At 43.7% G+C, this 60948-nt stretch overlaps 1 protein-coding gene across 2 annotated transcripts; it reads left to right on the forward strand.

Moving 5' to 3' along the window:
- The first annotated feature begins 16306 nt into the window (after positions 1-16306).
- COMTD1 (catechol-O-methyltransferase domain containing 1) lies at positions 16307-60427 on the forward strand. 2 transcript variants are annotated; one of them, XM_077454027.1, is made up of 8 exons: positions 16351-16474; positions 29845-29945; positions 31046-31173; positions 35578-35677; positions 39872-39990; positions 49978-50032; positions 52550-52686; positions 60202-60427. In XM_077454027.1, exons 3-8 carry the CDS (start codon positions 31060-31062, stop codon positions 60352-60354), a joined length of 678 nt encoding a protein of 225 aa, XP_077310153.1. In that variant the 5' UTR covers positions 16351-16474; positions 29845-29945; positions 31046-31059; the 3' UTR covers positions 60355-60427. The 2 variants fall into 2 exon arrangements, with proteins under 2 accessions (XP_077310152.1, XP_077310153.1); XM_077454026.1 differs by lacking the exon at positions 29845-29945 and having other exon boundaries at positions 16307-16474.
- The last annotated feature ends 521 nt before the right edge of the window (positions 60428-60948 follow it).

Here is a 60948-nt window from a genome sequence, read left to right on the forward strand (position 1 = left end):
CGAGGAGGACATTAGCCAGAATCTGTGAACATAAATATAGCCCAGCAATCTTGCACCCCTTGAATTCTTCTTCCCTTTTTCTTATGCATTTGTCATATTTTGCTGCATGCTTTGTATGGCTATGTTCTTGTGGCTTGGCATGGATTATTTTTTGTAGTATATATATAAAAAATGGAAGTAAATTATTATTTTAATAAAACAATTATAATAAAGTATATACACTAAAAAAAGGGACACATCATTTGCAAAGGTGGGTGCAACTAAACCAGCAACTGTATTTTTAGAATGTCACCACCAGATGGCAGCATACTACTTAACTACCAATATGCATATTTTTTTACTTTTAGGTGATCAAACACTTAAAACTTCCCTGAGTGTGATCTATCCCTTTTGTACCTAATATCCACTCTGTGCCTAGATTTTTTAGCTCTTAGTTCGCTTATCAGGAAGGGGAAAATGTCATATAAGGCTTTGCAGAGCTTAATATGGGATTTCCATAATTCTCAGCATTGTAAAAACAAAAAAAAACATACCAAAAGTATTAAAATAACATGGAACAGTTCCCCTGAAATCAGATCTACCACTCTGTTGCACTTCTGTCTTTTGTCTAAAGTATCCACAAACATGAACAGATATTAAAGCAAAAATGTAACTACGCTGGTAGAAATGAAGAAAAGAAAAAAACTAAAAAAGCAGCAGCAATACAATGCGATAACACAAAAAATATTAATAAAGTAAAAAAAACTGGTCTGAAAGGAGACAGAAAGAAATCTGGATGTCACTATTAGTAGTAACCAACAGCACATCACATAAGTCACCCCTTGTAGCTGTAGACAATGTGAAACAATTCATCCTCAGAGGTTATAGCAGAAGCACTGAATTTGTTCAAGCTAGTTCTTTCTTTCGCAGAATTTACTATTAGCAAATGTGTGTGTGTGTTCAGTACAGAATATATACAGTGCTCATCCCACATGAGTACACCCCAACAGATTTGTCAGAAAACCTTTACTTCAACATTTTCTATAGGACACTATACTAAAAAAAAAATCCCACAAATCTGGGCCATTGATTGCAACTAAGATTTGTTAATTTGTACACACTAAAAATTATTTTTCCTAAAAAATTAATTCAAGACCATGTTGCAATAATGAATACACCCCATTGAAAGTCTTACAAGCAAGGCTAAATTTTTAAACAACAAAATCCTAATTAACAAGAATTCAATAAAGGTGTCCAGCAGACAGGTGATTATAAAAAGACGTTACTTAACAAAGAAAACCCTTTCTAATTTCATGCTGTTAGCAATGGCACCACATGGAAGAGAAAAATGTCACAAGGCCTGAGAAAGAAAATCATTTCTTTAAACAAGAAAGGTGAAGGCTACAAAAAGATCAGCAAAGCTTTACTTCTCAGTCAGAATACTGTAGCAAAACGGATACAAAAAATTTACAAAGATTTAACTGCAACCATCTCACAGAGACGTCCAGGCCATCCGCGGAGGTTATCACCTCGACAGGAGCATCTTCTGATGAGAAGGGCTGAAGAAAATCTCCATGCAAGTTCACTGCAGCTAGCTAAAGGAGTAGAAAGCCAAACTGGAGTGATTGTTTTCCGTGACACAATAAGACATACATTCATGGGCAGACTGACCATTCGGCCACTCTGGCACTGCCCGAGGGCTCCAGGCCACTAGGGGGCCCCATCAGGTTTGCTGTTTTTTTTTTTTGCTGTGTTTTTTTTTATATCTGTCTCTGAAATGTCCCTTACTGACATCCTTTTGGTCTAAAAAGCCCGAGATTATAGCTGCAACACCTCTCCAGTACCTTCTCAGCCAATAGAAACATGTCGGTGTATACTGTGTGATTGTATACTGTGTGTGTGTTTCTGTATACTGTGTGGCCCCATAATCTCTGATTGCCTGGGGGCTCCATAATCTCCTATTGCCCGGGGGCCCCATAAGTTGTCTGTCCGCCCCTGCATACATTACAGAGCAATGGCATGCATGAGTGTCGTTCAAGAAGGAAGCTTCTCCTAAAGCCCATGCAAAAAAAGCCCACCTAGAATTTGCCAGGGCCCATGCTGAAAAACAAAAAGACTACTGGGACTCTGTACTCTGGTGTGATGAGACCAAGGCAACTGTTTTTGGAACTGATGGCTTAAAAACAGCATAACAAATGTGAGGAGTACAACGAAAAATGCATTATACCTACAGTGAAACATGGTAGTGGCAGTGTCCTTTTGTGGGACTGCATGAGTGCTGCTGGTGTTGGGGAGCTGCATTTCATTGATGGTATCATGAATTCACACATGTACTGCTCTATATTGAAAGAGAAGATGCTGGCATCACTCTGTGCCTTTGGTCGTCTTGTACTTTTCTAACATGACAATGATCCAAAACACACATCTAAGGCCACTGTTGCATTTCTGAAGAAGAACAGGGTGAAATTGATTCAGTGGCCAAGTATGTCTCTTGATCGGAACCCAATCGAACACCTATGAGGAATTCTAAAGAGACAATTTGAGCATCACTCTCCATCCAGCATCCAGGCCAGGGCCGTCTTTAATATTGATTGGACTCTGGTCAAACATTTTCTTGGGCCCCCCCTGCAATTTCGCTCTTCACCTGCTCTGAGACATACAATAAATAGCAGTTAGACTCAAAATCAGTTTATTGAATCAGATCAGGCAGCGATTGCGTATGGTTGCCAGAGGTTACAGTGTATCATTACCGCTTACTGGCTGGTTGCTAGAGGTTACCCCCCACCAATTTGCTTACCTTTGCAGAACAGGCTGATGTTAGGCTTAATGACCAGAGTTGCAGGCAGGACTTTTACGTATGCCCCTTTACCTCCCCAGTGGGCAGAATTCAGTACAGGTGATAGTGGATATGACCTCAGGGGGCATGATATACATATGAATACCGCCGCTATTTACATATGAATGCAGTTGATCCACAGCTATTTACATATGAATGCCAGTTATTTACATGTAAAAACAGGGTCTGCAGGTGAGTCATCTGTACACAAGAGGGCAGAGCTGGGAAGCATTAGTAGCAGCACTTCACACTGAGATATCAGGACACAGGACAGAACTAAAACTTCAAGGGACAAGGGAATTTAAACTGGGATAGCTGGCAAGTATGAGGCAGGCTCTTTGGGCCCCACAACAATGATGGGACCCAGGGCAGCTGCCCCTTTTGCCCTGCCTTAAAGGCCGCCCTGATCCAGGCTCTAAAAGAGGTTGTTCTTAAAGAATGGGAAAAAATAGATGTTGCAAATTGTCTTCAAATTGTTCAAAAGCCAATACTTATCTGATCCTCTGATTGAAAATAGCGATCCCCCACATCCGTCCAATGGTGGACTGTTACTGTCATCTATATTCGTGATGACGTCAGGAACAGTCCATCCACAAGACTGATAGCATGCCGGGGGGGGGGGGGGGGTTGGGGGGGTTGGGCCCTCATACTTCAATAAAAGTACCAAGCAGTACAGCAATATTTCGGACTTGTGCATGTTACTGAATCTCACAGATGAGCTGTGCAGCACCCTTGGTTCCCATTCACAACATGTGAGAGTCGGTCACTCACCTAGAGCAACATCACTTTGGCTGAACCAGTCTTGCACCCGAAGAATCAGCAGATCAGCTAAGAATATCTCCACTCTTCTCACCCCTAGGCATAAACAAGCAGTTAACCCATGCAGTGCGGACATGGGGCTGAAAATTATTCCCGGAGCCCAGTGAGCTTTTTTTTTTTTTCATTTTAATTTTTTTTTTTTTACTATAATTCATTTTTCAAGAAATTGTTGATGTGCATTTTGTGGTGCAACTAATAAAAACACAAATTTTCATGGTCAATGCACATGGCACCACACACTTTAAAGATAAGTGGTGTCCCATCAGGTAGATATATTCATAGATCATGATCACTTTGCATATGAATGTTTACACCCATGTGTGGGCCCATGATCTTGGTGTGCCTAGATGGTTTATCACTGCTCTTGTTTATTTGTTTTGGTACATCAGGCCAATGAGCACAGGCAGTGCCCATTATAAGGAATATTTATAGCAAATGCAACTTTCACTTAACATTCACTGGTGGCGAATCAATCACTCTCACTGAAAACACATGCACCTGGAAGATTAAAGGGATCGGCGCACAGAGGATGTGTATCCAGCTGATCAGTGTAGTTGAAAGGCAGTTCTAAAAAAATATTATATATAGGGTGAAGGGCCCAGTCCATAAATTCTTTAAAACTCAATAGGGTGCATACAGTCTATTGATTAATAGTTGTGAATTGTAGCAGAAGTGGCAGCCGCCCTCAGAGTGTGGCCAGCTCTGTGGGGATAAGAATAAAAGAAGGGGTGGGGGGAGGCACCTAAGTGTAGTATTTAAAGGTAAAATTTATTGACATAAGATTAAAAAGAAAAAAAGAAAAATACCCCCTAAGGTGGACTTTAAAGGCACACTGAATTTATAGATAATTAAAGAGTATTGAAAGTATTATAGTACAAAAATGTATTTATTATTTATTCATTGTTACACATAATGGCTAAAATATGGAAATAAACAGTTCAATAAACAGTTCATAACATTGTCACCGTGTTGTGACAAGACATATGTGAAGTCTTCTTGCATCCAATGCGTTTCGGAGTGCAGTTTCCGTCTTCTTCAGGGGTGTATGAAGAGGAAAGATGTATATGTATTGTTAGGTGACAGAATGAGTGTAACATTCCATTAGGTTACGTTTTAAAAACAGAACAGGTATATATATATCAGTGAGAGCTGGATCTGCTGGTTCTCCATTTCAATAAAATAAACATCAAAAGGAGGTTTTGTAGCCGACTCATCATTCCCTCCATACCCCACAGAGGGGGAGTGGTCAGAAGGAAGAGATCCTGAATATTGCTGATAGCACTCGACCAAGATGGAAGAGGATACTCTATTATAAAGATGGTGAAATCGACTTAGACCAGAGCAGCAAGCTACTGAAGACTCATAAGATGTTAGTGGAAAAGATCGCTCAACACATGATAAGAGTCAGCAGCTCATCTCTGGCCTGCAGGCTTCCCTTGGTGGTCTGCCAAGAACTGGGATGAGCCGCCGACCCTTATAATGTGTTGAGTGATCTTTTCCACCAACATCTTGTAAGCCTTTTTAATCTGATGTCAATAAATTTTACTTTTAAATACTGCACTTAGGTGGCGCCTGCCCCCCCCCCCCCCCCCCTTCATTCTTATCCCCACAGAGCTGGTCCACTTTGATAATGGCTGCCACTTCTGCTACAATCTATAGCTATTAATCAATACGGAACTGTGTGCATTCCTTTATTCTTACCTGGAAGATTTTCTTGCAGTAAATGTTAGATGAACTTCCAACTCACTGTTTAATAAATATATTCCTATGGGTAGCATTTTTTTTTCCAAAATGATAACTTGTGTGAAAACATAAGACATGTCTCCATAGAACTGCAGCCAAACATTTTACTTAATCACTGGAGAAATAAAACTTAATTTTCAATTAAGAGAACAATTAACATGGTACTTCTTCATACGAAAAATACCCCAGTTATCCAATTAGGTAATTCAGATGAAGACCCAGTGCTTCAATTAATTACAGTCAATGAAACAACAAATTATTGAAACACCACAATGAATTAATGCAGCCGGCTCTTCATGTAATTAACACAAATTAAATGTCACTCAATTATTACAGACATTACGCCAATCAATGATTCTAGGCAATGCTCCCAGATGTTCCTCTGATAGTGCTGTATTGGTAAATTGAACGCATTCCTTCACGGCACAACTTTCTACTGTCAACTCTTTTGCAAATAGAGGTAGAGCTTTGACCCTTCCCGTCATTTTGTGTCCAGTAACGATATATGTATATAGTGTAGGGCTGCAACTAATGATTATTTTCATTAGTTGACCGATTATTGTTTCGATTAATCAGTTAATACCCTTAAAAAAAGTGTGGTGTAGAATTTAGTTAATATGTAAAGTTTAAAAAAAAGGCAATTTATTCTTAAATATCTCTATATGCAGTGGTAAATATAAATAATATAATATTGAATCCACTCTGAGAATAACAGACAGAAGACATATATACTGTATATATTAGAGGGGATATATACTGTATATACTATTAGCGATATACTGTATATACTATTAGAGGATATATACTGTATATACTATTAGAGGAGAGAGATACTGTATATACTATTAGAGGAGAGAAATACTGTATATACTATTAGAAGAGATACACTGTAGAAACTATTATAGGCTATATACTGTATATACTATTATAGGCTATATACTGCATGTACTATTAAAGGAGAGATATACTGCATATACTATTAGAGGAGATATACTGTATAAACTATTAGGAGAGATATACCGTATATACCATTAGAAGAGATATACTGTATATACTATTATAGGCTATATACTGTATAACTATTATAGGCTATATTCTGTATATACTATTAAAGGAGAGATATACTGCATATACTATTAGATGAGATATACTGTATAAACTATTAGAGGAGATATACTGTATAAACTATTAGGAGAGATATACTGTATATACCATTAGAAGGGATATACTGTATATATCATTAGAAGAGATATACTTTATATAATATTAAAGGAGCGATATACTGTATATAATATTAGAGGAGAGATATATAATGCTCATGTTCCTAGACTTATTGCTTCATGTCAATGCGATTTGCTTGCACTGGGAAATGCAGCAAATGCAACATGGCACATCTGGTTTAAATGAACCCTGAAATAGGTGCATTAGCGTGACACGTTCACAAAATTACAATAGAACAGAAGAAAAAAATCCCCCTTAATGAATAGACATTATGCTTACATGTGGTAAATGAATGGAAAAACAATATAGAGTATGTATTTGCAGAGAGAAATTGGTCATGGGACTTTGAATGAGGCATGTCCCAAATGAAAATTGCATAGAAGGGTACATAAGTAAAAATTTATTTTATAAGCCGAAACATTTTATTATATCAAAGGTACAAAATACAATTGATATAAGAACAGGTCCCAAAAAGGCCATTCTAAGCTGACACATGATAAATAACAAATAAAGCTTAATTTATAGGGATAAATACATAATGATGTTTGCAACCATAGGTACATGATGATTGTCCCTGGAAATTGAAAGATTGAGGGCATGATGTGAACTCTACGCACGTTTTGAGGATTAGTCCACTCGTCAGGAGTACAATGCCACAAATAGCTATAGATCTAAATGAAAAATTGTGTATTGGTAAAAAGTTACCTAGGTTTACATAGTTAGTAAGGTTGAATAAAGACACCAGTCCATTCAGAGTGAGTGTCTACAATTGTCCCTATCCCTGTACATTGCACACTCACATCGGTCCCTACCCTCAAGGAGCCCACAATCCAAGGTCCCCATTCATATACTAGGGCCAATATTGGACAGAAGCCAATTAACCTACCAGCATGTCTTTGGAATGTGTGAGGAAACCGGAGTACATGGAGAAAACCCACACAGGCACAGGGAGAACATGCAAACTCCAGGCAGGTAGTGTCATGGTTGGGATTTGAACCAGCGACCCTTTTTGCTGCTAGGTGAGAGTGCTAACCACTACACCACTGTGCCGTCCCAATTAGAAAAAGAAAAAGAAAAAGAAAAAGAAAAAAAAGGGGGGCAAGTAATTCCATACTCACATTACAGCTCAGAAAGCCGGATCAGCCACTGATTAGGGAAAACAGAGGACGCGGATACAATGCTAGGTGCGGGGTTGAGTCGGGGGCACCCCACCCAAAGCAAGGGTGCAGCGATGCAACAAAACAGATAACCATTAAGTGATAATGTGAGGGGAAGGTGGGAGGACACACCTGATCCACACTAAATCTGAAAGTATAAATGTACACATACGATATCTAACAAAAGTGAGTACACCCCTCACATTTTTTGGAAATATTTTATTATATCTTTTGATGTGACAACACTGAAGAAATTATAGTTTGCCACAATGTAAAGTAGTGAGTGTACAGCTTGTATAACAGTGTAAATGTGCTGTCCACTCAAAATAACTCAACACACAGACATTAATGTCTAAACTGCTGGCAACAAAGGTGAGTACACCCCTAAGTGAAAATCTCCAAATTGGGCCCAAGCTGTCAATATTTTGGGTGGCCACCATTATTTTAACCCTCTTGGGCATGAAGTTCACCAGAGCTTCACAGGTTGCCACTGGAGTCCTCTTCCACTCCTCCATGATGACATCACAGAGCTGGTGGATGTTAGAGACCTTGCGCTCCTCCACCTTCCATTTGAGGATGCCCCACAGATGCTCAATAGGGTTTAGGCCTGGAAACATGCTTGGCCAGTCCATCACCTTTACCCTCAGCTTCTTTAGTAAGGTGGTGGTCATTTTGGAGATATGTTTGGGGTCGTTATCATGTTGGAATGCTGCCCAGGAGCCCAGTCTCCAAAGGGAGGGGATCATGCTCTGCTTCAGTATGTCACAGTACATGTTGGCATTTATGGTTCCCTCAATGAGCTGTAGCTCCCCAGTGCCAGCAGCACTCATGCAGCCCCAGACCATGACACTCACACCACCATGCTTAACTGTAGGCAAGATACACTTGTCTTTGTACTCCTCACCTGGTTGCCACCACACACTTTGTCTCATCAGACCACAGGACATGGTTCCAATAATCCATGTCCTTAGTCTGCTTGTTTTCAGCAAACTGTTTGTGGGCTTTTTTGTGTATTATCTTTAGAAGAGGATTCCTTCTGGGATGACGGCCATGCAGACCAATTTGATGCAGTGTGCGGCGTATGCCATGTTGAAATTCCAGTGACCAATATGAGAGAGTGAGAGCGATAGAACCAAATTTAACACACCTGCTCCCCATTCAAACCCGAGACCTTGTAACTAGTGAGTCACATGACACCAGGGAGGGAAAATGACTAATTGGGCCCAATTTGGACATTTTCACTCAGTGGGTGTACTTACTTTTGTTGCCGGTGGTTTAGACATTAATGGCTGTGTGCTGAGTCATTTTGAGGGGATAGAAAATTTACACTGTTATACAAGCTGTACACTCTCTACTTTACATTGTAGCAAAGTGTAATTTCTTCAGTATTGTCACATGAAAAGATATAATAAAATATTTACAAAAATGTGAGGGGTGTACTCACTTTTGTGAGATACTGTATAAAAAGTGTAAAGAGTAAATGTGACAAAATGCTTGTATCTGAAAATGTGTCCTGTCCCAAGTGAATAAATCCCAAGTGAAAAAATGCCCCACTGCATAAATTTGAAATACTGGAGGTGATAACCCCTGAAATGGGTGTATATTAGTAAAATCGGCAATGTAAAAAACAGGAGTGAACAAGTGTCCAATAATAAATGCAAAAAGGGGAAAAATAAATAAATAAGTAAAATAATATATGAACAAAAAATTCTACAACAAGGGGCCATCCTATAAAGTTTGCTTCGGCCCATAATACAACATGGGTACTTAGTCACTGGGTGATATTCAAGTCCAAAGCCATTGTTCATCTCCATGGTTCCCAGACCCTCAAGCTATGCCACAGTGACAGGGGGTATACCAACTATGACAGATGAATCCTGGACTTTTTGTAGGCCCAGCATTGTGCATAGGATAAGACAGGGTTTCCCTATTAGTTGGCACCAGTTCCTAGCTCTTTATAACTCAATCCACAGTGAGTAGCACACAACAAGTTTTTATTGGCATCTGGAAACCCTCTTGAAGCCCTCATTCTTTTTCCTTGTGAGTACTGCCTGTAGCCTACTATTACTGCTATGTCTATTTGTCAGACTATTGCTAAATGGACAAAACAAATGAACAGAGATCGGGTCTTTGAGGACCCTGTTCTTTTGAAACAATTATAGCTGATTCCCTCTGCAGTACTGTTTTGTGTTGACAATCAAGAGCAGGAGTCTCAAAACTATGGTCTTCCAGTTGTTCAGGAACTACAATTCCCATCATGCCTAGTCATGTCTGTAAATGTCAGAGTCTTACAATCCCTCGTGGGACGTATAGTTCCGCAACAGCTGGAGCGCCATAGTTTGGAGACCCCTGATCTAGAGAATGTAATTTGCCAAGTCTGTAGAATGTCCCTTATCTCTTTGCATATGCACAGTATCTTGTGGTTAAAAGCTTGGTCTGCTGAACCTACTTCTAAAAAGCGTCTTCTACACATGCCTTTTGAAAGTAAATTCTTAATTGGAGAATCCCTTGATAAATTCATGCAGGAAGTCACTAGGGGAAAGGTACTCCTACCCAGGGCTTTTTTTCAGCGGAAACTAGGGGGAACTCAGTTCCATCACCTCTGGCTCAGGTCTTCTGCTCCCTGCTCACCACTATCACTTGGTAACACTGAAGTCCAGCTTCTGTGTTTACAAGTGATAGTTTATCTCCTAGAAGCTCCCATTGGTCAGATCTCCTGTGCAGATCCCACTGAGTGCCGGACAGGGACAAGGGAGATACAGAACAGGTGCCCAGGGTTCAGTGCAGTCATGGGCAGTCATGGGCAGGAGAAGGTGTGTGGTAGGCGGCACCCTAGGTGGTCTCCATTTTTTCTCTGGTGACCAATTGTTGATGCTCCTACTGCATGATCTCCCTTGCAAGTGACTGTAGTATAGTATAGAATGTTGTGAGGTACTACTTCAGCTTAATATTGCAAAAAAGGTAAGATGAGAGCAGTGGTGGGAGGGGTTGTATGCGAAGAGAAGAGCTACTAGTTGATGCCATTTGGCAGGTATTTGTTTGTGGCGGGCATGGTTGAGTTCCTGCACCTTTTCTCTGAGAAAAAAAGCCCTGCTCCTACCACAACAGAAAAAGCATAAATCTCCTACTGCCATCAAGGCTACTACCTCTACTTAGGGAAAGGAACTGGTTTCCCCAGGTGTCAATTTCCAAACCTGGCTTAACACGTCCTTTTGTCACAAGCCATGGACACCCAAATCCACCAAAGCCAGCCCTCCTCACAATGAAGGGGTGCCCCCAATTCTTCATGCTCTGGGCCTAATCTGTCATTTCTTGTTTAATCGTTTATATAAAAAAAAAACTATATGCAGCATCACAGCTTGTTAGACAATTAGGTATTTGTCATATTCACAACAGAAGTGAAAACAGTATCAAAAGATATATAAGTTACAAACAACAAGTTTCAACAGTGTGGCTGATTCAGGTCGATGGAAAGGGGAGGAGAAGGGGAAGAGTCAGCCTAGGGAGGCTTCTGGGTATTGGCATTTCTAGAGCATGGGTTTTATTTGTCATAGGTTCCATAGACAATGGTCAAAGTGTCTCAGAAGGAATGTTGTAACCCAAGAATCACAAATTTCCAGACATTTTGGGCATGGTTTTCCATAAGCATGCTGTCAACATTTTGTTTATCAGGCTCCAATGCATTCTCAATTTTACTTATGAGAAGGGAATGCTTGGTGAAAGCCAGGCTTTAGCTATAACTAGATTAGCGGCAGTCAGTATGTGGGTCATAAGAGTGAACTGGGAACTGGAGAGGATGTTCGGCATGCAGATCAATGTGAGGCTTGACCCGCATGTGTTTGTCCCAGAGAATTGAATGCGATATCCAACCTACCTCAGAGCGAGGCTTGGAACGCATGCACCAGCACAATCTTGCTAAACAGTAAGTGCTTGTGACAATATGTTGGAGGCTTCAATTTCAATCACAGGTTTTCATTTACACATTTGGGGTCTTATCCCCTATATGAATGCAATGACTTCAGCAGGCTCATACCCCATATGATGTCTTCTTAGACGAAACACATCGGAACAAGCCCTGCTGATGCCATTGCTTTTCCCATACTGTCCATTACAAGCGCTTGGTTTTTCATCCAAATGTGAGTGTTCACAATTTTATTAAATTTCAATTATTTTTACGGGTTCACACTATGTGGAGAATCTATTTCTTTTTTGGTTATACTGCTTGACTGCATGAGAAAGACTCTGCTCATCTTGTTGGTCACATGTGCAAAATGTATATCTGAGCCATCCATTGGACGGAGGGATCATCTTCCACTTTGGTCAGAAGTACAAGCGTGGATGTCCCATGTTTTGGTGTTCACACCATAAGCCTTGTTGACTCATTGAGCGTATGCCTATTTGAGTCCATTCACTCCAGTAAGCCTTCTCACAACTGGTGGTGGTCGCTTTGTATATTCACTCAACATTGATGTCACGTTGAACACCTTTTTACTTCATTTGATCAAGGTAATTTCTTTTCACCATTATTAATCTCTTCGCTCGATGGACTTATTAATTCCAGGACACTATATGGACTCATTTAGTGTTTAATATGTTATTTATATTCACATCGATTTATATAGATTTTGAACACACACGATTTTGTAGCAGCACAGAATCTTTAGAGCTGCACGTATTTATGTTTCTAGAGCATGGGTTTTATTTGTCATAGGTTCCGTAGACTATGGTCAAAGTGTCTCGGAAGGAATGTTGTAACCAAAGAATCACACATTTCCAGAAATTTTGGGCATTGTGGTTAGGTTAAATTGTCAGTGCTAACTAAGACTGACTAATTAAATGATTAAGTAGATTAAGTAGAAGTCGGATCAAAAGAGCATCTGTACCTTCTATGTTATTGATTAAGTTCTCCATTTGGTACGGGCCGATGTTGCGAGATAATAATATGAAAAGCCATGGGGTGGTTTAGGGTTGTCTAGATTGTATGAGGGGTGTAGGGAAAGGTACAGAAGAGGAAGAGAAGGGAAAGGGGGTTAGGGTGGAGGAGGATTCGGATCACCTCCCTTGCAGGCATTAGGTGTCAACATACTGATATGATAGAAGTGGAGGTATGTTAAGATTTATGAACTAGAGTTATCAGCAGTGGCATTGTTCATTCTTGATGTGAAATCCTCCCAGACTCATCCCTTGGGTTTGAGGTTTAGTTTAGTTTCAACATGATCTGGGTTGGGATGCAGGGTTTCCTTTAGTTCCAAATGAAATGCATCACGCGTGTCTGTAGCTTACAGAACACAAGCAGGGGTGTCAAGACTGGCAGCACCCTGAAGAGCTATAGCAGCTTAGGTAAGTATGTAATTGTTATAGCCACAATTCGATCCAACCAGGAAAGATGGCATCCCAAGTAGGGTATGGAGTTTGCATCATATAGAGAGGAGTAGTCCTTATCAAGAAAAACTCCTAGGTACAGCAGACTATGGGGTTCTCACTGCTATGGAAAGGACTGTTGAAGGTTTTGTAATAGCAAAAGGGCAGAGACATTCAAGGCTTTGGATTTTGCAGGATGTTCAGTCCAGAGATCATACAAAAACAAGTTAGAGGTCAGATCAGAACAACGTCATCTGCAAATGCACTCAATTTATAGTGAAGTGAAGCTATCTGCAGGCCAGTTATATCCAGGGACTCAAAGATGGCTTATGCAAGAAGCTGTATGACTAGGCAAAATGCGCGCTGGAGGGGGGGGATAGTGGACATCCCTGCCTAGTTGCCTGTTGGCGTTTGGAGGCCTTGACCAGGAGAGTGAGTTTGCGCATATTGTCACCAGCTTGTCTTGTAGGCATAAAGCCAACTTGATCTCAGTGGATAACACAATGCCCTGGGTGAGTCTAGTGGCTAAGGTATTAGCTTAAGAGTTTAATGTCCACGTTCAAAAAGGATATTAGCCTGAAGTTGGAAGATTGGGTATCATTGGTGTTAGGTTTGGGGATCATTGAAATAGATGCCTGGAGGAATTCTGTTCAAAAGGAGTTTTGATCACAAAGATAACGGAAGGTGTTGCACAATAGGGGTGCCAGGATCCTAATCTGTCATTTTAAAGGGGCACAAAATACATTTTCTATTTTTGTCCCTTCCAAAGGAAAGTAAATTTAAAGACCACTTTGCACCAACTTCAACTTCTCTCAGACGAGGGGAATTTCCGGCATCAGTGGACATATAAGATGCATATCTACTCATTCTCATCTTCCAGTCACATTAGCACATTCTGCATTTTGCTCTGGGAGACCAAAACTTCCAATTTGTAGCACTAGCAATCGGTCTCTCCTCTGCACCCCAAGTGTTCACAAAAGTGCTTGCTCTTCTACAAACCCAGGATAATTATTGAAGCATTCCTCAGCCTCAACTTTGTCTGCTATTGTCCAAAAGGACAATTCAATTTCTTGATACTTTTGACTGGATAATCAACCTCCCAGGGTCTCCTGGGTCTCCAGAATTTTCTTTGCTTAGTATAAAGTTCCCGAAGGTCTGACATGAGACGACGACCCTCAGGTCAAAATAAACCTCTCAGTTCACTTCACTTCTGCACAAGGGTTCTGAGTTTAATGATAGCCTCCTCTGAAGTAGTTCCCGTTTACCCAATTTCACTCCAAACCTCTTCAATCCCCCATACTCATGACATGGAACAAGCAAATCTATTCCTTGGATCACCCAATGCTTATGTCCAGCCAGACAAAGCTCTCACTGACATGTTGGATCTCCAGTCCTGCCCTGTAATTGGGAGTCATTCCTTTACATGCCCTGGAAGGTGGTGACCAGTGATGCCAGCTTTACAAGCCAAGCAGAGTATACTATTCCCTGGCTATCCAAGGGACATGATCTTTGCAGGAGTCTAAACTTCCCATCGAAATTCTGGAACTGAGAGCCATCAGTCTGGTACTCTGCTGGGTGCACATGTCTCTTAGCAATTGACAAGTGGACTTCCCAAGCCGTCAACACCTAGACCAGGGGAAGAGGTCTCTGTACCCAAAGATCTTTCAATATCTCTGTCAAAGGTGGGGAAAACCTGATGTGGACATTAGCATTCCTTTTGTTTCAGTCTAAGAACATTTTTTGCATGTATATAAAAATACCTATTGATCCTGTTAGCAAACTTCTAGGGTATACCCCCTTCTTCTAAGAAGTACAGCTTGGTCCCTATAAGAAGGGAATATACCCTAAAGCTGTCCTGAAAATGAAACTTAGTGCAAATAACAAAAAAAAAACTGTTCTCAGCTGTGTTGTTTGATCCAAACTCAAATTTCAGATAATGTTTCTCGTTTTTTTTTTAGTCTATCTTCTGTGAACTATGAAATATTTCCCTCTGTTTAATGAAGAGAAGTTGTTCTGTAGTCCCAAAACACGCCATGTCCTAGAGCAGTGATGGCGAACCTTGGCACCCCAGGTGTTTTGGAACTACATTTCCCATGATGCTCCACTACACTGCAGAGTGTATGAGCATCATGGGAAATGTAGTTCCAAAACATCTGGGGTGCCAAGGTTCGCCATCACTGTCCTAGAGTGAAAACACTGTTCCTTAATAGAAACAGTGAGCTTGATTTACTAAAGGCAAATAGGCTGTTCACTTTATGAGGGAAGTTGCACTTTGCATGGGAATATACCCCAGAGCACAGTGAATAAGGGGAAGTTTCACTTTGAAAAGAATACCCAAGTAAAAACAAAACACAGTTTTGCTTGCGCATGATTGGATGATGGAAATCAGCAGAGCTTCATTTCATTCACTAAGCTCTGGAGAAAATTCCCTTGCAAACCGAACAGCCTATTTGTCTTTAGTAAATCAACCCCAAATTGGTATGTGAATGTTGTCACCCTAGTCAGGTGAAAATAAAGCAAAAAAAAATCAAAACCCAAAAGTCTGAACAAAGCAAACCCACCACAGCCAAGGGCTGGTAATCTGCAATATAACACATTTTTGTTTTTGGGTTTAGGTATACGGCAAATGACGTCCTCAGCTTTGAGCGGGGATATCTGAATGATGCCTGTAGCTACAGGCATCATTCAGATATCATCTTTTAGAGTCGGCGATTCTGTGCACCATAAGAATGACCATAGCGGCTATTCCACTGATTGATCGTTCTTATGGGAGGTGAGAGGGGACGTCTCTAGCATCTTTTCTAAAACATATATAACGTTTGGGGGTTCTATGTAATTTTTTAGCAAAAAAATGATGATTTTTACATGTAGGCGAGAAATGTCAATATTGGCCTGGTAGGCAAGTGGTTAAAGATGCAAGCTTTCTGGACCTTCTTTACATTCCTTCCTCAGGCATTATAACATTTTATAGTGTCCAAGGAAAGGACATACAGTTATTTGCAGGGTTCCTCAATGTTAAAAGGGTTGAAAAAAAAAAGCTGGTTTACCCAAGATCATCACTGCTTGGCAAAGATGTATTACCTTAAATGAACCACAAGGTGGCGACATAACACTAACACATTGTCTTCAAACAAAGCAGCAAGCACACCGTTTTAATTTCCTGAGTGTCTACTTCCTCCTGGAGAAGATCATGTGACAGGTGAAGCCAATGCAGAGCAATGAGAGGCTGTGCAATGTGACTTGCTGTCCTTTGTACCTGCTCCTGGCTCTGCAGTCATGCCCCTCTCTGCTGGCACCCGAGATGCTGTGGCTGGCATAGCTGTGTTGGGGGCCACCTTTGTGGCTGGGGTCTACATTGGTGAGTACGCGGCACAGCTTCATTAACCACTCACCTTCCAGTGCCTTTAATAACTTTTAACTCCTAGTGTGCCAGAGTGCTTTTAGGTTTTGGAGACGTGAGAACCATTTTCCTGTTGTGGTTTCTCCTAATAAATGATAGAGATGTTTTTTTGGGTGGGATGGGAATTTGCTTTCGGATCAGATTTGGATACGTTTATTATTTATGCACTTAAGGACCAAGCCTCTTATTCAGATTTGGCGTTTACATGTTTAAAACAGTTTTTTTTTTTTGCTAGAAAATTACTTAGAAACCCCAAACATTATATATATATTTTCTAACACCCTAGAGAATAAAATGGCGGTCATTGCAATACTTTTTTTTTACACCGTATTTGAGCAGCGGTCTTAAAAGCGCACTTTTTTGAATAAAAAAAATAGGACAACAGTAAAATTAGCCCAATTTTTTTTTATATTCTGAAAGATAATGTTACGCCGAGTAAATTGGTACCCAACATGTCATGCTTCAAAATTGTGCCTGCTCGTGGAATGGCGTCAATCTTTTACCCTCAAAAATCTCCATAAGCGACATTTTAAAAAATTCTACAGGTTGCATGTTTTGCGTTACAGAGGAGGTCTAGGGCTAGAATTATCGCTCTCGCTCTACCGAACGCGGTGATACCTCACATGTGTGGTTTGATCGCCGTTTTCATATGCGGGCGCTCCTCGCGTGTGCGTTCGCTTCTGTGCGCAAGCTCGTCAGGACTGGGGGGTTTTAAAAAAATATATATATTTTTTTCTTATTTATTTTACTTGATTTTATTTATTTTTACACTTTAAAAAAAAAAAAAAATTAATGGATCACTTTTATTCCTATTACAAGGAATTTAAACATCCCTTGTAATAGAAAAGAGCATGACAGGTCCTCTTAAATATGAGATCTGGGGTCAAAAAGTCCTCAGATCTCATATTTGGGCTAAAATGCAATAATAATAAAAAAAAATGTCATTTTTAAAATTACATTGAAAAAAATAGACCTTTTAAGAGGTATGGGCGGAAGTGACGTTTTGACGTCGCTTCCGCCCTCCTATGGTATAGAGACAAGTGGGGGCATCTTAGCCTCACTCATCTCCATACCCAGCCATCGGTAGGACCCGATCGCCTCCGCTGCTACCGACGGCTCCGGTAAGCAGCGGAGGGCGCAGGAGGGGGGTGGCACCTCTCCCGCCGCCGATAACGGTGATCTCGCGGCGAGCCCGCTGCGGAGACCACCGTTATCGCACACACGACTGAAGAGATGGATATCTCGGTTGTGGCAGCAGCTGCTGCCGTTACCGAGATATCCCTCTTCAAAAATAGGACGTACATCGTCGTGCGCTGGTCGTTAAGTGGTTAAAGTGGTTGTATGGTCAATTTTTAAACTTTTACCTACAGGAAAGCCTATAATAAGGCTTACCTGTAGGTAAAAAAAATATCTCCTAAACCTGTACGGTTTAGGAGATATTCCCCTCGGTATGCGCCGCTGACTGCAGCGGCGCATGCGCACAAGGGGGTTCTCGGCCTGAAAATCCGGCAGTGGCCGGCCGGCCGGAATGAAATCTCCCGCGCGCATGCGATATCGCGGCTCCGGCCACTCACAGCGCCGGAGCCGCGATACCCGGAAGAAACGCAGAGGGAGCATGTCAGCTCCCTCGGCGTGGATCGGGCCAGATGTCGGGGCCTCGTTCTAAGGTAAGTATTTCATAATGAGCTAGTATGCGGTGCATACTAGCTCATTATGCCTTTTGCTTTGCAGGTTTAAAAAAAAAAATGTGCGGGTTTACTACCGCTTTAAAGATTTATAGAAAACCACATTGGAACCAATGTCTTTCTGGTCATTTTCTTTCCAGCTTGACACAGACTCGCCGGCCACTCTATTAGGCACACTTTGCTAGTACCGGGTTGGGCCCCCTTTCACCTGCTTTCATTCTTTGCGGCATAGATTCACCAAGGTGTTGGAAACAATTTTTAAGAGATTTTGGTGCATATCGACATGATAGCATCACGCAGTTGCTGTAGATTTGTCGGCAGAACATCCACGATGCAAATCTCCCATTCCACCACATCCCAAAGGTGCTTTATTGGATTGAGATCTGGTGACGGTGGAGGCCATTGGAATACAGTGACCTCCATTGGCGTGTTCAAGGCCAGGAGGCGGGGCTGCATGTGACGGCGAGTGGTGGGAACACACGGCAGTTGAAATGAAAGCTGTTACAGCGATGTTCCTCGGCGCTCTGATGATCCGGCCGGCAAGCCTCTTCCTCTCCTATCTTCCCCTGCACAGGTAGGCTGCATTGATGGACCCAGGTAGGCTGCATCGATGGACCCAGGTAGGCTGCATCGATGGACCCAGGTAGGCTGCATCGATGGACCCAGGTAGGCTGCATCGATGGACCCAGGTAGGCTGCATTGTTGGGCACAGGTGAGATTGCATTGATGGACACAGGTAGGTTGCATTGATGGACACAGGTAGGTTGCATTGATGGACACAGGTAGGTTGCATTGATGGACACAGGTAGGTTGCATTGATGGACACAGGTAGGCTGCATTGTTGGGCACAGGTGAGACTGAATTGTTGGGCACAGGTGAGACTGAATTGCTGGGCACAGGTGAGGCTGCATTGATTGGCACAGGTGAGGCTGCATTGTTGGGCACAGGTGAGGCTGCATTGTTGGGCACAGGTGAGGCTGCATTGTTGGGCACAGGTGAGGCTGCATTGTTGGGCACAGGTGAGGCTGCATTGTTGGGCACAGGTAGGTGGTATTGATGGACACAGGTAGGCTGCATTGTTGGACACAGGTGAGGATGCACTGATGGGCACTGATAAAGTTTTTATTAATATTTATTTTTATAACTTAATTCTGTATAAAACATTTAAATGTCATTTCATGGGATAATTTATGAAGGCGTGTTTAGGGGCGGGCAGGGTAGGGATTGGGTGGGGAAACAAGTGGTGGGTAACCCTTGAAGCCTGGCTAGTAGCGCAGGACTTCAAATTTTGAGCTCTGCTAAGGGGCCCAAAATGTGCCAATTAAATATCCGTTATTACACCACCATTACCAGCCTGGACCATTCATACAAGGCAGGATGGATCCGTGCTTTCATGTTGTTTACGACAAATTCTGACCCCATTATCTGAATGTCGTAGCTGAAATTGAGACTCATCAGACCAGGCAACGTTTTTCCAATCTTCTATTGTCCAATTTCTATTGTCCAAGTTCCCGGTGCAAATTGTAGCCTCCCTTTCCTGTTCTTAGCTGACAGGAGTGGCACCCAGTGTGGTCTTCTGCTGCTGTAGCCCATCTGCTTCATGGTTTCGACGTGTTGTGTGTTCAGAGATGGTATTCTGCATACCTTGGTTGTAACGAGTGGCTATTTGAGTTACTGTTGCCTTTCTATCATCTCAAACCAGTCTGCCCATTCTCCTCTGACATCAACAAGGCATTTTCCTCCACACAAATGCCGCTCGCTGGATATTTTCTCTTTTTCAGACCAGCCTCTCTAAACCCGAGAGATTGTGGTGCGTGAAATTCTCATTAGATCAGCAGTTTTTGAAATACTCAGACCAGCCCGTCTGGCACCAACAACCACGCCACGTTCAAAGTCACTTAAATCCCATTTCTTCCCCAATCTTATGCTCAGTTTGATCTTCAGCATGTTGTCTACACCACGTCTAGATGCCTAAATGCATTGAGTTGCTGCCATGTGATTGGCTGATTAGCAATTTGTGTTACCAAGCAGTTGAATAGGTGTACTTAATAAAGTGGCCAGTGAGTGTATATGAACATGGCACAGCCAGATACGTATGCCAAAATATAACTGACAATGCTGTATGACTACAGGGATGGCACATGGAGAAGAGAACCCGTTTGTAGAAAGAATTAGTATAGTACTAAGAAATAAATGATGTAAATAATCTCTTGCGAGGAGGAGATTGAAGTGATGGTAAACTCTGAAATTTTTTTTTTTTTTTTTTTTTTTTAAACATGCCCCCAGGTAGGTAATGCCATAAGGTGCTAGTATGCACCAAATTACCTGCCGCCCAGGAGGAGGAGGGAATTTTTCTCCCCGCTTGACCATTCTTCATAGGGGTTTTTTGCCTTACTCTGGATCAACTGTGGGGTAAAGAATTCTGTGTATGGGTTTTTATTTACTTATTCTTTTTAGGGATTTTATTTCTATTGGTTGAACAAGATGGCTTTTTTTTTTTTTTTTTTTTTTTGACTATGTAACTATGGTATTAGGTCTAAGCGGATTGGAATTGGTGCTATGATGCTGTTCCTATGGATGTCCTCCAGTGCTTGTTGGGACCTGGGAGTTAATGCAGGAGTAATCACATTTTGTAATTTTGGCACCCTATTTTTTTCATGCTGGTTTTAATCCAGTCAATGGGATTAATACAGCCCACCGCCTTCCTTCCTCTTCTTCTGTTGAATTCCTATAATAGGAAATACAGTCATGTGAAAAATGAATCCACCCCATGGATATTGTTGGCTTTTTTAACATATTTGAACAGGTAAATCGTAGATCTTGATTCAATCAATGCCGACAGATAAAGGTGATGTACTTGAACAAATGACACTTCAGATTTACACTGTATTTATTTTCATGATATAAATTAATAAAAATGTAGGTTTGAGATATGGAAAAGGTAAGTCCACCGCTACATTTACTACCACTTCAAATCTATGAAATTAGAATCCAGTGTTCCGGATTAGGTGCCAGTGATTAGAACCTCCATGGGGCGTATGCAGGTAGAACCTCTTTTATTCAAAAGATACCTAGGGTCTGGTGTTCATTTTGCTATTGACATGTGTGGAATCATCATGCCAGGATCAACAAAACTCTCTAATGCCCCGGATTTTCTGACGGAAAATGTTCGATGGTCGCTTTTTGTTGGAAATTCCATGGGACGTTTTCCATCGGAAATTTCCGTAACACAAAATTTGAGATCTGGATCTCAAATTTTGCGACAACAAAATCCGTTGTTAGAAATTCCGACGCACAGAGTTCCACGCATTCTCGGAATCAAGCAGAAGAGCTGCACTGGCTATTGATCTTAATTTTTCTCGGCTTGTCGTACGTGTTGTACGTCACCGCGTTCTTGACGTTTGCAATTTCCGACCAACTTTGTGTGACCGTGTGTATGCAAGACAAGTTTGAGCCAACATCCGTTGGAAAAATGGTATTTGGATTTTGTTGTCGGAATGTTCCGATGGCTTGTACGGGGCATTAGGCCCTCAGAAATAGGGTTGTAGATGCCTATGAGCCTAGCAAGGGATTTTAAATGGTTTCCAAAGTATGTGAAATGTAATCATTCCACTGTAATTATAATATTCTACAAGTGGCTGGGGTTTCAGTCGACTGCCGATTTCTCCAGGACTGGCCAGCCCAGCAAACTCGAACCAAGAAGTGAAAATTTGATGCTAAAACTAGTTTCCAAGGACCCATTGCAGAGTGTTCTGGTAACCCTTTCAGTCAAAGTGTATGTATCTACAATCAGAAATTGCACCAGTTCAATCTGCATGTGTGGTGTGTTAGGAAGCACTCTTTTGTAGCATACCTGTAGAGTAACCTCTTGCACGTTTCCCGTTCAAGCACCCTTGGTAGTGGAAACGGGGACTGCTAGGGCACTGGAAGGGTGCAGATGCCAGAAAGCTGGAGCAGTGAACATGAACTTGGAAGTGCAGAGATCCACTGGATGGAAATGTAGAATTGGGTCAGAAGCAGCCAGACGGGTACAGGGTCAGGAAGCAAAGTCGTAGTCAAAAGTCCAGACCAGGGTCAGTAACATGGACAAGTTTTAGGCATAACAGGCAAGGGAAATCCATAGAGAAGCATCAACCATAGAGGGGGTCAGTGGCAAGATCAGTTGGTTTTCAGTAAGAAAAAACACAGGGATAAGAGCTGAAGACAATCTAATAATGCTAGGCAGACCTCAGGTCTAAGTAGGCTGTTGAGCGCCAGGATCTGTGGGCTTGGCCGTGCATGCATGTACATGCGCATACGCATTCTCAATCTTGTACATCTTATCAAACACCTATGCTCATGGGTATGTGCACATTCCTGTGCACGAAAATGAGCATGGCTGGTTCCTGACATCTTTGCTGCCTAAAAAGAAGATTCTCCAGTTCTTCTGGAACAATGTACTGAAGAATGAAAGATAGAATTGTTTAGTCACAGTAACAGATTGACATTCTATTTCAGGATAAGGACCTCATAACTACTGTGAATCATGGTGGTGGAAACGTTAGGATCTGGGGATGGTTTGCTGTTTCAGGTCCTCACAGTTTCACAGTCATCAAGTCAACTACATATTCTGCATCATTCCAAAATGTGCTTGATGAGAATGGGAGATCATCTGTCCAAAAGTTGAGGTTGAACTAGAAATCACTCTTTCAGTACCATAATGGTCTGGAGAACATTTACAAATCCTTCAAGGAATGTCTCAAAAAGAAGAAATGGACTATTATGGACTATCCTAGTCAAAGCCCTGATTTGATCCCCGCTGAGATTTTGTGGGGATATTTGAAGTGGGCAGTTCATGCAAGCAAATACACAAATAATTGCAACTGAAGGGATTTTACATTGTACATTGTCTTTGGGACAGAGTAAAATGCACATTGGGGCTGTTATCGCCACATAAACTGATGCTCTCTTTTCTTTGCAACTCAGCATTTTCTCCAGCATTTGTCTCTCCAGCTGCTTTCCATGACTGGCCTATGTCTAACAAGACTACATCATCCTGTTAATTCCACTGGTTTTATACCCTGCTCACAACTGTAAGCCCTTGTACACACGGTCGGACATTCCGACAACAAAATCCGTCGGATTTTGTCTGACGGATTTTGTCCGAAAATGGTGTTGCATACACACAGTCGGACAAAGTTGTCGGAAAATCTGATCGTTCGTAACGTGATGACATTATTTTGTTACGACGGGACTACGTTCAGGCTAGTAGCCAATAGCTTTGGTCTAGGAATTTGATCTGAGCATGCGTGGCACTTTGTCCGATCGGAATTTTCTACAAACGATCAAAGTCCGATCGGATCATGTTTTGGGAAATTTTTATAGCCCAGCTCTAAAACGTTGTCAGTCGGATATTCAGACGGAAACAGTCCGATGTAGCCCACACACGGCTGAATTATCCGACAACACAGTCCGATCGGACATTTTCCGTCAGAATGTCCGACCGTGTGCACAAGGGCTAAGGACAGCATAAATTCCCAAGTTCTGAAGTATTTTGTTAACTTCAGGTTCGGCATTTCTACACCATGAAAACTCAGTCACAAACTGACCTTGACAGTATGACCATGTTCGAACATCCTATGCTTAGCAGACCCACACACGAAAGGGGTGATCTCAAAGCTCTATAGGACCCTCCTAACTAGGCCTTGGTCCCCTTCCCCAGCCTATGTTATACGATGGCCAGCTGATCTAAATCTAACACTAGATGCTGAGGGTTTGACTGGTATTTGGCTAGTCACCCATAAATTTGTCTCAGAATATTTCAGCACTTGAAAGATCCTACAAAGTACTATCTTGATGGTATCTGGTACCAACAAGACTGGCTAAGTAAGTTGCAGGTTACCTCCTCACCTGTTTCAGTGGTTGTGGAGAACTCGGTTCACATCTGCATACTTGGTGGTCCTGCCCATTGGTGCGGTCCTTCTGGTCCGAAATATTCCAACTCCTTTCCCAATTATTTTATATTGATATCCCACCGGATCCTCAGATTGCTCTGCCAAACAGTTGCCCATCGGAGTTGACCAAAAACCAATTCAAACTCCTACTCCAAATCACAACAGCTGCTAAGCAAACAATTACTAGATCTTCAAAGGGTAACCCAAGTGATGATACATGCCAAAATTGAAGCCATTTTACAGGGTAGAATCCACAAGTATACAAACATTTTGCAGCCCTGAGTTGATAAGTTCCTGCCCCCAGACTAACTTTCTTTTAGAGCCACAATGCCTGGAGACATAGTGTGATTTTCATTCCGGTTGGTGCTGCTACTCAGGTGACCCCTGGGTCCCTCCCTTCCTTTTTTTTTCTCTTTTCCCTACTTTCTATTTATTTTCTTCCTGGTACTCACTTTCTGATTTTCCCCAAGCTATTGCAGGGGAAGTAAATTTCTCTACTCCTTGGACTTCCCCGGGGGGCTTTCTTTTTTCACATTTTATGTTATCATGTGGGTATGTATTCCAGCTACTGTTGGCCTCACCGAACAACTGTGTCGGCAGTGTTGACACAGGTGATTACCTATGACTTAAAGCGATTGATCACTCTGGAAGAAAAAAAATTAAAAGTCAGCAGCTACAAATACTGTAGCTGTTGACTTTTAATAAAAGGACACTTACCTGTCCAGGGATCTAATGCTGTCCTCTCTGGGCTAGTTGGCTGCATTCCTGGCGCCGGCATCCTAATGGTGGGCAGCTGGCTATGCTGTTTTCAGATTCACAGACGGCTGCCCACTGCATATGCGCGTGTAGCGGATGACATTTGGGACCAAATGTCACACGCATTGTAAATTTTAGTTTTGCCTCAGGACCCTACGGTACCAAGGGTTAATTGTGTAGGTAGGCCTTAACACCAATCTGGCCAGGCCGTGATTGAAGTTCTGCCTGGTCATGTGAACGGGGAGGTGCACATGACAGGCCAGAACCAGGTCTGGTTGGATGTTTGGGTATGGCCCTCTCAGAGCCAATCAGCGGGAGTGCCGGGCCCGCTGAGGAGTCTGGGGGGGGGTACTTAAGCAGGTGTGGGTCACGTGTTCGGGGTTCCGGAGTTGTTCGAGAGACCCGTTGGGTCTGTTCTGGTTCCAGAACCAGGGTAGCCCGGTGAGGGGTCCCGGTCACGGGGTGTTTGACATCCATGTTCCTGTCAGTGGCCCCTGATAGACCCGTCTGGTCTGGGGTAGGGATCCGTCTGTTCCCGAGTCTCGGGAACCTGCTGGTCCGAGGCGTAGTAACTGAGGGAGGATTCAAAGTGTCCGGGTGTGCTCTTGGCTTGGAGGGACACCACAGCTTGTGGAAGTGACCGGGGAGGACTCTTCAGAGGGGGGCCGGCAAGTGGCATCCTGAGAAGTGCCAGGTTACTGAGTTGGGAAGGACATTGATGAGTTCACACTTTTCCAGTACCACAAAGGAAGCGGGAAACCTTCCAGGTACGGTTGGAAAAAGGTTCCTGTTTATCTTCAGTTGATTGTTCAAGTTTTGAGTCAACGTGCTGACTGCCATGACCTCTGGCTAGAGATCTGTTCAGCCTTGAAGTGCCCAGCTGGGAGTGGCTACTCTCTGGGTGGAAGTAGTGACTTTGTTAAACCTGCAGTTCAAGGTACCTGAGTTCTTCACCTGTGCCCTCTGTTCCCTAAGAGACTGTGTTTTGTGAAAGTTCCACTGCAAAATAAAACCTTTTGAAAGGACTTTATCTGTGCCAGTGTACAAGTCGTTGGGTATCAACCCTGGGAACCCCTAGATGAGGAAGAGCAGGCCAGGAGAAGGTAACCGGTAAGCCCATTCAGTCAAGGCCGCCCTGCAACGGGTTATGGCTGCTACACGCGAGCCAGGCTGCGCTTTGTGAGTGGTCCCACAGTCCTCTGGTACCTGTGACGTATCCCAGAAGACTGCGGGAGGGGGATGGAGGAGAACTTTCACTTGGATCGCCTAGACGATCGAAGTGGGAGCGGATACCTGTGAAAACTAAAAAATGACCTGCCAAATATGGGAGGCGGCAGGATGACTTACAGCAGAACTCCCCCTTTTGGGGAAAAGATCAGCCAAATAAAATTATGTAAACAGTGTGGTGTGCCAAAATCGGTGCTTCCAAACTGTTCCTGCCAGCAGCCGAGCAATCAGCGCAGCTGTTTGCGTGAACGAGCCTAACATATTTATTTGTAAAACACTGATTGAAGTACATAATGTCTACCCAGATAGCAAGGATAGCTTGCCCCAAATTTGTGGCAGTGTTGAATTGTAAGTCTCGTTAACTTGCTGCACATTTTCACTGGTAAGTTGTACACTTGCAGAGCACTTGAAGAACAAATTCTAGTTGACACTTTCCCAATTTGCAACAAATTTGTGTGGCAGGTCTCTAGCAAGAACAAAGTTGCAGTGGTGAGTCTACAGCAAGAGCTCTGCAAGTCACAGTGACCCCTGTGGTGGGATGACTATTGCACAATTGAACCAGAACTTGCAGCAGCTTGCAGAATGTTTGCAAAGAAAGTTGCTCTTGACTCATGCAGTGGGGCTGCAATTGTGCAACAAACTTGTGAAGCCTGACAAGTCTAGCAGTAGGCTTAGCAAGTCATTTTCAAACTTGCAGCTCAGGTGTTTTCTATCTGGGTAATAAAAACAGAAACAAAATATGTACCCACCTAAAGCAGAACTGTGGCCAGGCTATGGGCATTCAAATATTTTTTTATTCTTAACCACTTGCTTACTGGGCACTTAAACCCCCCTCAGTCCCAGACCAATTTTCAGCTTTCAGCGCTGATGCACTTTGAATGACAATTGCGCGGGCATACAACACTGTACCCAAATGAAATTTTTATAATTTTTTTCCCACAAATAGAGCTTTCTTTTGGTGGTATTTAGTTACAGCTCGGAGTTTTCTTTTTTGCTAAACAAACAAAAAAAGATGCAAAAAAAAAAAATCATGTTTTAATAGTTTGTTATAAAATTTTGCAAACGGGTCATTTTTCTCCTTCATTGAAGTGCGCTGATTAGGCGGCACTGATAGGCTGCATTGGAGGGCACTGATGGGCTGCATTGGAGGGCACTGATGGGCTGCATTGGAGGGCACTGATGGGCTGCATTGGAGGGCACTGATGGGCTGCATTGGAGGGCACTGATGGGCTGCATTGGAGGGCACTGATGGGCTGCATTGGAGGGCACTGATGGGCTGCATTGGAGGGCACTGATGGGCTGCATTGGTGGGCACTGATGGGCTGCATTGGTGGGCACTGATAGGCTGCATTGGTGGGCACTGATAGGCTGCACTGATGGGCACAGATAAGGCGGCACTGATGGGCAAAGATGGGCACAGATAAGATGGCACGGATGGGTGGCACTGATAAGTGGCACGGATGGGTGGCACGGATGGGCACTGATAGGTACCACAGATAGATGGGACTGATGGGCACTGATAGGTGGCACTGATAGGTGGCTCTGATGGGCGGCACTGATGGGCGGCACTGCTGGGCACTGATGGGCGGCACTGGGGTGCAGCACCTTTGAGGCAGATTGTGGGCACTGTGGGGTGGCACTGTGGGTGGCACTATGGGCACTGACGGGGGGCACTTACTTTTACTTCAGGATGGCACTGCGGGAGGCAGGTGGGCACTGGCAGGTGGTCCCTTGTATTGATGGCCGTGATTGGGACTGATGTCCCGATCACGGCCGCCGGTGATCGGCTTTTTTTTTTTCTCCTCGCGCTGTCAGCGCGAGGAGGAATAATAGCCGATTACCGGCTCCGTTCTATCACATGATCAGCTGTCATTGGCTGACAGCTGATCATGTGATAAGGGGTCGGGATCGACCCCTTGCACGGATCGGTGATCAGGCGAGTCTCATGGACTCGCCGATCACAGAGCGCGCCGCGCGCGCCCCTCAGGGGGCGCGAAGGCCGCTCGTACACGGGGCGACGTCAATAGACGTAGTCCCGGAAATGTAGGTCCGCGCTAATGCCGTCATTTGGCAATAGCGCGGATCCCAAGTGGTTAAAGTGGATGTAAACCCTCTCCTATACCTAGTGTAGTGAATAGCCTCAGAATAAGCCGAGGTAAGTAAGCTTTGACCACTTGAGTACTTGACTGTATATATCTCTTCATTATCAGGCCACTTTTCAGTTTTCAGCACTCTGATACTTTGGCTGACAATTATTTGGTCATGCAACAGTGTATCCAAAAAAACAACCTTATTTTGGTGGTACTTAAAGGGGTTGCAAACCCTATTTTTTTTTTTTTTTAAATAACAAACATGTCATACTTACCTCATAGTTACATAGTTGGTAAGGTTGATTAAAGACACCAGTCCATCCAGTTCAATCTGAGTGAGTGTGGGTGTGTGTCTACAATTAAGATGCTCATCTATTATTATTATTTATTTAAGGTACTTTTATAGCGCCATCAATTTACGCAGCACTTTACATATACATTGTATATTCACACCTCCACTGTGCGGTTTGTTTTGCAGAGAGTGGCCCCAATCCACCTCTTCTGGGGACCCCTGGCGGCGCTGGTAACTCCTCCCCGCATTGAATGTTCACGTTGGAGAAGCACACTCCTTAAAACACCAATGCAGGCGCGCTCCCGAGTCCTGCTTCTGCATGTTGTATTCACAAGGAAAGCAGGACCCGGCGCCCACGTCATTGGGTTTGATTGACAAGTTAATCACCACTTTTGTTACAGGTAATCCCCGCCCGTTAAAGCGGGATTCCACCCTAAAGTGGAACCTCCGCTGATCGGAACCCCCCCTCCCCCTCCGGTGTCACAATTGACACCTTTCAGGGGGGAGGGGGGTGGAGATACCTGTCAAAGACAGGTATTTTCACCCACTTCCGGGCATAGACTCCCACGGGAGTCTACGCCATTTCCTGCCCTGCCGCGCTGTCTGCTGGGACACACACGGGCCCCAGTGACAGCGCAGAGATTTCCTATTGCGCGGCTCGCGCATGCGCAGTAGGGAACCGGGAAGTGAAGCCAATTCGCTTCACTTCCTGATTCCCTCACCTAGAATGGCGGCGGCAGCAGCCGAGGCCCGAGCGGTCGATCGGCCTCGGCTGCCGTCATCGCTGGAACCCGGGACAGGTGAGTGCCCATTTATTAAAAGTCAGCAGCTGTAGTATTTATAGCTGCTGGCTTTTAATATTTTTTTTTTTGGGCGGAATCCCTCTTTAACTGAACAACTTCAGGCGCTTACACTAAATAGCGTGCTTTTTATCTGGGGGCTGTGGAATATTTTAGTAATATATTTCTGAATAGCAGCTGTATTAAAAAAGGGCTTTAAGCCCTTAAGGGTTTGATTGACAGCAGTGGGAGCCAATGGCTGCACTACTATCAATCTATCCAATCAAGAGCCAAGACAATAGGCAGAGAGGTATAGCTTGCTCCGCCATGGGAACGAACTAGCTCAGGTTAGTAAAACGGGGGGAGGGGCTGCTCATTGTCAGAAGTTTTTTCACCTTAATGCATAGGGTGCATTAAGGTGCAAAAGCACAAGGGTTTACAACTCTAACCACTGTTTTTATTTACTTATTTATTTTGCTTTATTGGCAAATAAGAATGAACACAGTAAAAGAGAAAATTAAACTAGGTATAACACTGTTTATGACTGCTTACTATGGTGATCGCAGGTACAGAGCCACCCTTTTCCATCCATTTTCCTGTGATCTGCACTGTCCAGAAAAAAAGCAGACGCCAACCCAATGTTCTTTTACATTGACACAGTACTAAGGTAAGTAAAATAAGCATTGCTGACCCTCTGCAATCACAGTTACTGTGGAGCAACTCATCATCAATTTTTAGATTATAAACACAAGGGTTATTCAAGTCCAGTACCAGCACTGTTCTCTCTCCCCTCCTTTCTGTGTTTTGGTTGCAAACCTGAGGATAAATGGCTATAGAGTGCTTGCAGCAGCAGTGAGGGCTTGCTTTAAAGTTTATTTGCTGCTTGTGAAAAATGTGTAAATATTTGATTGTCCATGGCCTCATAACAGTTCTACTTTTAGGCTGCGTTCATATCTTGGCATTCCGAAGTGTGGGCGGAATTGCAGTGATTTGAAATAGCATCAAATCACGGGACGCCTGTGCGCTCCCCGTCACTTCCAATGGCACCCCGATCGCAGCACGTTTGTTGGGTGGCAAACGCGGTGAAATTTGCGCAAACAGATTTGCGGGACGCCTGGCGCCCAAATTAAGTTCTTGTACTCGCACGCAGGGTGCCATTGGAAGTGACAGGGAATCGCATGAGCATCCCCTGATTTGCCGCTATTTCGAATTGCGGGCAGAATCGCGGTGATTCTGCACACAATTCGAAATGCCAAGATGTGAATGGAGCCTTAAAGCCGTTAAAAGAATTAAACCATTAAAGTTTGCTCAGAATTGTCTAGTTTTTAAATGGCAAGATTGTCCATCTACCAGACAGTTCTTCATGAAATATCTAGCCACTTTTCTGATTCTCCTGATTCTACCATAGTACTGAAGAAAGGAACATCAGCCACCCAACTAATTCATCCCGAAATGCAGTGGAATTTAGAATTTTTTTTTAGCTACAAAAGTTGACAAAAAGGCGTGTTGCTTCTCGACTCATCCAGAGTTGTTAAGGCCTTCAACTAGCGAGGAGAGAATTTAATTGGAGAGTAGCCAAGGTTGAAACCACTAATCCTTTCACAACCAAACTCAATCTGATCCTCAGCCACCACTACAGGTTCCTCTGATAAATGCCGTGGTCGCCAATCAAGAATGATTTAGAGAGTTAAAAGTGTATAAAGTAGTGATAATGGCCCGATTTAGGAATTTATCATTATATTACGCAAGTGTTTTTTTTTTTCCTAGGTAAAAAATATTTTATGTATAGAAGAAAAAAGTCACAGAAAATGTTTGACGGACTGGATGACCCACGTAGAACATACTTGCTCCGCCTTTCCCTTAGAGAGCACCCATCTGCGAAGAAGCTAAAACAGGTATGGAATGGTATATCGGGTTGTAATGAGGATACCTTATTCAAAGCAAAATAAAATTTGATGATTTGAAGGTTAGTGGACACTTACGCTCCAGTTGCCTTTCCAGTCTGCCTGTTTGCACTTGATTGAATTCTAAGATGTCTAGGAGAGGTATTCAGCATGCTAAACCAGAAGAAGCTGAAAGTGGTTGTAAACCCTTACAACACACTTTGACCTACAGGTAAGCCTAGATTAAGGCTTACCTGTAGGTCCAAGTTTAGGAGATATTTGCCCGAAGACAGGCACCGCTGTCTACGGCGCATGCGCCGTAGAAAGCGGCGTGCAGGCACACTGAGCGCGGCATTTTCAACGACGGAGCTGCCGCGCGTGTCGCCTCCCGTGCGCATGCACGGGAGTGACGTCATCGCGGCTTCGCCAAATGACAGCGACGGAGCTGCGAGACCCCACTGAGAAGATGGATGCGCCGGACTACAGGGGACAGCGGTGACTTCGCTGGCTCCTGTGTCAGGTAAGTGACACATAATGGACTACTATGCGATGCATAGTAGTCCATTATGCTTTGCCTTTGCAGGGAATGAAAGAGGAAGTAAATTCATCAGGGTTTACTTCCTCTTGAAAGCTTAGTGGAAGACTACATTAGAACAAGAGCAGAAATATCACACCACATAAAAACATTTAAGCCCATTTCCAGGCAGAATACCTTTTTTAAGAAAAGGTTCCCTTGCCTGTATCATTTTCAGTTGTGGGGGAGGCAGGGTTGGAGAGTGGGGCTTTAAAGCCTCACTCCAACCTAATGCCCGCACATTAGGTTGGAGTGAGGCTTGAAAGCCCCACTCTGGGGGGGGGGGATAATTTTTTCCCACCCTTTTCTCGCAATCCCCTCTAACCCATCCTGGCAGGCTTTTTTTTTCCCCCTTATCTAGTAAAGCCAGCTATATTCCACTAAGTCCCCTATCCATGTGCCTTGCCATGCCCAAGTTTCAGTGCAGAGGACCGCATATCCAGAGCTGAAATGGCACTTAAGACCACTGGTCCCCTTCACTGACAGTCCTTTTTTGGATCCTTAGAGAACCCCTGTCAATAGACAATGAGAAGCTCAGGACTGCATTATTACATGACCGTGGCTTTAGGTCAGTAAAAATGGCTGTGATTAGTTGGGGAGGTAGGTGGGTGATTGGGAAAAAGGGGAACCATTCCAAAGTGAGGCTTTAAAGTATAACTGAAGACCAACCTTTTTTTAATATTAGAGTGGAGAGGGATTAGAAGACCTGTCAGGTTTTTATTGCTGTCTGTGCCCCTGCTATTGAGAGTCACCCTCGCTATTTGTTCTGGTGACCATTGTCACCTAAAGTAAACATTTCAAACTTTGGGTGGTCATGAGAACAGGAATAGAGATTTTCCAAAGGAGGCCATTATTTCAAGTGACCACTAGAAATTTCCCTAAAATTGGAGGGATTTCCTCTATTTTCCTGTCATGCTTACCAATGAAAAAATAGGCACACAGATGACAAAAACCCTAACGGATCATAACCCTCCTTTACTCTATCCAGAATGAAAAAAAATTGCCTTCAGTTCTATTTTAACTGCTTACCGCATGGCCACAGTACATTTGCTGCGGTAGGCAGGCAGGATCACGTACATGTACATTATACTGCCTCTTCCAAGTTAGAGGAATGCAGTAAACCATTCCCCATTCATTATGGTGACACTGAACTACTCTAATGAAGTATGTAAAAAAAAAATAGTAAAAAAGGCAAAAACTTTTTTTTTTTAATGAAATAAAAAAATGTTTTTATTTTTTAATGTACTGTCACCAGTCAGTATTCCCGATCATCGTTACACCAGCCATATGATGATGTTGTACTGCACTGATGACAGTATGCAAAAAAATACATTTGCAGGAAAAAAAAAAACATTTTATCTACGTTCTTCATTTTCCTAAAAACTGTGACAAAAAAAACTCACCATGCCTCTTACTAAATACTTCATACTGTTTATTTTCCAAGCTTTTAGACGCTATAACTTTCACACAAACCTATTAATACAGGCAGTCCCCGAGTTATGAACACCAGAGTTATGAGCGACCCCTACTTACGAACGGCCTCCATGCCGGCCGGTTGTGCGCCACACTGGTCCTGGATATCTCCGAGCAGCTATCTTGCAGCATTGGACACATCGCACACTGCAAAACTACATGTACTGCATGGCCAGAAGTGCCCCAGATAACATGTACTGCATGCCCAGAAGAGCCCCAGATAACATGTACTGCATGGCCAGAAGTGCCCCAGATAACATGTACTGCATGCCCAGAAGAGCCCCAGATAACATGTACTGCATGCCCAGAAGAGCCCCAGATAACATGTACTGCATGCCCAGAAGAGCCCCAGATAACATGTACTGCATGCCCAGAAGAGCCCCAGATAACATGTACTGCATGCCCAGAAGAGCCCCAGATAACATGTACTGCATGCCCAGAAGAGCCCCAGATAACATGTACTGCATGCCCAGAAGAGCCCCAGATAACATGTACTGCATGCCCAGAAGTGCCCCAGATAACATGTACTGTATGCCCAGAAGAGCCCCAGATAACATGTACTGCATGCCCAGAAGCGCCTGGAACATCCCACATCCCTGCACAGGCGGAAGTTGCACTTACAAATGCAGTGTTCCGACTTACACACACATTCCACTTACGAACAAACCTGCAGTCCTTATTGTGTTCGTAACTCGGGGCTGGCTTTGTATACACTTACTTGAATTCTTTTTTTTACCAAAAACATGAAGCAGAATACATTTTCACCTAAATTTATGAAGAAATGTGGTTTTATTGGATATGTTTTGTAACAGAGAGTAGAAAATATTGTTTTGGGGTTTTTTTTTCAAAATTTTCGTTTTTTCGTCATTTATATAGGAAAAAATATAAAAACCCAGTGGCGATCAAATACCACCAAAAAAAGCTCTATGTGTGTGGGGAAAAAAATGATATAAACTTAATTTAATTTGGCTACAGTGTTGCAAGAGCGTGCAATTAATTGCCAGTTAAAGTAGCAAAAAATGTTCTGGTCGTGAAGGAGGTAAATCTTTCCAGAAGTCAAGTGGTTAAAGTAGACCTAATCCTTATACAGGGACATATTGTAAATTATTTTGATGTGACCTGACGAATAGTGCAAGAGTTACCTAACGTACATAGAGTATATGTCTCTTTCCTATGAGCCTAATTGGTCCATCCATGAAAAGCAAATATACTAATCTGTATATGTCATCCATGTCAACTGATCTCAGTGTACTGCATCACTGGGAGGATGTTTTGTAGAACTTTTCCCCTATTTTCTACTTCTCTATGTTGTTTCTCAATGATACTACATAAACATTTTCTGTGATGACTTGTAATATGAATACTTTCTCCTTTTGTACCTACAAAGCATTAATAAAATATGATTGAACTAAAGTAAACCTGAACCCCAACTGGAAGACTAATGCCGCGTACACACGATCAAACTATCCGGCGGACTTAGTCCGGTGCACAATCCGACTGAGGTCCGCCGGACTTTCAAGCGAACGGACTTGGCCACACACGATCACTCCAAATGTCTGGCAAATTCGAACGTGATAACGTAGAATAAGGAAGTTCATAGCCAATAGCTGCCCTAGCGTCAGTTTTAGTCTGCCGGACTAGCACACAGATTGTCCGCTAAAAGCTGAGTCCGGCGGACAATTTTGAAGCAAGTCTTATTTCTAAGTCTGCCAGACTTTTGGGAAGAAAAAGTCCACTGGAGCCCACACACGATCGAATTGTCCAGCGGTCTAAGTCCACCGGATAGTCCGATCCTGTGTACGCAGCATTGTTGTTCGCTAAGGCACTGTATATATTGAACAATTGCTATGTTTTTCCATAAATTACTGTTTTCAGCTCTTTTGGATCTCAGTTCTGTTGACCTTCTCCAGCACTTTTACCATCAAGAAACACGCCCTGAAAAATGCCATGTAGATATTACTGGCATGTTTGCATGTAGACAGGAAGAGGCCGCAGGAGATCATAAGCACTGAGATGAAACAAAGAATAAAAAAGGGGAAAACAAGTATCCAATTTGTAATAAAATGGCAGTTGTTTTAGATACACCGTGCTTTAGAAATTCTGTTTTCGGGTTTGGTTTACATTTACTTGAAGAGAGAGCAATCTCCATTTAGCTTATGTAGCTCAGTGGGAGTTAGCACACTGTGTTTCTATTAAGTAGAGATAAATGTCGGCTCCCTTGTCTCACATCAACCTAAGGTATTTATGACACATTACAGGTAGGCGTTTAACTGGCATGCTTAATTTTTAATGAGTTCCCTTGGAAAAATGCATGACAGCTTTATCCTATAAAAAATACCTTGTAAAGTAATGATGACTTGTGCTTTCAGCATCTTTCAAGGATCACTCCACAGGATATAAGCAGCGATGCTATCCAACTATTGGCAAACCTGGCTAAAATAATTAAATCTAAGAAGATTTTAGATATGGGTAAGGATGCATGGAACATTGCCAGAAAATATAAATCCTACACATACATTTTATTTATGGCACATGGAGGCAGATTTACTAGATTGGGAATCTTCACGCAAACAAATTGTGTGAATATTCACTTTAAGGCTGGATTCATACCTAGGCATTTTTAGTGCTTTTTGCATTTTGCAGATTTGCACTGCAGAACGTGTTCCATAGGAAACCATGTTAAATGGACTGTAGTGCAAATCTGTAAAATGCATAAAGCACTAAAAATGCATAGGTGTGAATCCAGACTAATTATCCGATGATGTGCAGCTGAAATCTGTACACAGGAATTTGTTTTTCGCATTGATAATTGAAGTGAAAATATACGCAATGAGGGAGATTTACTAAAACTGGTACACGCAGAATCTGGTGCAGCTGTGCATTGTAACCAATTCGCTTCTAGGTTTTATTGTCGAAGCTTAAAGTGGATGTAAACCTGAATTTTTTTTTTTTTTGATGAAGACTTCTACCTGGTACAGTAGAGGATATCCATTCATCTGTGCTCAGTCCTGCCACGAGAAGAGTTAATCCTGCTCTGAGCAAGCCTCTTGTCTTTCTGTAGTAATATAAAAAGGGACACACAGATAAGTTTGTGTTGCCACATCTACCACTGCTGTGACTGACATCTGATTTCTTTATCTCTTGAACAGCATGAGAGAGAGAAAGTGTTACGATTCTAACTTCACATCCCCCTTCTTTCTTCTCCAGCTCTCCCAGTATTGGCTGCGCCACGCCTCAGCATGATTGGGGATGCTGAAGTCACGTGGTGCCCTTCCTGAGTTTTGACTGGATGTTACTCAGGAGAAGGAGGGTGTAGAGGTGGGAGAGGAGTCTTGTGACATCACAGCACCGATTCCAGAGTTTTGGGGGGCTCCTGCTGAAGGGGGTGCAAGGAAGGAATACATGCAGGAGGTTTGCATGTATATATACATTAATACTGTGGCATTAGTTTATACTGGGTGAGTGGTGGGTTTACATCCATTTTAAGGTTTGGTTCACACTGACTTCAGGAGCACAAGACGCATGACGTGTCAAAATCCCATAGAGTCGTCTCAACTGGTCTGACTTGTGTCGCTCCGACTTTGAAAAGGGCCCTGCACTACTTTTTGTCTGACTTGGGCACAATTTCAGCTCATTTATTTGAATGGAAGTAGCATCCAAGTCGGATCATCATCTCAACTGCTATGAGGATCTTGAGGAGGAACCCCACGCCAAAACTTTAAAAAAAAACGCATGGAGTCTGACCCCAAGACCATACCTGACCCTCTGGTCTGGTATATATTTTAAGGGCAAATGCCCAAAAAAAGAAAAATGGTGTGCCCCCCCCCCCGACCCTTAGTCAAACATGCAGCCCGACAGGTCAGGAAGGGGGGGGGTGGGGCTGAACCATACCAGGAAACATGCCCTAAAGCACCTTGTCCCCCATGGGGACCAGGGCCTCTTCCCCAAAACCCTGGCCAGTGGTTATGGATGTCTGCGGGCAGGGGGCTTGTCAGAATCTGGTAGCCCCAGAAAGCCCCCACCCATGTGAATGACTATGGGGTACATTGTACCCCTACCCATTCACCGAAGAAAAAAAAAAGCAGTGTATTGTTACAAAAAACAAGAGACGGGTTTTTGACAAATCATTTACAAAAATCGAGCCCCAACATCAAGCACGATGTCTTCTTTCTCTGCTTCCTTCGCCAATATCTTCTTTTACCGCTTCCTCAGCCGATGTCTTCTTTCTCCACTGCCAACTGAAAAAAATAAAATAAAAGCTCCTCCTCCAATGCTGGCTCCCGCCCTTCTGTGAGCTCTGGTGTCTCTCAGTTCTTATATAGCTTTGGGGCATGGCCATCGGGTGACTTTACCCTGAGACCCCGCCCCCTTGTGCCCTATCATCCCGGGTCTGTTACATCATAAGGGGTGGGGTCTCAGAGTGATGTCACCTGATGGTCACGCCCCATAGCTATATAAGAACTGCCAGACACCGGAGCTGACACAATGGCTGGAGCCAGCATCGGAAGAGGAGCGTTTTTTCATTTTCAGCAGGTGGGCGGTGGAGGAAGAAGACAGTGTAACTGGAGAAAGAAGGCATTGGTGGAGGAAACAGAGAAAGAAAATATTGGTGGAGGAACTGGAGAAAGAAGACATTGTGATTGACCTTAGAGCTACAACGGGGTACAGTCTTCATATTTAATGAAGTATTTGTCAAAAACCATCTCTTGTTTTTTGTAACACTACACTGCTTTCTTTGGGAGAATGGGTAGGTTTATAATGTACCCCATACTCATTCACATAGGGGGAAGGCCAGGATCTGGGGGCTCCCTTCTTAAAGTGGCTTCCAGATTCTGATAAGCCCCCACAACCATCGACCAGGGTTGTTGGGAAGAGGTCCTTGTCCCCATCAACATGGGGACAAGGTGTTTTGGGGTAAGGGGGTAGAGCCCCCCCGCCCCAAAGCACCCACACCCCCATGTAGCCTAGTATGGTTCAGGAGGGGAGGGGGCTCTCACTCGCACCCCCCCCTTTCCTGACCTGCCGGGCTGCATGCTTGGATAAGGGTCTGGTATGGATTTTGGGGGGGACACCATGCCATTTTTTTTTATTTTTTTTTTTGGTGGTGGGGTTTCCCCCTTAAAATACATACCAGACCCTGGTTTGGTCTTGGGGGGGGGGGGGGCACTCTTTTCTTTTGGAGTGGGGTTTCCCCTCAAGATCCATATCAGACTCAAAGGGCTGTTTGTTTTTTTTATAAATTTGGTGTTTCATTCATACCTGAAGCAAAAGAATGGTTTTGATTGGTCAAAAGACAAGTCGCAATCATCTCAAAGTTGGATCTCGTTTATTGAAGTCGCATGGAAGTCGGACCTGAAGTGGCAGGGCAAATTTTGATCGGGAATTGGGCGACTTCCCTGTTGGATCAGTGTGAACATAGCCTAATTGAACAAGTTGAAGTTAGAAGCTGATTGGTTACTAAGCACAGCTGCACCAGATTCTGTGTGCACCAGTTTGAGTAAATAGTGGGGTTGATTTACTAAAACTGGAGAGTGCAAAATCTGGTGCAGCTGGTAGCCAATCAGCTTCTAACTTCAGCTGGTTTAATTAAGCTTTGACAAACAAACCTGGAAGCTGATGGTTTCAATGCAGAGCTGCACCAGAATTTGCATTCTTAGTAAATCAAACCCATGGTGTGAAGATTCTCAACTCCTTCCCTAGTAAATTGGTCACATCTTTTATTTTGTTGTGTGCTAGTTTCCTTAGCTATCTTGCATGGCCTGCTTTTTATGTTACCTTGTCTTTATTTCCTTCCTATCATGTACCTTGATACCATGTCAGATAAGCTCTCTCCTAGTGCAGATCTTCCCTGTTAATGCCTACCCCTGACTGTGGATCTTCTATCATAACTAATGTAGTTCTCCTTTGCTACAAACCATCTGTGAGAGTACAAATTCCATTCAAATTTCCTGTGTTGTATTATTGATCAGCTCTGTCACATGCTATATAGCACAAATACACATTATCATTTGCCCTAGATTACAGTATTGACTTTCTTGGATTTTATTACTACAATTCCTTCTTCTATATCCGCTTCACTCTTGCATACCCTATACAGGCATACCCCACTTTTAAGTACACATTGGGGTTTATTTACTAAAGCTGGAAAGTGCAAAATCAGACTCACTGCTGTATAGAAACCAATCAGCTTCCAGGTTTTATTACCAAAGCTTAATTGAGCAAGTCAAGGTTAGAAGCTCATTGGTTTCTATGCAGAAGTGAACCTGATTTTGCACTTTCCAACTTTAGTAAATAAACCCCATTTTGTACATAAAAGCGGGGTATGCCTGTACCAGAGTTTCCCAACTCCAATGTTCAGGTAGTCCCAGTGAGTGATATATGATGAGGCTTTTTCTTATATGAAATGGCTGTTATAACTACCAAACCAGCAATATTGATTAGATTGCTGGTGTAGATTACTGGTGTATGGTGAAGGAAACTTTTTTTTTTTTTTTTTAAAACATGACCTGTTGGAAGTACTTGAGAACTGGAGTTAAGAAACACTGGTATATGACATATTTACACGGTCCACTGCAGACATTTATTTATTTTTTTGCTATAAAAGTGGATGTAATATTTTTTTATATTCCTTTTGCTAACCACTCTGTCTTTTGTTTTGCTAAGGGTGGAGCTATGGTTACAATCCTTTGATCTTGGCATTGGTACTTCCATCTGATGGAAAGGTTGTGGCAAATGTGCGAGACACAGAGGATGTCAGCAGTGCGAAGGAATACTGGAGTGAGGTACATAACTGTACTTGTTTGTTACTATAAAGTGTTCAGGTTGATTTTTAAAATATTAAAGTGCTACTAAAGGCTCCATTTTTTTTTTTTTTAATAACAAACATGTTATACTTACCTGCTGTGTGTAATGGTATTGCACAGAGCAGCCCTGATCCTCCTCTTCTCGGTTCCCTCGCCCGGGCTCCTGGCTGTAGGGATTTGGGCTTGTGATAGTTCTTTGTACACTGGTTCTAAATACTGTTTCACTGATCTGTGATTCTGAGCCTAGCTAGTCTGTCCTTGGAATACCTTATTTGTTGTTATATACCCTTACTTCTGTCTGTCTTTGGAATACTCCCTAGTCTTTCTGCACTGACCTCAGCCTCTTCCTGAGGTCATTCACTTTCTGCCCTCCACCAACCCTGACCTCTCCCTGTCCTTAGATTATGAAATTACCAATATCAATCAATGTGCAATTATCACAATCACACCAGGGTGCAAGCTAGCACTTGGAAGTGATAAATCTCCACCTCGATGCCTACCAATAACAAACTATGTAGTGCAGCACTACCCTCACTAAACCCAATTCACACACAAAAAAAAAGCTTTTAATAATTAGGTGATATTAAAGTAACGGTGATAAACTGTAAATACTACTAAACAGCACTTTGTGAAAACTAAGGCAAAATCATAATAAATCCAACAAGTGTTATAATTGTAACTAAAGGCCAGGAGAGCCCAGAGAGCTGGGTCTAAAGGATTCTGGCAAGGCCAGCGGACCTGCTAAAGAGAGAGAGTGTTTCATTTATTATGCTCAGGTCTAAACAATAAAAAAAAAATTGTGTTTTAAAGTGGTTCTAAAGGATTTTTATCCTAATGCATTCAGGTAAAAAAAAAACTTCTGCAACCAGCTAATAGTTACCTGAGCCCCATCTCGATCCAGCGATGTGCACAAGAGCAGCAGCTCTCCCAAGTCTCTCTCTCTCTCCTTATTGGCTTAGATACAGTGGTGGGAGCCATTGGCTGATGTCAATCACAACCAGTGAGCTAATGAGGAGAGAGCGGAGGGCGGGGCTGAGCCACACTCTGTATGTGAATGGACACACAGAGGGTGGGTCAGGAGCAAGCCTGCACAAGTGCCCCCATAGCAAGGAGCTTGCAATGGGGGCACTCAGCAAATGGGAAGGGTCAGAAGCATCTGCAGGGGACCTGAAAAGAAGAGTATCGGGACTGCTCTGTGTAATATCATTGCACATAGCAGGTAAGTTTAACATGTTTGTTATTTTTTTTACTTTAGAATCGCTTTAAATCAAGTAAATCTGAAATATTTACTAATATTATATAACTAATACTTTATAGTATGCAGGTGGAATTCTTCTCTTCTTTGGGATAACCTTAAAGAAGTGTTAAACCCTCAGTTTTTTTGGCTTAAAGTAGAAGTCCGGTCCAAACCATGTAAATATAAACTTTTTTTTTTGAAAATTTATGTTTATTGAAAATTTTGTAACACACATATAACATACAAACGTACAAAAGGGTCCCCAAAACAAAAACCCCAAACCCCCACCCCCCACCCAACAAACTCCTCCTTGTGCAGCCCTCCGCTCAACTTCTTAGCTCATTTTATGAACACAACCGTATCTCCCATACAACAAAAATAACTCATACCGTATCTGATGATTTTAATACCCAAAATAAAGATGTAGACCAACCCAAATATAGCAGCACCCGCCCCACCCCTCCCCCACCCCTCAGGAGGTGCACCTCCCGCCTAGCAATTAATTTACAGTATCTGCAGCATCAAGCCAGCATCTCCACACCCTCTCAAACTTAGTAGGACACCCTCTACTGAGATAAGTGGCTTTGTATAACGGCAAAGCTTTATTAATTAAACCCTTCCAGTAGGAAATCGTAGGAGGTGCAGGTTTCTTCCAGCATAACAGGATAGCTTTACGTGCATAAAATAACGCCAGAGAAATCAGAGTCCTCTGCGCCTTTCGAGGTGCCAACTCCTCCACCAGCCCAAGCAAACACGTCGCGACCGTGACCGGAATCGGCACCGAAAGTACAGACTGTAAGACCTGCGTCACACCCTTCCAGAACTCAACAATCTGCGGACACAGCCAAAACACATGATCAAAGTCAGCTCGGTCAGCTGTGCAACGCCAGCATCCCTCCGCACCCGTACCATAAATTCTGGCCAGTCTAGCCGGGGTGTAATATATTCTATGCAGTATTTTAAACTGAATAAGTCTGTCCCTAGCCGAGACTAGGGTCTGAAACGGGTAGCCCCACATGTCATCCCAAACCTCCCCGTCAAAGTCAGGTACCAAGGCACTCCAAATGTCTCTACATTTTTGGACAGGCTTCGGTCTGTCATGGAACAACAGTCTGTACACTACGGAAAGAGGCTTTTTCAGGTCCTCCGTCCGCAGCGTCTTCTCCAGAGGCGACACTCCCATCTCCACAGCCCCAGTACCGAACTGAGAGAGAAAAGCGTGCCGCAACTGCAGGTACCGAAAGAAATACCAATTTGGAAGATCATATTGAACCTTAAGCTGATCAAACGTTAAACGTTTTCCCCGTCCTACCACATGTTTCAATTGTTTAACACCAACTTTGGCCCATATAATCGGATCTGGGATTTCTCCAAAGTGCGGCAATTTAGGATTAAACCACAGAGGAGTGTCAGGAGACCAACTCCCCTCTGGTTGTTTCAGCAAGGCCTGCACCTTGTCCCAGGCCCGTATTGTTGCTCTCATCGAGGCCGTCAGCTCCAATGAAGCCTTCGGACCTCTATACACCAAATAAGACAGGCTTTCGTACGAGCCCAACAGAGCCGCCTCCAGCACATTTGCCGAATCCCCGTCCTCCCACGTCATCCAGCGGCCAGCAACCACCATTTGCCCAGCTAGATAATATTTAAAAAGATCCGGCAGTGCCAAACCACCTTGACCCCATGGCTCCTGCAAAACCCTAAGGCTTATTCTGGGGTGCGTAGTGGCCCATAAAAAGGAGCCAAAAAGACTGTTGACCCGCCGAAAAAACGAACAGGGAACCCAAATTGGAGAATTACGCAGAAAATAGAGAAATACTGGCAGAACCTTCATTTTAAGCAAATTAACCCTACCAATGAGGGACAGTGGCAGATGCTTCCAAGCTTCCAACTGAACCTTAGCCCTGGTCAACAAGGGGGAGAGATTCAGAGACATATAATCGCCCACTCTCGGTGAAACTTTCACTCCCAAGTACTTAAATTCTTGCACCCAGGCAATGGGAACTCTCGTGGTTGCCAGCTCTCGCGCCCCCCCATCTATATCCATCAAGTTGGACTTCTCCCAATTGACCCGGAGTCCAGAGAACTCGGCAAATTTGTCGAGCACCCCGAACACTGCCTCCAAGGAGGGCCCTGCGTCCTTCAAGAAGAGGAGCATGTCATCCGCATAGAGCGCAATGCACTCCCTAATACCCCCCACCTCCAGAGCACCCACCCCAGGCGATTGCCTCAAGGCTATAGCCAGTGGTTCAATAGCCAATGCAAACAAAAATGGGGATAGTGGACACCCCTGACGCGTGCCCCTACTAACGCTAAACTGCGGCGAGACTGAGTTAGCTATTTTAATACCCGCCTGTGGCGAACTATACAACAAAGTAATCCAGGTGACATAGATCTCCCCAAAGCCCATGCTCCGCAGAACCCTCAACAGGTATTGCCAGTCCACCGAATCAAAGGCCCTGGCCATATCCAGGGAAACCACTACTCTAGATCCTTTTTCAGTGGGTGCAAGTTGTAGGTGGGTAAACAATCTGCGTAAATTAGTGTCAGTAGACTTCTGCGGTATGAACCCCGTCTGATCAATATCCACCAAAGTCGTGATAACCTTAGAGAGTCTTGTAGCCAGCACCTTCGTGAGAATTTTTAAATCTTGGTTCAGCAACGAAATTGGTCTATACGAAGAGCACTCAAGAGGGTCCTTGCCCGGCTTCGGTAGCAGGATCACCTGCGCCTCCAGCAGAGATGCTGGGAGACACCTGTGTTCCAAGCAGTAGTCATATAATTGTTTAAGTCTAGGAACCAATGCTTCCATATGTTGTCTATACCACTCGATGCAGAAGCCGTCCGACCCAGGGGATTTACGGGCAGGAAAGGACCTAATAGCCCTTTCAATTTCTTCCGTCGTAATATCAGCCTCCAGATAATCCCTATCCGTCTCGGTCAGCCTCGGGATCTGCAATGATGCCAACACCCCGTCCAACTCCGCTATGTCATAGGTTGGTATGGGTGCATATAATGTCTTGTAGTATTCCACAAATGCGTCCAGTATGTCAGTTGGGATCGTCAGTAGGTCACCCTGAGCATTTTTTATACAAGGGATATTAGTCAGGACCCTTTGCTCCGCCACCAGCATGGCTAACAGTTTACCATTCTTGTCCCCTTGTTCAAAAATTGATTCCGCCATTTTCGTCCTAGACGTGTGTGTCAGGTCAGAATAATGGAGTGCTAACGCACGCCTTGCCTCCAACAGGCTACCATAAGTGACATCAGACTGATTAGTCGCGTAGTCCATGGCACACACCCTCTCCCTGTCCTGTAATTCTTGCTCTACCTGATTATGGGACCTACGGGCCTGTTTAATGGCTGAAATATAGTGCCCCCGCATACAAGCTTTAAAGGCGTCCCACACAACATCGGGGTCCGCAGACCCCTCGTTGTCTTCCCAATACTGCACCAGAAGTGGTGCCACTTGAGAGGACACCTCTTCCACCTCCAACCACCCCGGGTTTAATTTCCACCCCCTCCCCACAGGGCCTAAGTTGGATCCAATGTGAATAGACAGGGGAGAATGGTCCGAAATACCACCCGCCAAATATTTTGCTCCCCCTACCACCTGTAGCATGGATGCATTGGCAAATGCCAAATCTATTCTCGAGGAGGATTTATGAGTTTTAGAGAGATGGGAATAACCTCTGGTGACAGGGTTTTTCCAACGCCATAGCTCCGTCAGGGAGGCAGCCGCCGCCCAGGCAGACAGATCCGCCGAGGCCACCCTAGATGCGTTGGACGAATCCAAAGCTGTAGATAAAATAGCATTAAAGTCCCCTGCTATAAGGAGAGGGAGATGCAAGTAGGGCGCCAATTTACCCAATAAATCATACAGAATCTGGATCTGAAATGGGGGTGGAACATAAACATTCACTAGCACCATCCTAGACCCCCCAATGTCAGCTACCATCACCAAAAACCTGCCACCCGGGTCCGAGATCACATGGTGAATGGTGCACGGCACCGCCTTACTAATTAAAATTGATACTCCCCTGGAATAAGTAGAATAAGTAGCATGTATGTAAATATAAACTTAAAGAAGCAGCGCCAAGAGGGTGGCTAGCCTGTCTGAAGGAAAGTTGTGTGTACATTCCTAGTCTAAGGGCGCTCTGGTATGGTCATGTGATCTCCACAGCAGCCAGCTTCAGGGGAGAGGAGAAAGCAGCGACGACAGCCGCGGTGTCTGAGCAGTGACGTCACCCTTATACTTACTATGGGGCACCCATTGTCCACTGTCCCTGCTATCCCCTGAAGCCAGAGCTGGAAGCCAATCACATGACTGGACTGGAGTATCCTTAGTTTAGGAAAGTATAGATATCTTTCCTTCACAGGCTAGTTAGTATAGGGCTTGCAATTGGGGTGGGAGCAAATTTAAGCTTAGAGACGGTATGTCTAGACCAGACTTCGACATTAACACACCAAGCACAATAAAATAAACATTCCCTGGTAAACTACCGTATTTATCGGCGTGTAACACGCTCCGGCGTATAACACCCACCCCAAGTTTAGGAGGGAAGTTTAAGGAAAAAAACATACATTTTAAATGCCCATCAATGCAGCCTTATCAGTGTCCATCTGCAGCCTTGCATGCTGTCCATCTGCAGCCTTCCGCAGTGTCCGTCTGCAGCCTTCCGCAGTGTCCGTCTGCAGCCTTCCGCAGTGTCCGTCTGCAGCCTTCCCCAGTGTCCGTCTGCAGCCTTCCCCAGTTTCCGTCTGCAGCCTTCCCCAGTTTCCGTCTGCAGCCTTCCCCAGTGTCCGTCTGCAGCCTTCCGCAGTGTCCGTCTGCAGCCTTCCGCAGTGTCCGTCTGCAGCCTTCCGCAGTGTCCGTCTGCAGCCTTCCGCAGTGTCCGTCTGCAGCCTTCCGCAGTGTCCGTCTGCAGCCTTCCGCAGTGTCCGTCTGCAGCCTTCCGCAGTGTCCGTCTGCAGCCTTCCGCAGTGTCCGTCTGCAGCCTTCCGCAGTGTCCGTCTGCAGCCTTCCCCAGTGTCCGTCTGCAGCCTTCCCCAGTGTCCGTCTGCAGCCTTCCCCAGTGTCCGTCTGCAGCCTTCCCCAGTGTCCGTCTGCAGCCTTCCCCAGTGTCCGTCTGCAGCCTTCCCCAGTGTCCGTCTGCAGCCTTCCCCAGTGTCCGTCTGCAGCCTTCCCCAGTGTCCGTCTGCAGCCTTGTCCAAAATTTTAGCATGTTTGCGTTTTGAATTTGCCGCCGCCGAGATATTCGGCTCTAGAGCGAGCCAAGCCAAGTGTACTGTGTACTCTGCTCCGCTCACAGTCACACCCCTGTCCCGCCCCTTGGCCCGGCTCCCATGATGGACACAACACCGGGCCAATGGTGGGACATAAAGGCTAGGAGGCGGGACTAGGCATCACTGCGAAGTCTAGCCGAGTACACATTACACTTGGCTTGGCTCAGCCAATGTTGGCGGCGCTCCTGTTGCCCCCACAGACAGCGGGGATCGGCGTGTAACACGCACCCGAGATTTTCCCCTGATTTTAAGATAAATACGGTAATTGTTAAAATTCTTACCCCAGCAACTGCAGTTTACAACTTTTAATGCTGCTTTTTGTGCTGCTTTACAAGAAAGTGGCAAGCACCCCAACCTATAACCAGTGTTGGTCATCTTACTTTAAAAAAGTAATTAGTTAAGTTACAAATTACTTCTCCCACCCCAAAAAGTAATTGCGTTAGTAACTCAGTTACTACATTTGAAAAGTAATTAGTTACTCAGCAAAGTAACTGACTTTTTTTTTTATATTCTATAGACGGGACTAGCGAGGGAAGTGAATGTCGCCGCCTCCATTGGCGAGATTGACACCTCGTTAGCACCGTCGCTTGGTATGGATTTAAAGGGGAACCCCTACGTCAAAAAAACGGCGTGGGGGTCCCCCCAAAGTCCATACCAGACCCGTATCCAAGCACGCAGCCCGGCCGGTCAGGAAAGGGGGTGGGGATGAGCCGTACCAGGCCGCGGGCCCTCAACATGGGGGGTGCTTTGGGAAAGGGGGGGCCCTGTGCCCCCCCCACCCCAAAGCACCTTGTCCCCATGTTGATGAGGACAAGGGCCTCTTCCCTACAACCCTGGCCATTGGTTGTCGGGGTCTGCGGGCGGGGGGCTTAAAGCACTCGCTCGTCCCTACCCCCTTTCCTGACCGGCCTGGCTGCCTGCTTGGATAAGGGTCTGGTATGGACTTTGGGGGGACCCCCACGCCGTTTTTTTCGGCGTAGGGGTTCCCCTTTAAATCCATACCAGGCGATGGGGCTAGCGAGGTGTCAATCTCGCCATTGGGGGTGGCGACATTCACCTCCTTCGCTAGTCCCGTCTACCTGGTCCCGGGCGGTAGATGTAATTGCGGTAATGCCACCCAAGTAATGGGAATGGCATTACCATGAGGGGAAGAGTAATCAGTTAGATCACTCGTTACCCTCTAAAATAACTGTGTAACTCTGTTTATTTTAACTGAGTTACTTTCATCACTGCCTATAACTGGCCTTTGCAGCAAAGTGCACATGGAAGGGCAATGCACATCACAAACACAGATTTCTCACCACATTTACCAGCTAGTCTGCACAACAACCAAATTGGCCCTGTCTAACAACCCACATTAAAAACAGAGGGTTTTGTTTGCACACATTTGCAAATACATGCGAAAGCCACAGTGCCGCCGTCAAGGCACCTCTTTATACTGATATCCTAACTCAATCATTTTCAGAGTCTCCCAAGTTGGAGCACATATAACAGTGGAACGATGGGGGTACTGTGGCTTATGTGTAAATATTTTCAAATGTGTGCAAACAAAACCCTCTATTTTTAATGTAAACTGTTAGGGTCAATTTGGTTGTATTGCAGGCTGGCTGGTAAGTGTGCTGGGAAATCTTTCTTTCTGTGTTGCTTCCCTAAACTTCAGGTCTTCACTGAACAGAGTTAACAGTGGACGGTGAAGTCTCCAGTCAGTCTGTTAGCTTGTAGATGAGAGGGGGCAGGACAATCAGGAACAAGCAAGGTAGTGCCTTGCCATCCTAGGCAATGGGGCTGTGTGTTTCTGTTGATGCACACAGTGTAGGGAGACACAGGTCTAGCTTAGTATGTAAGGGTGGCACTATAGGACATAGCAAGAGAAAATTGCCACTCTGAAACAGAAAACCTGAGGCAGTGGTCAGGGCACCAGCTTAAAATGTAACATGGGCAAGGATTACAAGATGAAGAAGCTGCATACTTGGTAAGGGATTAAATCCAATAATATCCCTTTACTGATCTCCAGGCACCAAAGTTCTCATTTGAGTACATTCCACGGTAACCGCAAAGAATAAAAATCCACTTTGTGTGCACTAAATGCCTTTGCAAACATAGATATTAAAGGGGTTGTAAAGGTAAATGTTTTTTCACCTTAATGCATTCTATGCATTAAGGTGAAAAAACATCTGACAGTGCCTGCGCCCCGGCCACACCCCCCCCCCCCCCCCATTTTACTTACCTCACCCCTCGAAAGTCCCGCGCTCGTGCCCCGACGTCCTTTCCAACGTTGAGCCTGGCCGCTGATTGGCTGAAGTGGATGGATGGAAAGCAGCGCAGCCATTGGCTCGCGCTGCTGTCAATCACATCCACTGACACGGAGCGCCGGGGGGCGGGGCCGTGTGATACAGCGAGCGGCTATAGCCGCCGGCTGTATCACGGGAGCGTGCCTGCAGATGCTTCTCACCATGCAAGGGAACCCTCCACCCCACCTCCCCTTTCACTATGCCTGTCCTGTTTAGGAGATTATACTGGAGAAAGACCATCAAAAAGTTACTGCTCTATTCTGTTTAGAAAATGTAAAAGGATCTTCAAAATGTCATGGAGGCTTATACTTATCTGCTCTGCACAGGGTGGCTTCTTACCTCTTATTTGTCAGTTCCCTACCAGTGCTGTTCTCCACTTCTTCTTGTGGGTTCCCTCATAGTAAGCCCTCTGCTGTGGGGGGCACCGACGTAGGCAAGCTCCTAAGCTGTGCTTTGTGGATCCATAGACACACACAGTGATGCTCGGCCAGGTCCTCCGCTCCCTACTCATAGGATTTGACCTAAAGCTGGGACGGCCATAGATGTCCTCCCAGATCCCCACCTCTTGTGCCACCTATTGGTGCTCACAGTGCCGCCTCATCAGTGCCCATCAGTTACATAGTCTGGCTGAAAAAAAAAGACAGAAGTCCATCTAGTTCACCCTATAAAGGGTAAAAAAAATTATATATATATATATCCTGATCCCCCAGAGAGGCAATCGGCTATTCCCTGGATCAACTTTACCCATAAAGTGCCACCTTATCAGTTCAGCATATTAGTGCCCATCAATGCAGCTTCATCTGTGCACATCAGTGAGGGAGAAAAATTACTTCTTTGAAACATTTTATAACAAGAACTAAGAAAAACTTTTTATTTATTTATTTTTCACAGTTTTCTGTCTTTTTTTTTATTTTATTTTTTATTTGTTTAGCAAAAAATAAAGTCCAGTGGTGATTAAATTCCACCAAAAAAAGCTCTATCGGTCTAAAAAAATAACAATTTAAAAATATTAAATAATACAAAAAAAGAGTTTAAAATATCCTAATTCGAAATAATAAAAATAAAATTGACTTATTGATTTTCTCTTGAAATTTTGAATCTGCTACTTTTCAAGTACCTGTAAATCACGTTTACTTTTTTTTTTTTTTCTTAAAGGCCGGTGTGGACCATAAAATTGATGTCAAAGTGCAGTCTGAAGAGCAAACACTGGGTAATTATTTTACTACGATGACTAAATGGTAATAATGTTCTACCAAATACTTTTATTGTGGTACATTTGTAATTCAAACAGAATATTTCTTCAATAAGACAAGCAAAGTTATTTATATCTGAAAAGCTTCACAGAGAATTATTGATAACTAGTTTTTGTTTAGATTATAGCTGAACAGTAAGGAAGTAGGTAGCTAAACATTAATAATTACTCACTGGGGTATTGGGGTTGTAAGGGTATTCTTTTGCCTTTTATAATTGACATATGTGTGATGCTGCGTACACACGATCGGAATTCTGGCCAGAAAAAGACAGATGAGAGCTTTTCATCGGAAAATGTGACCGTGTGTATGCTCCATCGGAATTTAGCTGTCTGAATTTCTGCCAGCCAAAAAGTGATAGCATGTTCTCAATTTTCCCGATGGAAAAACTTTCTATCGATAATTCCGATCGTGTGTATGCAATTCCGACGTGCCAAAAATCACGCATGATCAGATTCAACTATAAGACAGAAGCTACTGGCTACTGAACTTTTTTCTAGTCCCGCCGTACATGTTGTACATCACTGCGTTATAAACTATCGGAATTTGGTGTGACCGTGTGCAGGCAAGACAGCTTGAGCGGAATTCCATCGGGAAAACTATCAGAGCTTTTTCCTACGAGAATTCCGATCCTGTGTATGCGGCATTAGACTATTCTTGAAGTATTGACACATACATTTTTCAGATATCAGGTAGACTGGTATTTGAAAATGTAGGTTTCCTATGGTTATGAAAAGTATTTTGTAAGGTTCTATTCATTTAGAATGATGTCTACCATTCCATTCAAAAGGCATGTTGGAGTTTTTGTTAGAATTGATGTAGTGAAGGATCTTGTAGGATCCAAATCGAAAGTATTGTTTTTCGGCTGACTCCTAATAGCGTAAGAGTTAGGTGTCCAGAGCGTTTAGAGAATCCTTGGTCATCCTGTCAAACTAACCCTAGTACTGCCCACTCAGGGGTGAAATGGAGATGAAATGGTATTGTTTCATTAAAGCAAAGTACGTGATGCTTCCAGGTATCGGGTTGCAAGTGACCTTCTCCCATTATTGCTTGCTCGGGCCTAGTGGCCAGTTGCTAGGCCCCAGCATCCTCACATGACAGAGGGATTATGTTACTGTGCCCTTCGAGCTTCAACAACAGCCAACAATAACTATTGTTGTAGTAGCTGCAACAAGGTTATCAGACATTGGCTCTGTCACTTTGCCCTGGTTGCGTTATCCTTAAAGTGATACTAAACACACACTGTTAAATTTACATTCTCCCTTCTCTCTCTGTGTGTGGATGATGGCACTGTAATTATTTTAATTAAAAAAAACATCTAAGTACCTTTTGACTAATTGATATACAGCTGTTTCATGACCCAGCTCTTTCCCAGCCCGTTTGTAGGGACCAGTCCTCTGCTGCTGGTCACATATTCAAAATAAAATAACAGCCTTTGGGATACAGAGTCAAAATAAATAATTTAATATCAATAAACTGTTTTAAATTGTCATACAAGTATACATTTGAAATTTAAATGTTTATTATTTTTTGGCAATAACATGGTGTGGGCAAATTTCTGCCAGTCACAGGCTGTGTCATGCCCCTCCAGCTTGTGTCTTTGCCTAAGAGGGAGGCAAAGCCTCCATCAATCAAGATTTATTATCCCACCCCCATTGTGGTTAGCTGGTTAGCAGGCATGAAGGAGGAGGGAGGGAGTGTGCTGTCATTTACCACTGTGTATATTTGCATGTGTGTGACTTAGAAGTCACATAGGCTGCTCAGATGTTTATAGGGAGGAAATGCTCAGTGTAGAAGATACGCTGAAAATTGAGCTGTGTAGCTGCGAATACTGCTCTGCAAAACCTTCAACTGCAGTGGGGACATGGACTAAAGGAGGAAACCTTTTTCGGTTAAGGTGCATCTATCATGAGAGTGATAACTGTGTTGCCATTGCTGCCTTTTATCTGAAAATGATATCTGCCCAGCTGTGTCTAGTTTTAACCTTTCTGTGTCAAATCCTAGTAATGTACAAAGCAAATGAAATGTGGAGAAAATTAGGAATTCCTTATTTCTTATTATTATTTCTTATCATTCTCTAAACTTTTTCTGGGTCAATGACTAGAAAGCATTAAAGCCAAAACATCAATAGAACAGCCAGGAAACCCATTTTCTGGAGGAAAGGTCATCCCCCATATTTCTTACTCGACAAGGTGGAATTTATCAGATATTCAGCAAAGTCATCTAAAATTTTACGGCAGCTGCAGTAAAATCTGGAATGTATCATTATTGTCACACATATGATTAATGAGAATGTTGTGAGTTACAAAACTCTTCATCATCGTTTCACGAATACCTCGTTATTCAAAAATTGCCGGTGTGAGTAAGATCCTATAATGTCAAACAAGTTTGTCTAGTTAAAATAAATCAGATTATTTTTTAAAAGCGGTGTTTAAAGGTTTCAGTGCGATTAAAATGCTATATTTTTGTTTTTATAGATGACCTACTCTCTACTGGACAAGCTGGTACATTTGACTTAATTTCCATAAATATGGCTCATCAACAGAATTGCCGAAAATGCTATGAAAAATGTCTGCGTCTCTTGAGGATTGGAGGAATACTAGCCATAGATGGGGTATGTTAACCCTTTCATGACTAAGCCTATTTTTGGCATTTGGTGTTTACCATATTTTTTGCTAGAAAATTACTTGGAACCCCCAAACATTATATATTTTTTTGCAGAGAATAAAACTGCGATTGTTGCAATATTTTATGTCACACGGTATTTGCGCAGCGGTGTTTTAAACGCAACTTTTTTGGAAAAGGGACACTTTCATGAATTAAAAAAAATCGAAACAGTAAAATTAGCCCAATGTTTTTGTATAATGTGAAAGATAATGTTACCCCGAGTAAATAGATACCAAGCATGTCACACTTTATAATTGTACGCACTCGTGGATTGACGACAAAGTACGGCACCTAAAAATCTCAATAGGCGACGCTTTCAATTTTTTTTTTTTACGGTTACCAGGTTAGCGTTACAGAGGAGCGATGTGATACCTCACATGTGTGATTTGAACACCGTTTTACATATGCGGGCACGACTTCCGTATGCGTTTTCTTTGCTTCGCGAGCTTGCGGGGACGGCGGGCGCTTTACATTTTTTTTAATTTATTTTAAAATGAATAAATTGTTTAAAAAAAAAAAAAAATAATTGATCACTTTTATTGCTGTCACAAGAAATGTAAACATCCCTTGTGACAGTAATATGTGGTGACAGGTACTCTTTATGGAGGGATCTGGGGTTTAAAAGACCCCCAATCCCTCCTTTACGCTTCAATGTATTCAGATCGCCGAAAACGGCGATTCTGAATACTGTATATATTTTTTTTTAAACCGGCGCCATTGGCAGCCAAGTAAATGGGAAGTGACGTCATGACGTCGCTTCCGTGTTTACAATTAGGATACTGGAACGAAGCCGATTACAGCTTCATTCCAGTTCCTCCCCAGCAGCCGGAGGCATCGGATCGCGAATCGGTGCTCCCGATCGAGCGGCTTTTAGCTGCTTCGGTTGTTATGGCTGGATAGCCAATCGCCCGCTGTAAAAAAACCTGCAGGTGCGGGCATCATCCCGGTATACCCCCCGGAAGCCGAGTACGCAAATCTGCGTACGCTCGGCGGGAAGGGGTTAAAGTACTGATGCTGTAACAGTACACATTATAATTTTAATTAGTAAAAGAGTGTTAATCCCAGAAGGTGGCGGAAGTTCAGCTTTAATGTAGCCGTGCTCTTGAGCGAGCATGGCGTAAATCAAAGTCCCTGCAAGACTTTACCCCTTATAAATCTGCCCTTGTCAAATACAACTCTTGCCTCCACACTGCTAAACCAACCTACTACAACACTCTCATCAAAACCCTCTCATCCAAACCTTGTCCACTCTTTTCTAACCTAATGCCTTACTTCACCCCCACCCACCAACTTGCTTACCGCAAGGAGATATCCAACATTCAACTTCCTCCCCTACCCAACACATCAGGTCCAACACCACACTCAATACTCTCCTCCTTCTGTCCAGTTACCACCGATGAAGTTGATAAACTCCTCTCCATGGCCCATCTCACCACCTGTCCACCTGTCCCCTCACAATTACTGCGACCGCCTTTCCACTCTATCCTAAACTAACCCAGATCTTCAACCTCTCCCTCTCCTCCGGCACCTTTCCTTCCCTGCTCAAACATGCACTGGTTACCCCCATACTTAAAAATCCCTCACTAGACCCCACCTGTTTGAATAACTTGAGACCCATCTCCCTGCTCCCATTGGCCTCCAAGCTCATCGAACGCCTTGTCCATGACCGAATGAGTCGCTGCCTCACGGACAACAACCTTTTCGACCCCCCTACAGTCCGGCTTCCGTCCACAACATTCCACCACATTCTACTGAAACTGCCCTACTAAAACTCATCAATGACCTACTAACTGCGAAAACCAATGGCCATTAATCCATACTCATACTCTTAGACCTCTATGCTGCCATTGACACAGTTGACTACCTGCTCCTCCTCAGCAAACACCACTCCCTTGGCCTCTGTGATTCTGCTTTATCCTGGTTCTCCTCCTACCTATCTCAGCGCACTTTCAGTGTTACTTACAACTCCATCTCCTCTACTCCTCTACTCCTCTACCTCTCTCTGTTGGGGTACCCCAAGGCTCTGTCCTTGGGCCCCTCCTATTCTCACTCTATACCTCTTCCCTGGGCCAGTTGATAACCTCCCATGGCTTCCAATACCACCTCTATGCCGATGACACCAAGATCTATCTCTCCAGTCCTCAACTCACCCCCTCGATCTCCTCATGGATTTTAAACTAGCTGAATGACATCTCGAGATGGATTTCACACCACTTTCTCAAGCTCAATCTTTCTAAAATTGAGCTTATAATATTTCCTCCTTCCCGGTTCGCCCCCAAAACGGAAGATTCTCCGATGGTGCAGGTCAAATGGGTAAAATTTTATTCACATCTTACATCAAATGGCAGATGCAATGATAAAATGTGATCACGAAAAGTAATATAAAAAAGCAATGTGGGAAGCATAAGATGGGCTTGAATATCTTATACTTCCCACATTGCTTTTGTATGCATCTGTCATTTGATATGAGATGTGAATAAAATTTTACCCATTTGACCTGCACCATGGGAAAATCTTCAGTTTCTACATTCTTTTCTTTGCTATATTGGATTACCGTTGTGACATTCTATTACAAGACCATCTTTCTGGACGGATGCTCCTCCATTGCATGGCCGTTTTCCAGCTTCCATCCCTTGGTTGTGTCTGGCTCCATTTCCCTTAGCGCTAGTGGTTCAGCACTTCAAGCTCATACGATACACTGCCGTACGGTAGGGGTGTCCAACTCATCTGGTAAGAGTGTTTAATCTTTCCATCTGATTATCACCCTTGAAGTCTGAAGTTCCCAGATTCACTGAGACTCATTTGGATTGCGCCGTTCAAGTCATCAATCGCTCTATTGGACACTTTATTATTGTCTAATTCTGGGACTTTTCACGATATCACTCATGTACGTTTCGTTCTGTGGGAGTCATCTCACAGGGGCATTTGCACGTACATTTTTGTACTTGCCTTATATGCACACCAATTATCACTGTTTGATTATTTTAGTGTTTATGATTGCTCTACATGGTATATCATCACACGTTTAATTATTTGTATATTATTTGGATTTTGTTTGAGTGTTAGCAGCTTGTTTCACTATTTTTGGTTTAGCGCAGTTTTATCCCTTGTTTTTTGTATGGCCAGCTTAGAAGCAGCTGGTGTTTTTCTTCCCTTTTAGGTATATTGTATACAGGTAACCTGTAAAGCTGCCAAATTCTTACTACAAGAGAAATGAACACAAGCTGTAACAGGTTTCCCTGATTCCTTAAGCTGTTCACTGAATACTAGAAGAGTAGAACTTTGTTATATAGAAACAACCACTTCTTGAGAACTGTTTGCCTTTATACTGTATAAGGACTATTGTTTTGAGTGTGTAAAGACACTTAAAGAGAAGTATGATCAAAGTTTTTTTTTGGCTATACTTCACTTTTCTTGTAGGTCACAGGAGTAGACTTACTTTCGTTCTTCTGTGAGTTAGAGTCAGCTGATAGCGGGCTGTTGACTGCTATCAGCTGACAGGGCAAAGCTGTGCTAGGCTGTGGAAGGAGCCCAGCAATATTGTCAGGATCCACCTGACTGCCTAACTGCTGGCTCCACCTGCTGGAACCAGAGCCAGCCATGCCCATCCTTTCCCCAGCCTGGCATTTCAGTGAGAGTCGGAGAAGCAGAACGGAGAGCAATGACTGACAGTCACTGCTCTCGGCTTAGAGCAGACAGAGAACTGAGTGATCGAAAATCATGTGATCAGTTCTTGGTCTTACGACAGCTGAACCTCAACACTGTTGTTGTAGCATGGTAAGTATGAATTTTTTTTTTTTATTTCCCATACTTGTCCAGTGCACATCAGTTAAAAGAGAAGCATGGCCAAAGTTTTTCTTTCTGGATCATAGGAGTGCACATCAGAGTCGGTCGGTCCAGACTCTGGAAAGATTCCGACAATAATGTCAAGATCCACCCAGATGCCTGATCAGCAACTGGCTTAGCCTGTCAGTGCACTGCTGATAGCCTGAGCCAAATGCTATGGCCCCCTCCCCAGCCTGGTGCTCCAGCACTGGAGGGGCAGGGCAGAGAGAGTTGACTGACAGTCACGAGTCTCTGCTCAGGGTGGAACGAGAACTGAGTGGTCAGCAGTCATGTGATTGCTCAGTTCTCAGTGTTAGAGCTGGCAAGGGAGCTCCAGCATCACACCGATACTGCAGCTATATACAGTTGTGCTCATAAGTTTACATTATGATAAAGGTAACAAAGCCCACACCTTATTAGCGCATAAACTCCGGGAACATACTCATATCTTGGCCCCCCAAGCCCTCTGGGACCCTTCACTCCCACTCCGACCATATCGCCCAATTACTCCGAGACTATTACTCAGACCTTTACAATAATCCCTCTATACCACACTTACCGACTCAAGCAACTTATACTGAGCACGTACGAACCTACTTAGCATCCAGTGGGGTGGCCACTTTACCAGCGGAGGCCCTACACTCCCTTAATGCTCCAATCACTGCTGAGGAGATCTCGGAGACTTTGAAGCTTCTCCCAAATAATAAGGCCCCAGGCCCTGATGGCCTTCCGCATGAATACTATAAAACTTTCTTACCCACCCTGCTCCCACATATGGTCCGTTTTATTCAATGAATTCATGGGCAAAGAGGGAATCCCATTAGACATGCAGACCTCACACTCATACCCAAACCTTATAAAGACCACACATTGTGCAGGAATTACAGACCCATAGCTTTATTAAATTCGGACCTGAAAATGTTTACAATACTATTATCCCTCCGAGTGAATGAAGATCAGGTGGGCTTTGTCCCAGGGCGCCAAGCAGGGGACAACACCAGAAAAGTCATCAACTTTAATTGACATCATTAATAGACAAAATGACGAGGCGCTGTTACTCAGCTTAGATGCTGAGAAAGCCTTTGTTATGCTTAGCGTGCCTTTTTTATGTTTTTCACCCTTGAATATCTGGGCTTCCGGGGGCAGTTCCTTAGGGCCATTAGGCACTTATACGCAACCCCATCTGCCTCTATCAAATCACCCTTTTGCGGCATCTACTTCTTTTTCCATCTCAAATGGAACTAGGCAAGGATGCCCACTCTCCCCGTTTCTTTTCGCCCTGTGTATCGAACCCTTGGCAGCCCCGATCTGACGGGACCCCAAAATCAGTGGTGTAATGGTTAGAGGTCTCATTGTTTGTGGATGATGTTCTTCTGACCCTGACACACCCACATATCACTCTCCCCAACTTTCATAAACTCCTGGAGGAATACGGGTCCCTGTCAGGATACAAGGTTAACCCAGCTAAATCAGAAGCCCTCCCACTCAACCTTCCACCCGCAGAAGTGCACCGCCTATTGGAAAACTTTTCATACACATGGATGACACACACCATCAAATATCTGGGGGTACACCTCCCTCCTCGAATCTCTATACGATGCAAACTTCAGAACCCTGTTTGCTTCTATACGTTCCCTATTGACCAAATGGAGACATTACCCAATGTCTTGGTTTGGACGCATTGCCTCGGTCAAGATGAACATATTACCTAAACTCTTGTACCACTTTATGACCCTCCCGGTGCCCATCCCTTCTGCCCAGCTTAGGAAAATCCAGAATGACCTCCTAAATATTTGCGTGGAACTATAAACGGCACCGAATAGCCGACTCCATAATGTGTGCCTCCCGAAAGGATGGGGGTTTGGCCTTTCCACACCACACCAACTGAGGGCTATAGCTTCCTGGGTTACACATCCGGCCTATAATCGCTGGACTCAAATAGACAAAATATGGCTAGCCCCCATCCACCCGAACAATTTATTGTGGAATACTAATCCCAATGTCCCCTCGACCATCCTACTCCATACTATGAACCTCCTACGCACTGTTTGGAGACAACTAAATCGCAACACACCCCTACAATCTGAGGCATTCATCTACAACCCTAAACTGCCCGACAGCTTAATCTCCCAGATGATATCACCCTGGTTGCAGAGGAATTTCTTTCAATATGTACATCTGGTGAACCCAATTACTAGGATATTGTTGCCCTTTGACTAACTAACTAAACACGAACTCCCCCACAGCGCCTTTTTTGGTAACCTCCAAATCAGGCACTACGCACCCACCATCACCCCAACCCTCCAATTCTCTAAGCCGTCCCCATTTAAATGCTTAATTTTATCAGGCCCTTCACAGAAAGGGCTGACTTCAAACATATATAAGCTTTTAAACTTATGTGATATGGCCTCTTGAGGGAAACATAGCTATATGCATAGATGGGAGGAACTCCTTGGAGAGGAGCTAACCTTCGAACAATGGGCCATCATATGGTCTTGGGCGGCCAAGAGTTCTATGTGTACTCTTTACAAAGAGAACACGTACAAGGTACTCTTCCATTGGTACCTAACTCCGTCACGCCTGCCTGCTATATATCCATCAGCCTCGGACCACTGTTGGAGGTGTCTCCAGGAACGGGATACGCTACTTCACATTTACTGGAGCTGCCCATCCCTCCAGCTCTATTGGCATTCGTTCCGGGGGTGCTCCAGCGGCTGTTTGAGGTAAATATCCCTCTCTCCCCTAAGTTCTTTTTACTGCCCCCCCCCCCCCCCTAAACTTTCCACACTAGCCAAAAAGTTGGCTGCGCAAATTTTAACAGCTGATAGATGTCTAGTAGCCCTCTACTGGAAACAACGAAACCCTCCGCCTCTATCTGATCTTTATTCCAGAATTAAGGATGTGGAGGTCATGGAGTCCATGATGGCTAGGCTAGCAGACCGGGTGGACTGACATAAAGCAACATGGGAACCATGGCATCAAAGAATAGACCCCCATAATCTCATGAGAGTCCTCCCCCCCCGTTCTGTACAATATGATTGCTCGAAGCCCAGGAGAGATGCGCCCTTCAGATTGGGACTTTCTTATACTTTTTCTTTCCTCTCCCCCTCTCCTCTCATCCCCCCTTCTCTTCTCTCTCTTCTTCCTTGTATTCTTCCCTTCCTCCACTTCTCTTTCTTCTCTGAAATAGCGGGCCACGCAAATATAAATCATGGACCCTACTGATGGTCCATTTGTTAGAGCAGCCTGCATTGTAATTACTTCAGCGTTACCTCTCCCTGTTACATAGTGCTGTTCCTTGTTGACCTATGTCTGTGGATTGTGTTTTGACTCTCTCATACGTAGACATCCATGCCCATTCCAGAGCTGTTTGTGACTACTATTTCCCTTTTATTACTTTATTCTCCTTTGTTTATGTTTGAAACCACTGTATTGCACATGTTGAAACCTAATAAAAATTGTCAATTACAAAAAATAAAAAAAGCCATGATCAGTTTGGCTGCTAGTAATCATGGGAAAACATTGTCAAGTTGGCATAGCAGCAGTATTTCTTGAACAGCATTGACAGTTTACTGAATGATTTTTTTTATACTGGGAAGTTGTCTTTTCAATGAAAGTATTTTCTTCTATTTGGCAGGCCTTGTGCAGTGGAGCTGTACTGAGAATGAGCCCGAAGACTGAGAGTGTACAGGGAATGCATCAGCTGAATGAAGCCATCCTAAGGGACGCTCGTATATTTTTAAGTATGCTACCTCTTGCTGATGGACTGATGTTATGTTTTAAACTTTGATCCAAAGTTTATTTTTTATCACCTCAAACTAGATGCTGTATGTATTTTAATATATTTAAACTGAAAGTCATAATGCTGTGCCAGCCGTCTACTGTGATTATAATGAGCTTCAACGGCAAGAAGTGGATTTTGCATAATCCTGTGAATGAGCAGTAATATAGCAGCGAACATCACCAGTAAGTAATATAACCAGGACGATGGGAAATGTCTCAGCAGCTGGTTCAAGGAGGCAAATTTCTTAGAGTTGGGCCTAAATCTCACTTTTCCTATCTCAATAACATAACACAGTTACTTCTTAAAGCTCCTTTCACACTAGCCGACCCCAAAGTTGGTTATTTACAGTGAAACTTTGGAGTCTGACTTTGAAGTGACTTGGATAAGACTTTTACACACTCTGGCATTGAAGCCATGTCAAAGTTGGATCAAAGTGGTGCAGAAAGCTTTTCTGAAGTTGCAGCGACTTCAGAAGTGTCAGTTGGAATGGCTGTTATAGTGATACATGGCATTTTCCTCTGATCCCTCCTGTATTGAATGTATTATAACTGTACTGTCTGTCCTTGTGCTGCAAAGCACTGCACAAACTGTTGGGTCTAT

Source organism: Lithobates pipiens, unplaced genomic scaffold (genome assembly GCF_037356315.1).
Source record: "Lithobates pipiens isolate NorthernLeopardFrog02 unplaced genomic scaffold, aLitPip1_a1.2 Scaffold_25, whole genome shotgun sequence".
NCBI lineage: Eukaryota > Metazoa > Chordata > Amphibia > Anura > Ranidae > Lithobates > Lithobates pipiens.

Bases quoted from the DNA above. Each gene is read 5' to 3' on its own strand.
- COMTD1 (XM_077454026.1), top strand. From the start codon at position 16,393: ATGCCCCTCTCTGCTGGCACCCGAGATGCTGTGGCTGGCATAGCTGTG. The intron at 16,475-31,045 runs GTGAGTACGCGG...TTTTTTTCCTAG, and splicing joins TGTGGCTGGGGTCTACATTG to GTAAAAAATATTTTATGTAT. The intron at 52,687-60,201 runs GTATGTTAACCC...TCTATTTGGCAG, and splicing joins GAATACTAGCCATAGATGGG to GCCTTGTGCAGTGGAGCTGT.